The sequence below is a fragment of the Rhinopithecus roxellana genome, chromosome 11, assembly GCF_007565055.1.
Source record: "Rhinopithecus roxellana isolate Shanxi Qingling chromosome 11, ASM756505v1, whole genome shotgun sequence".
Lineage (NCBI taxonomy): Eukaryota > Metazoa > Chordata > Mammalia > Primates > Cercopithecidae > Rhinopithecus > Rhinopithecus roxellana.
In genome coordinates this window covers 823,603-895,691 of record NC_044559.1, presented here as the reverse complement: position 1 = coordinate 895,691, position 72,089 = coordinate 823,603, and the positions used below count along the sequence as shown (strand labels likewise).

At 37.4% G+C, this 72,089-nt stretch overlaps 1 pseudogene; it reads left to right on the top strand.

Moving 5' to 3' along the window:
• Window positions 1-23,980: 23,980 nt before the first annotated feature.
• LOC115900416 lies at window positions 23,981-58,857 on the top strand (annotated as a pseudogene).
• The last annotated feature ends 13,232 nt before the right edge of the window (window positions 58,858-72,089 follow it).

Genomic DNA, 72,089 nt, shown 5'->3' with positions numbered 1-72,089 from the left:
TTGATATGTGAAATAATAATCAATGTTATAGTTACCAAACCAAACCCACTTTCATAGCTAAAAAAGCTATGCGCTATTGTATAACTTAACTAACATTTTAAAATTATGTAATTTATGAGAGTTACTTCCTTAAAATTCTGTCTTACTTTTTGTCCTCTCTCTCCCTGTTTTGTCTTTCTTGATGCTATTTATAACTATTAAGTGCCTGACCTAACTTCCTGTACTTGTATTGGATTTAGGATGGGTATAAATAAATTTTATACAGCGACATCATTGTATCATTTTAAATTATGGCCAGCTATTCAGTTAGTTACACTTTTAAAAGGAGATGAGAAAAAAAGACACTTTCTGAATCTACAAAGCATTCTTATTTCTGATGTTGCTGTCTTTACTGCATTCTGTTAATTATAGTATAGTCTCTCTTTGAAGCTTGAGGATCAGTTTTATCCATAATTTATATGCTATCATGGTGAAATACTCGAAAGTAGTAAGCACACCATAAACACACTATGGATAATGGTAGTTTCAATCATCTCTGAAGTTGGTTTGGATGTTAACATAGATCCATCATCTACTGTGTCACCTAAGGTAGTTCTTAATATCTCTGAGTCTTGGTATAACCATTTGTAAATTATAAAAAGAAAATCAATAGCACTACAATATCAAGGCTATTGTGAGATTTAAAATAAAATTTAATATAAAGGTAAAATACTAAAATGGTTTTTAACTTTAGTAGGTGCTGTCTAAATATGTAGGTGCAATCATATTATTCTTACTAGATTAAAATTAGCAACAGAAACTGAAAATCAAATAGAAGATACTATTTTATAACACTATTTTCAGTTACCTTACATGCTCTGAACATGTAAACTAGCTCTAATTCTACAAACTCTTAAAGATTTAACTTGAGCTACAGTATTAAAAATCACTTAAATAATGATCCTCATCCCCAGCAGAATTATTTCATGTTTAACCAGGTATGTGCTTTGGATTTCATCCACGTCTGAGAAAGCAGAGACATGGGCATCAGCGTGTTTTGCATTTTTTCTTTGTGTTTTATTTACTTGTATTTTTTCGCACTAAATATCCTATTTCAAACTTGTCGGCTTTTATTAATATTAAGTTTGTAACAGTGTGTTGCAACCTCTACCTCCAACACACACACATTTAAAATGTGAGGCTAGGATTAAAATTGGATGTTTGTACTGAAACACATCCTATACTTCCCAAACTATATGTCTTTACAACACATATGTTAATTAGAATAAATATGAATATTAAAATATTGCCAAAATGAAGATAGCAAATTCATTCTCTTCATTTACTCTTCCCTATTCATGTGTCAGAGAAAATTATCCAACATTAGGTCATATTTTCCAGGAAGAAGGACATTTTCCTAGAATACTAATGAAGGACTTGAAGGCTCTTTCAATTCACTCTGATTTTTACATCACCATATGGCCACTTCCCCTTGATGCTGCCACGGGTCCCTAATCTTTTCTCCTCCATTGAGTCCCCTTGGTCATTGTTGGGCTGGCTTGAGTCACCTGCAGGAAGCAAGCATTCTAATCTTCACTTCAGACATCAGTAATCTGTTTTCCAAGCTATTTAAACACCATCACTTTCTTCCAGTCTCCTTCCCTTTAACCTCTACTTGAACATATTAATGTGTTACAATTCTTTACCTACCAAATAGACCCTTTTGTACCTCATGAAGGTGATTGAGTGCCCTCATAAAAGGGCTTGGCAAAGGAAATTCCTCCCTTTTTGCCTTTCCACATTCAGGCATATGAGGACACAATGCTCTTCCCCTCTATAGGATTTAGTGTTCAAGGCACCATTCTGTAAGCAGACAACAAACCTGCTGGCACATTGATCCTACACTGCTGGGTCTCCAGAACTGTGAGAAATAAATTCTTGTTCTTTATAAATTACCCAGTCTGTGCTATGTTGTTATAGCAACACAAATTGACTAAGACATTTATAGAGGCTAAATTTCCTTGTGTCTATCTTCTATATAGACGATGTATCATCTTTGTCTTTTTAAAGCATGCAAGAGAGAAATGGATGAATGCAGTTAGGCTCTTCTAATTACTGGGAGACGAATTATAACACTCCACATCTCTACTTCCAAAAATATTGCTCATCTCTTACAAGATAATGTTGTCTTATGCTAACATCATAATCCTTTCCTAGGATTCATCAGTGAAAAAATGCTACATTCTTTCTTTCTTCTCATACAAACAATTGTTATAGTAATTATGATATCACTTATATGGTATCTTAATAATCAATTAAATAAACTTGTCAATTATTGTAATAAAACAAATGCATTTGGCAGAAAGGAATATGTTTACATACAAGGACTTTAAAATTTTCTTTTCACTGACAGATGCTTCTTTTTAAACACATTTATTCCATTCCAATTTATTCTAGTCAAAAGACTAAGATTAGTCAAAGACAAATTTTGCCATTTCAGAGATTTATTCAAACATTTCCAAACCTCCTTTTTCCTTAATGACCAAAATTCCAGTCCCAATTGGGGATCTGAACTGCCTAAAAATAGCGTATGATTATTCCATAGAGCCCTTGCTCATAGCAGTCCAGAAATCTTTAATGATGACAGATGATGAAGACATGAAAACCACAGGGGAAACAGAGTGGTCTTTGCATTCCCTCTCTTAGGTCCATTTGCCTCTAAAATTATAGCCATGGTGCCATTCAAAAATTAGCTTGAACACAACCTTTAACATGGGTGATGTGTGATCCCCATCCACAACCTACCTCCTGACATTGCCTTATAATTGCTAAAACTCCACCTCATAGGTTACAGGAGCTACATAAATGTACGATGCCATTTCTTGATTATAAAGCAGATCTTAGGTCAAATGTCGTTAATAGTTTCGCCTTTCAAGATGACTTTTTTCCCTCATAGACTGAGTAACACAGCTGATGTTATTCATATAATAAAATGCCATCCTGTCACATAAGCTTACAAACATTCCAAAACAAGCTCATTAGTAAATAATTATGCCGGAAGAGTAACTTTTTAAATGTCAGTAAATACATTTTACATTCTTCTGATAATCTGTGAAAAAAAGTAAGCAGATAAGTTAATTATCAGAGCTATACCTTTCTCTGTAGACAAAGTTTTAAAAAATCCTTTGAAATTTAAAAGTTATATTTAAAAACATAAAGCACATCAATGATCCTTTTTCTCCCAGTGTGGAAGATTTTTAATGAGATTCTAAACCCTAAGTGACCTATTTACACAAAACTCAACTGCTGGAAAATGAGAATGAGAAGGTGGTAAAAATTTCAGTAATAAAACCTCTAATTCAAACTTTAAGTATGTCTTCAAAATACTTCAGAAATACTTCTTTCTACTCAAGTCTACACACACACACACACACATACACATACACACACACCATTCAAGGTAGGAATGTTGAATACAAAAGTCAGCATTGTTAAGATGTCATATATCCTGTATCCTATTGACCTTGAAATGCTGTACTTTGGCTACATGATATGATTTGGCTGTGTCCCCACCCAAATCTCATCTTGAATTGTAGCACCCATAATTTCCACGTGTTGTGGGAGGGACCTGGTAGCAGATAATTGTATCATGGGGGCAAGTTCCCCCATATTGTTCTCCTGGTAATGAATAAGTCTTACAAGACCTGATGATTTTATAAGTGGAAACTCCTTCTGATTTGTTGTCATTCTCTCTTGTCTGCCACGATGTAAAACATGTCTTTTGCTTTCCACCATGATTGTGAGGCCTCCCCAGCCATGTGGAACTGTGAATCCATTAAATCTCTTTTTCTTTATTAATCACCCAGTCTTGGGTATGTCTTTATCAGCAGCAGGAGAGCAGACTACTACACTATGTTAACAAAGAAGTGCTATAGTTTACTTGAGTTCAGTTTAGTTCAACAATTTTCCTAGATATCCAAAAGGGGTTAAACATTGTTCTAGGCTGTGGTTAAATATGAATTGCTATTTTAAAAAATCACAACAATAAGCTGGCAAATATAATTGTAAAATAATATAATGAAATGACAATTTGAAGTCTTCATAAAGGAGGCAATATTTTAGCAATATTTGAGAATTATTTGAAATGAATTACCTAGAGATGGAGATTAAAGAATGTATTCCATGAAGAAGGAATAGGATTGTATAGAAAGGAGGCATAGAATAATATACCTTTGAAGAAGAACAAGTAGTCCCTCTTACGGCTACTTTCGAGGATTTAATCATTCCAGACAAAGATAACACCAAATGACCATTATTTTCAGATGTTTTAATGGTCATAAATGTTTTCCTAGAATTTTGTAGGGTGAGAAAAATAAATTCTTGTAGTGTGGAACATGAAACCTATGAAGACTATAGTAAACATTGAGTACAATTGCCAAATAATACACTATTGTATATTTCATCTATTTGTAACATAGTTTTATAAATCATTTAAAAATACACCAAATGTCTGGATGTCTGGTAGGAGATAGACAGACCTGAAATTATTTCAATTTTGTAAATGATTACCTCAAGATTAATACTAACAAATCACCTGTATAAAGTATCTAAATTGCAATGTTATAGGAGCAGAACAAGGCCGCTATGTAATAGTAATCCTAGTGGGCTGTAGCAGCTGAAATGAAATGACTTTAAGCAGATTTGGATGGTTATTAACCACATGAAATCCCTTAAGTGACTTTTCCCCCCTCTCATCCTTTCTTTTAGCAACTTCCTTCAACCCCATGGCCTAGGATTCTAGACATGTCAGGATATCCTAAGGGAATCAAAGAATAGAACATATTTATAAATGACAAATCATTTGATTTTTACTACATGAAATGAAGAACTGAAGCACAATCTGTGAAATCTAACAAGCTATGCATTGTGTAAAGATATGCATTTTAAAAATATTTGTTTTCATCTTTGGAACATTTATAAAACAAATGATATAAACATAAAAGACATCCATGCAATCCATTTATGAAAAATTTTTAAAAATTTTCTTATTGTCTCACAACTTTGTGAGACTTTCCAATTACCTCCATACTAATGAATGTCAATAGTCAAGTTATACTGCTGTTTTCATTAGTTTTCTACTATACTTGAGCCTATAAGGTGTAGTATAAGGTAAGCATTAGGGTCTTCTCTGTTCAAAGTATCTTATTGTAAAGATAAAATCAGATTCTTACCTAATTTATTTGGTTGCAAAGTTAATTCTTCCATAAATCACATAGTACAGGATAAATGTGTCAATTCACTGCTTTCATTAAATAATTAAAAACTTTATTTACTAATGCAAAAAACAAAGATCTTTTTTAAAGAAAAAATGTTATGTAAAGAACAATATCAATTTTTCAATATAGTTGTTAAGAGCACAGTGAGGAAACACAAAGTATTAAAATTATTTGTCATTGAAAATCTGGTATTCACTGTATCTTTCTGTTAATATGAATGTCTCAGCATCAGTTTTGTTGACTCACAACATATTCATGCAATTTCACACGATGTGGCACACAAGTTAACTTTTATTTTTTACCAATGAAGAAAAGATGGAAATCTAATATTAAAAAAAGAAAGTTGTATTAAGAAAACTCTGGTAATTCATTTTTAAAATATGTATTCATTTCTTTTTTGCAAGCACATTTTTCCTTTTTCTGTAGTAATATTTCTTATTCATTTCTTAAAACTACTTTTGGTAAAAAAAATTTAAATCAAGTATTAGTGTCCATTATACTTATATTGTTATTGGAATCTCAATGAATAGTTTCCTCTGCTTTTCTATTGAATAATTTTATGTTTAATTCACACTGACTGACAACAGGTTTCTTTTAATTATATACCCAAATAATGTTTTCTTAAATATTACTGAGCTGAGGCCGAGTGTGGTGGCTCACACCTGTAATCCCAGCACTTTGGGAGGCCAAGGCTGGCGGTTCATGAGGTCAAGAGATCGAGACCATCCTGGCCAACACTGTGAAACCCCATCTCTACTAAAAATATAAAAATTAGCCGAGTGTGGTCTCATGCACCTGTAGTCCCAGCTACTTGGGAGGTTGAGGCAGAAGAATCTCTTGAACCTGGGAGGCAGAGGTTACAGTGAGCCGAGATTGCACCACTGCACTCCAGACTGGCAACAGAGCGAAACTCCATCTCAAAAAAAAAAAAAAAAAAAAAAAAAAAAAATTACTGAGCTGAAATATTTAAAAATTATCTAAAAGGTACTATTAGGGACTGATATCCTCAATTAATGACAAGATATGAGCTATATAGCCAATTTTACTTCAGGCAGAAATTATGGAAAATCTACTACTATGTAGATTCTATTAGGCCATGAAAATCTATATCTTTGATATTCAAAATGCATCAGTAAAAAATCTAGTAACAATGCAAAAGTAGAATAGAATCATTTAGATTCTTAAAATGTGATCAAATTAAGCTAGGGCCTGAAAGTTCAGTATTGTCTCATACTCAAGAAGAATCACCTAAGGTAAAAGCCAGGACCTCCACAGTTGAATAAAAGGACACAGATCAATGAATTATATGATAAATCTATGCTCATTGCAACAACAGGGCCTATATGAAACCTAAAAGTGAATGTAAAACAAAGCTTTTTGTACAAAACTTTATGATCACATATATTTGTTGCATTACTAACTGATCTAAAAGATTAGCAGACCCATTATGAAAACCAAGTAATATTCATGTTTCACCTCCATTGAATCTCTGAGTGCTTCTTGAGAACCTGGGTAATGTGATTATATCTAAAGTTAACTACATATGAGTTACTGTAGCTCTTAGCTCTTGGGTCTGGCTGCCATAACTAAATACCATATACCGGGAGGCTTAAACAACAGAAATTAATTTTCTTACATTTCTGGAGCTGGACATCCAAGATCACCACACCAGCATAGCTGGTTTCTGTTGAGATATTGTTTCCCTGCTTGAGGATGACAGCCTTCTCTATGTCCTTACCTAGTTTAGGAAGAGAGATAGAAAAAGCTCTCTTATGTCTATTCTTAAAACCACATATTGAGGACTCCACCATCATAACCTTATCGAAACCTAGTTTTCTCTTAAATTCCCCATCTCCAAGTACCATGGCATTGTGGGGTTAGGACTTAACCATATACATAAGGGAGATGGGAACACAATTCAATCCATATAGCTGATTACGCTAAAATGATCAACAGAGAAAATATTAGCACAGTGTGATATAACATCATGATCTGTTGCCCCTATACTATTGTATTTTCAAATAAATGTCTACATTGACCAGTATTCAATCAAAGACTACTACACAGGTCTGAAAATGTACAATATGCACAAAGATGAAGAAAAGGGGCATAAAAATCTAGATTATAGAAAGATCTGTGGATGCTTCAGTTATTGGAGTTAGCTTAAAGGAACTTTGTGGTATATAGAATTTTAAGATGATCAAGTTTCCTGTCCCTGATTTATACATACATACTTATGCTTTCAAAAATTAATCCAGGTATAGCTATGAAGAAGCTTTTGAATATACAATCAAGGTTCCAAATCAGTCGATCATAAGATACACAGATAATCCTTGATGGGACTGATCTAATCAGAAAAACTATTGAAAGGGTCAAGTCTTCTCTTGGCTAAAAAGGACTTTGAAGTGTCAGAAAGATTCAAATTTAAAAGAAAATCATGAGAGAAATGAAATTCCTTTTGCATCATCACTTTCATCTAGGATATACTCAAATGCATATGAAATTATTTGAGCCATATCTATTTTAATAATTTGTTGTAAAATATATCAAATGTAAAAAAGAAAAAATATATAGTTATTTTAGTTATACCCATGTCATCACCAAAAGGAATTCCATAACTTACCATTTTGGAGATTTGTTTTTTGGCTATTACTTAGATTTTTCTAATTTTTAAATACTTCTTTTGCATTCACGTGTTCACGTCTGTGAATTGCCTGTTCATAGAAGTTGCATATTTACCTGTAAACATTTCTTTTACTTTATTGGTTTTATAATATGTTTATATTATAGCCATTGATTCTATTTTATATATTCTGAAAGTATATTTTCCAGATAGTAATATAAGCTTGTAGGGTTTTTTTTTTTTTAATTTTCCTTCTTTACTGTATATTTTTATACTGGAATATTGAATTTCGATATAATTAGTAACCAATTCTTTCCTCCACTTTCATCTTCTTTTTGTCTCATTAAGAAAGTGTTCTCTACTCTACAAATAAAATGGTTTGCTTAATGTTTAAATTAATTTTCATAAATCATAATATATGGTTAAAGAACAGAGGCCTCAGAAATAATGCCACACATCTACAACCATCTGATCTTTGACAAACCTGATGAAAACCAGCAATGGGGAAAGGATTCCCTATTTAATAAATTGTGTTGGGAAAACTGGCTAGCCATATGCAGAAAATTGAAACTGGACCCCTTACTTACACCTCACACATAAATTAACTCAAGATGGATTAAAGACTTAAACATAAGACCTAAAACCATAAAAACCCTAGAAGAAAACCTAGGCAATACCATTCCAGACATAGGCACAGGCAAATACTTCATGACTAAAACACAAAAAACAGTGACAACAAAAACCAAAATTGAAAGTGGGATCTGATTAAACTAAAGAGCTTCTGCACAGCAAAAGAAGTTATCATCAGAGTGAATAGGCAACCTACAGAATGGGAGAAATTTTTTGCAATCTGTCCATCTGACAAAGGGCTAATATGTAGAATCTACAAGGGGCATAAACAAATTTACAAGGAAAATATTAAACGACCACATCAAAAAGTAGGCAAAGGATATGAACAGACATTTCTGAAAACAAGACATTTATGCGGCCAGCAAACATATGAAAAAAAGTTCATCATCACTAGTCATTAGAGTAATGCAGATCAAAACTACCATGAGATGCCATCTCATGCCAGATAGAACTCCAATCATTAAAAAGTCAGGACACAACAGATGCTAGAGAGGATATAGAGAAATAGGAACGTTTTTACACTGTTAGTGGGAGTGTAAATTAGTTCAACCATTGTAGAAGATAGTGTGGCGATTCCTCAAGGATCTAAAGGTAGAAATACCATTTGACCCAGCAATCCCATTACTGGGTATATACCCAAAGGATTATAAATCATTCTATTATAAAAACACATGCACACATATGTTTATTGCAGCACTGTTCACAATAGAAAAGACTTGGAACCAACACAAATGCCCATCAATGATGGACTGCATAAAGAAAATGTGGCACATATACACCATGGAATATTATGCAGCCATATAAAAGGATGGGTTCATCTCCTTTGCAGGGACATGGATGAAGCTGGAAACCATCAATCTTAGCGAACTAACACAGGAAGAGAAAACCAACACCACATGTTTTTACTCATAAGTAGGAGTTGAACAATGAGAACATATGAACACAGGGAGGGGAACATCACACACCAGGGCCTGTCGGGGGATGGGGACATAGGAGCGACAGCATTAGGAGAAATACCTAATGTAGATGACAGGTTGATGGGTGCAGCAATCCACCATGGCACGTAACAAACCTGCATGTTCTGCACATGTATCCCAGAACTTAAGGTATAATAAAAAAAGCTTAAAACCTAGGATAAAGATAAATATTTTTCACCAACTGTACACCTCCATGTAACAACAACTTGAATAAATGTAAGAATAACCAGCAATGAAGAGGCCCTTCCATTCTCCCATCATCAGAGTAATAACTATCATTTATCTGATACCATAAGTTTGTCTTGCTAGTTGTTGAATTTTATACAAATGGAATCCTATAGTATATATTATTTTGTGTCAAATTATAACGATGCTTTTCTGCACTGTAATTTGCACACTCAACACTACATACTTAGATTTTTTTCCTTTGGGTTTTCATGTACTTATAATGAGGTTATATCATTCTGGTTATCAAATCACCAGATACTCTTTCAAATAAAATTGCTACCTCATTGGCATATTGTCATGTGCCCAGCACTTATCCAATGAATCCAAGTGTGTTCTAATTGTGACTTTCAAATTTTTCTGCTCAGTCACAGTGTTCTCACAGGTGTTTCGTGGTAGGCCAAGTGAATGAACTGTGGAAGACCAATACATAAACACTATATGATCCCAACATGCTGCACAATGAGTATCCACTGATTTCTTTGCTTATTTTTTAAATGGATTCCATTTTGAGAATACTGAGATGATTCAATATATTTACAAATACAACTTGGCAGTCCTCATTGCCAGACCTTGTTCCTGGAGGGTTGCTTAAGGATTTTGAAACAAAATCTGAGTGAGATGAGGGGAAGTTTAACAAAAAAAAAAAAAAAAAAGAAAAGAACCTGTGGTTATAAAGAGAAATTTGAAATTAACTGCATATAATTAACAGTTTATACTTAACATAGCATTCCTATACATTATATTATTTGTCTTAGGCATTACTATCATCAAGTGATGAATATAGTAAATAAAGGTCAACTGTTGCCTAAGTTTCCATGATTAGATGTTGGTCATATAGAAATTCAAACTAAGGTTTTCTCACTTTCATTTCAGTGTTTTGACTTTTCCTAGTAACAACAAAATATGTCAGTTAAACTGTATCTCTAGGGTTGAAAATGTGATTGTTGTGATTTTATGGCATCATAATATAGAATAATGTACTAGAATAAAGAAATTGCTTAGTGAGGCAATTCAAACTTAAGGGGCAGTAACAAACTAAAATGTCTATGTAGTTCAATTATATGTTAAATAGTAAAAACATAATAGGAAAAGGTAAAGGTAGTAGCATGCTTTAGAAAGGCACTTGCATTTATAATCAACAGGTAGCATATAGCTGCCATCTAAAGATCTTAAGATTTCATACAGGAGGCTATCAAAAGTAATCTTAAGATTTCATACAGGAGGCTATCAAAAGTAACCTAGGAGGAATCAAGGTGTTTTCTATATTCTCCTATCTTGTGTTAAACAAAATAATCTAAAGATCAAAACATTAAAACGGAATGTAGATTATGAAACCTTTTCAGAAATGTATTGTGATGTTTTTTCTGATCCTCATTTAGCCATTAAATTATTTTTATTTACTAAATCAGCTATAAAAACATACATGACTCTTATTTGGAAAATGTATTTAGAGTAATTAAAATAATCATGGAAGAGTTTGATCGGTTATAATATACTTTACATAAGATTTATAAATGCCAATACTTTTTACTAACTACCTACCCTGGGTAATGTCTTGCTCTGAAATAATAATAGTGAACAACAAATATAAATGAGTATTAATATACAGTTCATATCTTCAGAGAATTAATATCTATAGAAAGGTATGAGAAAATATATATCAAGTATCAAAATGAGATATCATACTGTATAAATATTTTTGATTTTATAGGTGAATAGTTCAGAAGACTGAGTGAGATAGGAACAGCTCCAGTCTCCAACTCCCAGTGTGAGCGACACAGAAGACCGGTGATTTCTGCATTTTCAACTGAGACTCCACCTCTGGGGACAGGGCGCAGCTAAAAAACAACAACAAAAAAGCAGCAGAACCTCTGCAGACGCAAATGACTCTGTGTGACAGCTTTAAAGAGAGCAGTGGATCTCCCAACATGGAGGTTGAGATCTGAGAACGGACAGACTGCCTGCTCAAGTGGGTCCCTGACCCCTGAGTAGCCTAACTGGGAGACATACCCCACTAGGGGCAGTCTGACACACCACACCTCACAGGGTGGAGTACACCCCTGAGAGGAAGCTTCCAAAGTAAGAATCAGACAGGTACACTTGCTGTTCAGCAATATTCTATCTTCTGCAAACTCTGCTGCTGATACCCAGGCAAACAGGGTCTGGAGTGGACCTCAAGCAATTTCCAACAGACCTACAGCTGAGGGTCCTGAAGTTCAGAAGGAAAACTATCAAACAGGAAGGACACCTATACCAAAACCCCATCAGTACGTCACCATCATCAAAGACCAGAGACAGATAAAACCACAAAGATGGGGAAAAAGCAGGGCAGAAAAGCTGGAAATTCAAAAAATAAGAGTGCATCTCCCCCTGCAAAGGAGCGCAGCCCATCGCCACCAAGGGATCAAAGCTGGTCAGAGAACAACTTTGACGAGATGAGATAAGAAGGCTTCAGTCCATCAAACTTCTCAGAGCTAAAGGAGGAATTCCGTACCCAGTGCAAAGAAACTAAAAATCTTGAAAAAAGAGTGGAAGAATTGACAGCTAGACTAATTAATGCAGAGAAGGTCATAAACGAAATGACAGAGATGAAAACCATGACACGAGAAATACGTGACAAATGCACAAGCTTCAGTAACTGACTCGATCAACTGGAAGAAAGAGTATCAGCGATTGAGGATCAAACGAATGAAATGAAACAAGAAGAGAAACCAAAAGAAAAAAGAAGAAACAGAAATGAACAAAGCCTGCAAGAAGTATGGGATTATGTAAAAAGACCAAATCTACGTCTGATTGGGATGCCTGAAAGTGAGGGGGAAAATGGAACCAAGTTGGAAAACACTCTTCAGGATATCATCCAGGAGAACTTCCCCAACCTAGTAGGGCAGGCCAACATTCAAATTCAGGAAATACAGACAATGCCACAAAGATACTCCTCGAGAAGAGCAACTCCAAGACACATAATTGCCAGATTCACCAAAGTTGAAATGAAGGAAAAAATCTTAAGGGCAGCCAGAGAGAAAGGTCGGGTTACCCACAAAGGGAAGCCCATCAGACTAACAGCAGATCTCTCGGCAGAAACTCTACAAGCCAGAAGAGAGTGGGGGCCAATATTCAAGATTCTTAAAGAAAAGAATTTTAAACCCAGAATTTCATATCCAGCCAAACTAAGTTTCATCAGTGAAGGAGAAATAAAATCCTTTACAGATAAGCAAATGCTTAGAGATTTTGTCACCACCAGGCCTGCCTTACAAGAGACCCTGAAGGAAGCCCTAAACATGGAAAGGAACAACCGGTACCAGCCATTGCAAAAACATGCCAAAATGTAAAGACCATCGAGGCTAGGAAGAAACTGCATCAACTAACGAGCAAAATAACCAGTTAATATCATAATGGCAGGATCAAGTTCACACATAACAATATTAACCTTAAATGTTAATGGACTAAGTGCTCCAATTAAAAGACACAGACTGGCAAACTGGATAAAGAGTCAAGACCCATCAGTCTGCTGTATTCAGGAGACCCATCTCACATGCAGAGACATACATAGGCTCAAAATAAAGGGATGGAGGAAGATCTACCAAGCAAATGGAGAACAAAAAAAAAAGCAGGGGTTGCAATCCTTGTCTCTGATAAAACAGACTTTAAACCATCAAAGATCAAAAGAGACAAAGAAGGCCATTACATAATGGTAAAGAGATCAATTCAACAGGAAGAGCTAACTATCCTAAATATATATGCACCCAGTACAGGAGCACCCAAATTCATAAAGCAAGTCCTTAGAGGCTTACAAAGAGACTTAGACTCCCAGACAATAATAATGGGAGTCTACAACACTCCACTCTCAACATTAGACAGATCAACGAGACAGAAAGTTAACAAGGATAACCAGAAATTGAACCCATCTCTGCACCAAGTGGACCTAATAGACATCTATAGAACTCTCCACCGCAAATCAACAGAATATACATTATTCTCAGCACCACATCACACTTATTCCAAAATTGACCACATAATTGGAAGTAAAGTACTCCTCAGCAAATGTACAAGAACAGAAATTATAACAAACTGTCTCTCAGACCACAGTGCAATCAAACTAGAACTCAGGACCAAGAAACTCAATCAAAACCGCTCAACTACATGGAAACTGAACAACCTGCTCCTAAATGACTACTGGGTACATAACGAAATGAAGGCAGAAATAAACATGTTCTTTGAAACCAATGAGAACAAAGATACAACATACCAGAATCTCTGGGACACATTTAGAGCAGTCTGTAGAGGGAAATTTACAGCACTAAATGCCCTACAAGAGAAAGCAGGAAAGATCTAAAATTGACACTCTAACATCACAATTAAAAGAACTAGAGAGCCAAGAGCAAACACATTCAAAAGCTAGCAGAAGGCAAGAAATAACTAAGATCAGAGCAGAACTGAAGGAGATAGAGACACAAAAAACCCTCCAAAAAATCAATGAATCCAGGAGTTGATTTTTTGAAAAGATCAAAAAATTGACAGACCACTAGCAAGACTAATAAAGAAGAAAAGACAGAGGAATCAAATAGAAGCAATAAAAAATGATAAAGGGGATATCACCACCAAACCCACAGAAATACAAACTACCATCAGAGAATACTATAAACACCTCTATGCAAATCAACTAGAAAATCTAGAAGAAATGGATAATTTCCTGGACACTTACACTCTCCCAAGACTAAACCAGGAAGAAGTTGAATCCCTGAATAGACCAATAGCAGGCTCTGAAATTGAGGCAATAATTAATAGCCTACCCACCAAAAAAAGTCCAGGACCAGATGGATTCACAGCTGAATTCTACCAGAGGTACAAGGAGGAGCTGGTACCATTCCTTCTGAAACTATTCCAATCAATAGATAAAGAGGGAATCCTCCCTAACTCATTTTATGAGGCCAACATCATCCTGATACCAAAGCCTGGCAGAGACACAACAAAAAGGAGAATTTTAGACCAATATCCCTGATGAACATCGATGCAAAAATCCTCAATAAAATACTGGCAAACCAGATTCAGCAGCACATCAAAAAGCTTATCCACCATGATCAAGTGAGCTTCATCCCTGGGATGCAAGGCTGGTTCAACATTCGCAAATCAATAAATGTAATCCAGCATATAAACAGAACCAAAGACAAGAACCACATGATTATCTCAATAGATGCAGAAAAGGCTTTTGACAAAATTCAACAGCCCTTCGTGCTAAAAACGCTCAATAAATTCGGTATTGATGGAACGTACCTCAAAATAATAAGAGCTATTTATGACAAACCCACAGCTAATATCATACTGAATGGGCAAAAACTGGAAGCATTCCCTTTGAAAACTGGCACAAGACAGGGATGCCCTCTCTCACCACTCCTATTCAACATAGTGTTGGAAGTTCTGGCTAGGGCAATCAGGCAACAGAAAGAAATCAAGGGTATGCAGTTAGGAAAAGAAGAAATCAAATTGTCCCTGTTTGCAGATGACATGATTGTATATTTAGAAAACCCCATCATCTCAGCCCAAAATCTCCTTAAGCTGATAAGCAACTTCAGCAAAGTCTCAGGATACAAAATTAATGTGCAAAAATCACAAGCATTCTTATACACCAGTAACAAACAAACAAAGAGCCAAATCATGAATGAACTTCCATTCACAATTGTTTCAAAGAGAATAAAATACCTAGGAATCCAACTTACAAAGGATGTAAAGGACCTCTTCAAGGAGAACTACAAACCACTGCTCAGTGAAATCAAAGAGGACACAAACAAATGGAAGAACATACCATGCTCATGGATAGGAAGAATGAATATCGTGAAAATGACCATACTGCCCAAGGTTATTTATAGATTCAATGTCATCCCCATCAAGCTACCAATGAGTTTCTTCACAGAATTGGAAAAAACTGCTTTAAAGTTCATATGGAACCAAAAAAGAGCCCGCATTGCCAAGACAATCCTAAGTCAAAAGGACAAAGCTGGAGGCGTCACGCTACTTGACTTCAAACTATACTACAAGGCTACAGTAACCAAAACAGCATGGTACTGGTACCAAAACAGAGATATAGACCAATGGAACAGAACAGAGTCCTCAGAAATAATACCACACATCTACAGCCATCTGATCTTTGACAAACCTGACAAAAACAAGAAACGGGGAAAGGATTCCCTATTTAATAAATGGTGCTGGGAAAACTGGCTAGCCATAAGTAGAAAGCTGAAACTGGATCCTTTCCTTACTCCTTATATGAAAATTAATTCAAGATGGATTAGAGACTTAAATGTTAGACCCAATACCATAAAAACCCTAGAAGAAAACCTAGGTAATACCATTCAGGACATAGGCATGGGCAAGGACTTCATGTCTAAAACACCAAAAGCAATGGCAGCAAAAGCCAAAATTGACAAATGCGATCTCATTAAACTAAAGAGCTTCTGCACAGCAAAAGAAACTACCATCAGAGTGAACAGACAACCTACAGAATGGGAGAAAATTTTTGCAATCTACTCATCTGACAAAGGGCTAATATCCAGAATCTACAAAGAACTCAAACAAATATACAAGAAAAAAACAAACAACCCCATCAAAAAGTGGGCAGAGGATATGAACAGACATTTCTCAAAAGAAGACATCCATACAGCCAACAGACACATGAAGAAATGCTCATCATCACTCGCCATCAGAGAAATGCAAATCAAAACCACAATGAGATACCATCTCACACCAGTTAGAATGGCAATCATTAAAAAGTCAGGAAACAACAGGTGCTGGAGAGGATGTGGAGAAATAGGAACACTGTTACACTGTTGGTGGGATTGTAAACTAGTTCAACCATTATGGAAAACAGTATGGCGATTCCTCAAGGATCTAGAACTAGATGTACCATATGACCCAGCCATCCCATTACTGGGTATATACCCAAAGGATTATAAATTATTCTACTACAAAGACACATGCACACGTATGTTTATTGTGGCACTATTCACAACAGCAAAGACTTGGAATCAACCCAAATGTCCATCTGTGACAGACTGGATTAAGAAAATGTGGCACATATACACCATGGAATACTATGCAGCCATAAAAAAGGATGAGTTTGCGTCCTTTGTAGGGGCATGGATGCAGCTGGAAACCATCATTCCTAGCAAACTATCACAAGAAGAGAAAACCAAACACCGCATGTTCTCACTCATAGGTGGGAACTGAACAATGAGATCACTTGGACTCGGGAAGGGGAATATCACACACTGGGGCCTATCATGGGGAAGGGGGAGGGGGGAGGGATTGCATTGGGAGTTATACTTGATATAAATGACGAATTGATGGGTGCTGACAAGTTGATGGGTGCAGCACACCAACATGGCACAAGTATACATATGTAACAAACCTGCACGTTATGCACATGTACCCTAGAACTTAAAGTATAATAAATAAATAAATAAATAAAAGAAATGTCTAGTGTTCAACTACAAATTTTGAAATGTACAAGGAAAAATAAAGTATGAACCTGAACCTATTGAGGAAAATATCACATTAAATAAGATTGTCTCTGAGTTTCTACAAGTGTTGGATTTAGCAGATAAAGACTGTGAGGACACAATTATAAATATATTAAAAAGCCAGAGAAGCCATGCTTAAATAATTAAAGTTTGACAACAATAAATTTATACAGAGGAATTCTCAATAGGGAGAGAAAAGCTATGAAAAGAACTAAATATAAATTCCAGAGTTGGAAAAAAAATTAAAATTGAAAGTTTGCTATACAGGCGCATTAGGAGATTTAAGGTACCAGACTAAAGAATTGTCCAATTTACAGACAGATGGAAACAAGTTATTCAATCTGAAGAACAAAGACAAAAAACTTGGTGAAAAATTAACTGAGTCTCACAGATCTGTGAGACCATTTCAAGCATACCTACGTATGTTTAACGATCCCAAGAGAAAGGAGAGAGAGAGAGGTAAGAAAAGTTACTGGAATAAGTAACCATCAAAGCTTTGCCAAATTTGATGAAAACTACTGATCTACACATTAAAAAAAAACAAAACAAAACAAAACTGAAACCTCACGTAGGAAAAATAGAAAGAGATTCATAACTAAACCCATTATAGTCAAGTTATTGAGACTCAAAGTCAAAGCGAAAGCAATGAAATCAGAAAGAGAATAACAGCTCATTACATGCTGGGGGAGGAGGCTGGGGGAAGGGAGCACCATGTTGAACAGCTGACTTTTTATGTGAAACAGCATGACCGGAGGCAGTGTAGTGGCATAAATAACATATTCAAAATAATCTGTTAATCAATAATAAATACTGAGATAATTTTTTCTTCAAAAAGGAAGGTGAAATAAACTTTTTTCTTTTTCTTTCTTTCTTTTTTTTTTTTTAAGACGCAGTCTCGCTCTGTCTCCCAGGCCGGAATGTAGTGGCGCCATCTCTGCTCACTGCAAGCTCCGCCTACCAGGTTCACGTCATTCTCCTGCCTCAGCCTCCCGAGTAGCTGGGACTGCAGGTGCCTGCCACCACGCCCGGCTAATTTTTTATATTTTTAGTAGAGACAGGGTTTCACCGTGTTAGCCAGGATGGTCTCAATGTCCTGACCTCGTGATTTGCCCACCTTGACCTCCCAAAATGCTGGGATTACAGGCCTGAGCCACTACGCCCAGCCAAAATAAAGTCATTTTTTGTATTCATGAGTAGTATTTGAGTATTTCAATTTCTTTATATTTTCACCAAATATCACTGATGGGTATGAAAAATGATACAACCAATCTGGGAAATTACTATGTCTTTAAAAATTAAACATAAACCAATAATTCTACTTCTATACCAATAATTCTACTTCTAGAATTCTACAGATGAGAAACAAAAACATATATTCACCAAAAGATATGTATGCAAATGTTTATAACAGTATTATTTATAATAGCCCCAAACTGGAAATAATCCATGCATCCATCAGCTTATAATTTCATAAACAAAATATTCTCATATTCCTATAACAGAATACTGTATCAGTCAAAATTAAAAATGAACAAAGTGCATGCCATAATATGGAAGAACTTCAAAAATGTTATGCACAATGGACGAAAACAGACACAAAAGACCACATGTTATATAAATTACTTATATGAAATGTTCAGAAAAAGCAAATTTTTACAGAAAGAAAGTAGATTAATAGTTGCCTTAGAGGAGGGAGTAACTGCAAACAGTGATGATGGAACCTTTTGTGCAATGGAAATGTTCTAAAACTGGATTGTGGGGATGACTGGAGAATTCAATAAATTTACAAAATAATATATACATTTTATGAATTTATAAAAATAAATTATACACTTAAAATGGATGAATTTGTGGTAAATAAATTTTAATAAAATTAAATAATTTTATTTAATTTTAAATAAAAATTGTGGTAAATAAATTTTAATAAAATTAATTTTATTCAATTTTAAATAAAAATTAATACAGAATAATATAAATAATTATTAATATAGAAAGGAAGTCATATTAACCTTTCAAAAATAAACTAATATTACTATGGTACAAAACTACACTATTGGGGAATACATTCATTTAACATGGAGAGTCATGACTGGTTTTTGGCAATGACCCCCTCGGCAAATCTCATGTGACCAAATGTTTCTCATATCACTATAGCAGATAGCTTGGGAACAGAAATATTTCAAATGCCCTAATGAAATCTCAAAGAAAGATATATTCTGCAATTCAACCTACTAGGATAATTGTAGATAAGCTATTATTAAATATTCTTACATTTTGAATAAACCTAAATGGTCACTACTAGAAATTTACCTAAAACTATATATGTGTACGTTATTTTCAACTCAACAATTTACAGAAAAATAAGATAACTTTATTTGTACATTCATAATAATTTATATCAAAAAAGTAATAGATTATTCAATGAGTCAAAAATTGAAACTAATTAAAAGGAGTGTGTGATTTCATATCCATTCACACAATTTATAAATGGGGACAAAACAGGAAATTACTGTTTTTCTAACATAGCAGTCTTGAAACAGAATAATAAGAGCAAGGGTACATATTTTTTTTTACTTTAAATGATAGAATTTTGGAGTAGATTTTTCCGTACCAACAATTGCCAAATTAGTCAGTGCCTCCATATAATTGGAACAGAACAAAGGGAAAAATAGTAACTTAGAGTATACTCTCATTCAAAAATAAGTCTTGTTCAATCAGGGCTGCATCTGTATACAAACAGAGAAAATTCAAATAAAAGAATTTAAAATGTGGTTTCCTTGCTAGAATGGCTTCTGGCATCGTTTGAATTGCTGAATGAAGAATTATAGCTTGTAAGTTTCCCAGTATATGTAGAATTGGCTTTTTGGTGCACATTTAAATTTTCAAGCTTTCAAATTGGGGCTCATAAATAAGAAAACTATGGTTAAAATAGGAAACATAATGTAGTCCTTATTTTCCTCATTCTTTCTTTTGCTGTAAACTCAGGAAATTTTAAGCAAAAGATTCTCAGGGTTACAGTTTTCTCTAAAGCAAAAATGGTAGAGCTGATAGAACTAGGGTGTTCTTCAAATCATCTTAGATACATGGCATCTCAGGAGCCTCTGCTTGCTTCTCAAAGGAAGTGGGAATAAAACAAACACACAGAATCAGTAACAGAGTGAAATATCTGTGAGAATTCTCCGAGTAACCAAAATAATCCCTAATCAACAATAGCTGTGGTTTAGCACACATACATCTTGTGGTGTGATACTTCTAGTAGAAACACCTAAACAGAAATGTGCTTTTCTGATATATGCACTCTTGTTTCAGCTCAGTTGGATGCATAATTAGGCACCACGTCTCCAAACCCCAAATTCTTTGATCTCATTTTCTGGCCAGTCCTACTACTTTCATTTAGAAAACATAAACTTCACTTAAAAATGCTTCATCTTCTGATCACTCATCCACATCTTAAATCAACCTACAACCTTGTCTTCCCATTACAACATAGAAGCTCCTTTCACTCTTAAATACTCTCAATTTTTCCACCAGTGTTTTATGTTTTTTCTTCCTGTCTTATTAAGAACTAACTACAATTTACACCACTTCCTTTCTTCATTTGGATATTCAGACACTCCTTCTCAGGTAAATATGTATTGATAAGTTAAAAAAAATTTCCATTAAAACAAAGGCCAGAATCTGTCTCACTCAACTCTTCAAATACCTCTATATAAAGTCTCAAACTCTCTCCTTTCCACCACACTCTACTTCGAACATTTTTGTTTTCCCGTATGTCTCAACCCATTTAATCCTGGACAATGGTCTTATCATTTAACATTTTTTGAAGGAAATAATGTTATTTTTCTAAATCTATTTTTAACTTATCATATTTGATGCTTTAGCAACACTTGACACTATTAATTGCTCCAATTAAAAAACTCTGTCAATTTAGTTGGATTCTCTAACACATCCTTTATCTATATATTTTCTCTCACATTCTGCTTGTTCTTCCTAGTCTACTCTTTAGGACCATTATTTTTTTTTTTTTTTTCACCCTAACAAGGTTTTTTTTTGAGACAGTTTCAATCTTGTTGCCCAGGCTGGAGCACAGTGGCGCGATCTTGGCTCACTGCAACCTCCGCCTCCCAGGTTCAAGCGATTCTCCTTCCTCAGCCTCCCGAGTAGCTGGGATTACAGGCATTTGCCACCACGCCTGGTTAATTTTTGTACTTTTAATACAGATGGGGTTTCTCCATTTTGGTCAGGCTGGTCATGGTCCACCCGCCTTGGACTCCCAAAGTGCTGGGATTACAGGTGTGAACCATCACACCTGGCATCATGTTTGATCTTCTCCTCACTATTAGTTGCAAGAACTAATAGTTAAACTAACCATAAATCACCAAACTCCTTAGGAAAACTGAGATCAATAATGAAAGATAACAAACTCAAAATAAGAACTAACCCCTTAGGTTAAATGTTAACAAAGCAAGTAGAAAATTACTAATATTATGTTAATAATGATGTTCAAAACTGAAAGATATTACATAAAAGACATCTATGATACCTAAAAATTTAAGACTGAAACAAAAATTAAAACACAGTAAGTGGGATTAATGAAAAAAAACAAACAAACTATAAAAGCAAGTTAGAGTATGTGGATGAATAAATATTTCCAAAATACAGATCTAAGTTTAAAGGAGTTTTAAAGAATGAGAAAATGTTGAGACATGAAGTTGATCTTGTACTTCTAATATGTATGTGACAGAAATTAAATAATAAGAGAGAAAATGATTGAAGTGGGGAAAATGTAAGGTAGAAAGAGGTAAGAGATTAGATGGATAGATAGATAGAATAAAATTGTTCAGAAATGTAGAATAGTATGAATCTTCCTATTAAAAAGTTCACTTCAGTATTAACTTACATTAGTTTGTGCTATGGTGAAATTTCACAACACACAAAACAACAAGGAGGTCCTAAAATCTTTCAAAAACCAATCAAGCAAACAAATAATTTCTAGCTAACTCAGGTAGTTTTGAAAAGACCATGATGATAGGAAAAACACAGAATGACTTCAAGCTAAATAGCTAGGAGTTGACTTACCAATAGTCAACTGGCATTCCTGCATTCTTTAAGAAAAGGGAACTCTATAGTGCCCAAGGGACTTCAGTTCTTTCCACTTTATTAGCACTTTCTGTTATTAGCACTTTCTGTTACATATTAAGAAACAACACAGGTCACACTTCATAGCCATATTTCTGGATTAAAATAAAAAATTAAAATTAAAATCACTATGATTTTTTTTCTTGTAGAAAAGGTAAACCAGTTCTTAACAGTTTTTCTTCATCCAAAGAAATGTGATTTTGATTTTTAAAAGGGTAAGTGATAGCTATTTAAAAATTTTAATGCAACTATTTAAAAGTAAACATGCTTACTCTTTGAGGGGACTCAAAGATTGTTTGGGAAATTTGAATTCAAAGATAAAAAAATTCAAAGAAAAACTTTATTTCTTAGTATAAGTTCCATCAAGTTCAAGGCACTTTTGTAAGCAATGATACCAGCCACTCGGTCCATCTTTAAAGAACTCATACTACTGGGGGATCTAACCATGTTAATGTAGTCTTTTCCACATCATTAACTGAACAAATAAGAGTGCCCTTTAGGGTTTTTATCATTAAAACGCAAGAAGAAGCCATAAGAAGCCAAATCAAGCTGTAAGGTGGATGCCTAATGATTTACCATTGAAACTTTCTCAAAATTATTTTTGTTTGATAAGAGGAATGAGTAGCAGGATTGTTGTGATGGAGAAGGACTCTCTAGTGAAGCATTTGCAGGTGTTTTTCTGCTAAAACTTTAGCATTCTCAAAATACTCCTCTTCTTAGCAGGTGATACTGTTCTTTGGCCCTCTAGAAAGTCAACAAGCAAAATTCCTTGAGCATCCCAGAAACTGTTGTCATGGCCTTTGCTCATGACCAGTCTACTTTTGCTTATGGTTATGATTGGACCACTTTTACCTCTTTACAGCCATTTTTTTGTTGGTGCTTTGCCTTTAGGATCATATTGGTAAAGCCATGTTTCATCTTCTGCTAAAATTCTTCAAAGAAATGGAAAACTCTGCTCTTATTTTTAGCTGATCTGGATGCAACAATTTTGGCACTTATCAAGTGAAACATTTGCTCAACTTTAATTTTTTAGTCAGAAAGATGTAAGCCGAACCAATTGAGATGACTATGATGTTGGCTGTTGGTCCTGCTCTTAATCATCATAATATGCTTTTCAAGTAGGGCCAAACATGATTATTTTTTTCCTTGAAAATCGATGTAGCTGGTCTGCCACTGCAAGGTTCATCTTCAATGTTGTCTAATCCCTTAAAAGGCGTTAATCATTTGTAAACTGCTAACTTATTTGTGACATTATCCCCATAAACTTTTTGTAGCGCATCAGCAATTATACCGTTCTTCTACCCAAGCTTCACGATAAATTTGATGTTTGTTCTTACTTCAATTTTAGCATAATTCAGGTTGCTCTAATAGAGGTCCTTTTCAAACTGATGTCTCATTCTTCTCAGTGCCTTCAACTGGATCCTGTTTAGACATGTTATAACAAGTTAGTACACATTTATTTTTGTGCAAAAAATTGAAATTTATGCACAGTTTTTTTATAATGCATATTTCCATAAACTTTTTGAAAACTAATTTCCACAACTAACAAACACAGATTCTAAATTGATGTAAATTATTAAAAATCTAAAGTAGGTGCAATATAATGAACCTTTCATGGCATCCAAAACCAAGGCTGTTATTCACAGAAATACACAAAAATTAAGCCATGAAGAAATTTCAGTAATTATTCAAAGTAAAATTCACAGTAAGACTTTAGAAATACAAGGCCTAAGATTTACTATGAGGAATATATATATTTCTTCTTGTATGTGTCAGGAAAGAGCCAAATGTGAAAATTAATTAACTGAGGAATAAATAATGTAAAAAATACACTTCCTGAAAAAATAACCAAATATAATTTCTAATGTATAAAATATGTGTTAGTTAAAAAGAAAAATAAGCAGGCATAAAATTAAGAAACCCTAATTCTTGTACTTTTAATTTTATGATAATTTTAATTTTTATTTTAGATATAGGAGTTATATGTTCAGGTTTGTAACACGAGTATATTGGGTGATGCTGACGTTCAGGATAATGAATAACCTTGTCACCCAAATAGTGAGCACAGTACCCAACAGGTCATTTTTTCAACCCTTGCACCCACCTCCACTAGTAGTTTCCAGTGTCTATTACTTTCATCTTTATGTCCATAAATAATAAATGTTTAGTTTCTCAAGCAAGTGTGACAATAGTGATGAAACATTTCTATGAAAATACTACATTTTAACCTATTCCAAGTAAGTTAGAAAATATTTTTTAAATACTTCTTATACTCTTTGGACCTTTAATTATACTATGAAACTCTGCTTGATATTGTCCTACCACTCACTGGGACTGTTGGTTTTTTTCCGTGTTTTATTTTCCCTCAGTGGGCTTTAGATTTTTTTTTTTTTTTTTTACTATGTCTCCAGATTTACAGACCATTTGTCAGTAATATACTACCATTAAGCTCATGTAAATATTTTTATATTTCAAATATTACATTAGTATTTTGTACTTACAGATACTGTAGAAATTTCTTTTGTTAAAATAATTGACATTTCTCTTCCCATCATATGCAACATCTGCTTTACATGCCTAATTATATATGTAATGGTGGTTTAAATCCTTGTTCATAATTATATACATTTTTTGGTCTGTTTGTGTGGCCTACTTGATTTTATTTTCTGATAGGAGGTAACATAGTTGTGGTTTTCCACTTATCTAGCAATTTTATATCAATGTCATATTACAAACATTAGATTATTGAATGTCTAGGCTGTTATATTCCTGCAGAGGATGGGAGATTTTGTTTTGGCAGGTTCTAAGCTATATATGTACAAATTTGATCCTCCTGAAACTTGCTGATAACCCATCCAAGGAATAGTCTAGACTAGCCTTTACTCTACATTTATGTTGTCTCTACTCTCAAGAAATAATTTTCCTAGGGTTACTATTATGTTTGACGTGAGCTGTTTATTCTCATCAAAATCCGAATGGCTCCTAGACCTGTCTGGCAATTTTTCAGCTTATAGATCCCAATGGTCACTTTAAGGTGTTTTACCCTAAGGTATATAGCTCAGTTACTCAGTTAAAGACTTGAGGAGACCCTTATACAAACTTCTGGAGCTGTTTCTCTAGACAACTTACTTCTTTCTGGGACTCTGTCCTGCAAAATTCAGCCAACTTGGCCTCCACAAAATACATTATTTTTTTTTCTTGGCTCTGTCAGGATTTTGTCCTATGCTTTGGGCAACCCTACATTGTGGTCTGAAAAAATGTCTCCAGGTCAAAAACTGGAATAACTATAGAGCTCACTCAGTTATGCACTGGAGACTACTCATAACTTTCTCAAGATTTGATTGTATGCACTACATTCTTTTCAGAAACATGAATTGGAAACATATTCAATCACGATGTGAGTATTTGTAACACAAAAAAATGCAAATGCTAAAGACCAGGGCATCTTTGGTGTTTGTTTGGTTTTTGTTTTAGAGTGTGTTTGTGTGTGTGTATGTAAACCAGTTTTTTCACCAGCAAACCACTGAGCTAATTGTATTTCTTTCTATTATCTCAGGAATCAGTGTTCAGCTCCACCTGATTTCTAGTAAGTTTTTCTTCATATATCTTGTCCAGTTTGCTAATTGTTTATGGCACTAAATTTGTCAGCACTTTCTTTATGATAGCTAGGCAAAATTAAAAAAATAAATCAATTTTTATCAGTCTTAAATTAGTCAAGTTCACTAGTCAAAAACCAAATATTAAATATATTCTATATAATATGTATATACTCATCCAAAGGAAAGGGTGTCTGTGTATTCTGCCTTCTTAATTTAAACATCCTATTCACTTTTTTAATGAGCTGACTCTTTTTAACCAGCACTGTTATGTATATAATATCCATATACATATGTACATATGTGCATATATGTACACCTATATCTATATATACTTTTTTCATGATTAAGTTGCTTATTTTAATTTTTTGCACTTCAAAAATATATGCAATCACTTGAACACTAGATCTTTGCAAACCTATATTGAGGTCATATATTCCATTTGTAAGTACTAAATTAGCTAACCCATATTTTGGCAATTTTTATATTAGTAATTCATTTCTATCATATTGCCATTGTCTCAGCTATTGACGTATTTTCACATTGTTTATATGTCAACAACTGTATATGGCATATATATGACATATAGAAATTGACATTTAAAAAGAATAAAAGATGTATTAATTTCATTGAATTTAAAATAAGTCATCTTGGTATAGGTGATATTTATGTGTAAAGTTTATTCACATTACAATGTTTTAAAATTTGTATTTCTTTATCTGGAATTAACTACAAATTTCTATTGACAATTATCTATTGAGCCATTTGGACTTTTTTGTAAGTTTTTTATTTTTGAAAAGAAAGTTTTTCCTCTTTTATGGACATCTTTGACATTTGGCACAGATATTTATTATGACTGTTGATGGTGATTATCTTAGAAAGTAAAAACATGTAGAAAGGCAAAGGCAAAGTAGAAATGCAGAAAATAAAAAATATTCACTTATAATATCTCCAGGAAAATACAGCAATTATTGGCATTGTGATGTATGTATTCCAGTATATTTCTAGAATTCTCAAGTTTTAACATGCACTCTGTTGATCTGAGTAAAAAGTTATAAAATATTTATTCCACAAATGGGCACAGGCTTAAAAGTAATTTTAAAATTACTCTTTTTAATGAGAAATGTTATTTTATTTTTTCTTTAGAAATACTTAGTTTTCCATAGATAAACATCAAATAACTTAGTTTTTTAAAAGACATGAATACAAAAGCGAATTGAAAAATTGTGTGGCTGAACTACATTGTTCCATTGAAATGAGAGAGTAAAAGTAGGTATATTGGAACCATCTGCAACATATTAAATTGTAAAGGAAATGAGGAACTAATTTATTACTGTTCAAACTGAAAAATAAATCTTAATTGTATTCTTTTCTTATTTTATGTTAACCATCTGGTTTGTACTTATTTTTCCCTTCTAGGAAAGAGCATGATTGTATACTCTTCTGATAATATACACTTCTGAACATATCTTTCATAGAAATGAAAATCTCTCCTTTGACTTTCTTCTGTTAGTGTATAATCAATCATAACCTAGTCACTGTTAATTGATTCAAAAAATCTAAAATAAATTATTCAGCACATTGTTACTTTTTACAAAGAATTATTATTTATGAATATTCCAAATGTTATCATAAAATATCATTTTGCAAAAACTATTTAATTAAGCAAAATCTTAAATTTCATTTTTAAAATCATATAAATTTCCCAGCAGAGAAAAGATGGAGAGATAGAAAAGAAATAGAGAGATAGATAATGGCAATAATAATATGTGGAATCATGATTTTAAAAAAATGAATGGAAGGAAAAAGGAAGATGAAATTAAGATTAAAACAGAAATTTCAGAAGAGAAGGGGATATTGGAATGCAGGTGTTATATTAATGTCTGTTTTCTCTCTTTCCATACCTTTATTATGAATGAGTGGCTATTGTTCATTCTTGTTAGTATACTAAGAACACTCTTATAACTGCTCCCTGGTATGCTGAAGTGTACCTTATAGCAAAGAGTATCCTTGATACTTGGTACAACATTATAGTTCTTATAGATATTACTCAACATTTGTTTTTAAGGACAGTGAATACTATAAAAGTAATTCAATGGAATACGGTCATTGCTGCCAGTTTCTCTCAGCATATATGAAACATGGAATGTTCAACTCAATATTTAAAAACATAATCAAATCATATATTGTAAGTATCAAGTAAGCAATTTCAGATAGAGTATTTTTTTCCACTATCATGCTTCAAAATCTACCAATCTACACAAAATCCTGAATGAAGAAGTTTGTCATATGCCAGACTTTAGTTTGTGATAATCATTTCAGGTTTTATCATATACCATATGCTATTCTGTTACTACAACCAATTAAGAATATTTGGCTGTAGGTTAACTTTCTTTACTTTTTTTTTTTTTTTTTTTTTTTGAGATGGAGTCTCACTGTGTTGCCCAGGCTTGGTACAGTGGCTTGATTTTGGCTCACTGCAACCTCTGCCTCCCAGAGTTCAAGCGATTCTCCTGCTTCAGCCTCCTGAGTAGCTAGGACTACATGCGTGCACCACCATGTCCACCTAATTTTTTTGCATTTTTAGTAGAGACAGAGTTTTACCATGTTGGCCAGGTTGGTTTTGAACGCCTAACCTCAAGTGATCCTCCTGTCTCGGCTTCCCAAAGCGCTGGGATTATAAGCATGAGCCAGCGTGCCCAGACAGTTTTCTTGATTATTTTACTTCATATTTTTAACATACTACTTTGAATTTTATAGCACATAACTTTATTTTCTTTTTAAAATTCACATTGTAAATATTTATTTTGAAATATTTATAGATTCACAGGTAGCTACTGTACAAAAAATAACACAGAGATTCCATCTAAGCTTTACCCAGTTTCCCTTCATGATAACATTCTGCAAATCCGTAGGACATATCACAACCAGTACATAAACATTGATACACTTTTTTCCTGTTTTACATGTTTTATATTTCTGTGTATATTGAACTCTGTGCAATTTTGTCACATGTGTAATTTATTGCATCTATTATGTCAAACAAGATACAGAACAGTTCCATCTCTATAATTATCTTTGCATTGTTCTTTTAAAATCATGTTCAACTCCCTGTCAATCTCAAACCCAATTAGGTCCCTCCTACCTGGCAATCACAATCTGTACTTCATTTCTATAATTTTGTCATTACAAGAATGTTACATAAGTGGGATCACAGAATACGAAGGCTTTGGGATGGCCTTTTTGACTCCATAGAATTCTCTGGAAGTTCATCGAGACTGCTCACCTATAGTCCATTCCCTTTGGCTGTGTAATAATCTGTAGCATGGATCCTCCAGATTTTGCTCTTCAACATTTTTCCAGAGTGGGTGTACTAGTTTACATTCCCAATAGAAATTATGTAGGAGGCAAGACTCAACTCCAGAGGTGGCGCTCAGACACGGAAACAGATTGAGGACAAGTTAAAACAGGGCCTGGCCAGAAAGAGCTTTCTAATCAGACATGCCCACCAACATACCATGTCCATTTATTATTTCAATGGCAACACCCAGGTATTACCGACCCTTTACATGGCCACAGTGGAGTAGAGTACCAAGCAGGCTCTTGAAGCCCCTGATTCCAAACCTTGGCTATTGGATAGCATTTCTGGACCTTCCCTGTACCAGAAGGGAACTTAACTGCCATGAAGGGTGAGTCCCAGGCCTGGCAGCATTCACCATGAGCTGACTGAAGAGCCTTGGGCCTTAAGTGAACATTGGTGGTAGCCTAGCAGCACTCCCTGTGGGACTCTGGTGGTGCTGGTCATGTGGTGAGGTTCTTTTGCCTGTGGAAAGGGGAGGGAAGAGAAGGAAAGACTGTGTCTCATGGTTTGAGGTCTAGCTTAATCACAGTGGAATGAAACACCAGGAAGATTTCTAAGGTTGTTGGCTCCAGTCTCTAGCTCCTGGAAGGCATCCTTGGACCTGCGTGGGACCAGGGGGAACTCACTGCCCTGAAAGAAAAGACTTAAGGCTGGCTGGCTTTGCTTGCTGCTGATAGCAGAGCACTAAAGTCTAGAGAAAACATAGACAGTAGGCAGGTAATGGCTATAGCAGACCCTGGGGGATATCCAGTGTTGGGGGATATCCAGTGTTGTGGTGGCTTCACGTCTCACCCAGTGCAGTTTTAGGGGTGATAGCCACAGAAGTACTTGTGTCACCCAGTCCTCAGCAGCAGGTGGCTCATCACAGAGAGAAAAAGTCTGTTTGCTTGGGAGAAAATAAGGGAAGAGAATGAGATTACATTTCTGGTAATTTGGTGAATTTTTCCAGATCTTATCTAAGACTACCAAGGTGATACCTCTAAGAGTCTTTAAGAACCACAGCATTACTGGATTTGGGGTGCCCTGTTACTGTAGATATGTCTAGATTACAGCACCCAAGTCCTTTTAAATACCTGGAAAGCATTCCCAAGAAGCATGAGTACAAACAAGCCCAGACAGAGTAGACTACAGTAAGTGCCCGAACACGAACAAACATCAACAGGCATAAATACCATTAAGGAAAACACATTTTAACCAAAGAAACTAAATAAGGCACCAAAGGTCAATCTTGGATAAATAGAGATATGTGACTTTTTAGAGATTTCAATATAGCTGTGCTGAGGAAACTCACAGAGAGTCAAGATAACGGAGAGAAGGAATTCAGAATTCTATTTGACAAATTTAACAAAAAGATTGAAATAATTTTTAAAAATCAAGCAGAAATTCTGGACTTGAAAAAACGCAATTGACATAGTTAATGATGCAAAGTCTCTTAATAGCAGAATTGATCAAGCAGAAGAAAAAAATTAGTGAGCTTGATGGCAGGCTATTTAAAAATACACAAAGGAGACAAAAGAAAAAGGAATTTAAAAAATGATGTCTGCCTACAAAATCTAGAAAATAGTCTTAAAATGGCAAATCTCAGAGGAAGTAGAGAGTTAGGAATTGACAGTTTATTCAAAGAAATAACAACAGAGAGCTTCCCAAACCTAGAGAAAAAAATATCAACATCCAAGTACAAGAAGGTTACAGAATGCCAAAGAGATTTACCTGAAAGAAGACTACTTAACAGCATTTAATAATCAAACCTCTAAAGGTCAAAGATTTAAAGAATATCCTAAAAACAGCAAGAGTAAAGAAACAAATAAACATACAATGGAACTCCAGTATATCTGGCAGCAGACATCTTGGTGGAATCCTTACAAGTCAGAAGAGAGTGGCATGATATATTTAAAATGCTAAAAGAAAAAAAATTTACCCTAGAATATTATGTCTGGCAAAAATATCTGTCAATCAGGAAGGAGAAATAAAGACTTTCCCAGACAAACAAAAGCCGAGGGTTTTTATCAACACCAGACCTGTCTTACTGCTAAAGAAAGTGCTTCAAATAGAAAGAAAAGGACATTAATGAGCAATAAGACATCATCTGAAGGTACAAAACTCATCAAAAAACAGTAAGTAAAAAGAAAAACACTGTACATTATAACACTAAACTGTGGTGTGTAAACTATTATCTTAAGAAAGACTACAAGATGAACCAATCAAAAATAATAACCAGAACAACTTCTCGAGACATGGATAGTGCAAGACAGAAAGAACAAAAAGTTAAGGGGATGAAATTAAAATGTAGAGCTTTTATTGGTTTTTTTCTTGCTTTTTTGTTTGTTCACGCAAGCGATGTTGTTAACAGTTTAAAATAATGGATTATAAGATAGTATCTGCAAGCCTCATGATATTCTCAAATCAGAAAACATACGCCAGACACACACAGAAAAAATAAATAAAAAGGAAGAAATTAAATCACACAGCCAGAGAAAATTGCCTTCACTAAATGGAAGACAGGAAGGAAGAAAAGAAGGAAGAGGAGACCACACACACACACACACACACACCAGAAAACAAATAAAATGACAGGAGTAAGTTCTTACTTATTAATAAAATATTGAATGTAAAAGGACTGAAGTATCCAATTAAAAGACATAGACTGGCTAAATGGATTAAAAATATAAGACCCATTGATCTATTGCCTATAAGAACACACTTCTCCTATAAAGAGAAAATAAAAGGATGAAAAAATATATTTCATGCCAACGGAAACCAAAAAAGAATAGGAATAGCTTTACTCGTATGAAACAAAACAGATTTCAAGACAAAAAGTATAAGAAGGGAACAAGACATCATTGTATAATAATAAAGGGGCAAAATCAGCAATGGGGTATAACAATTGTAAATACATGTGCACACAACACTGGAGCACCCAGACATATAGAGCAAATATTATTAGAGCTGAAAAGAGAGATAGAACTCAATATAACAATAACTGGAGACCTCAACATCCCACTCTCAGCATTGGACAGATTTTTTTCCAGACAGAAAATTAACAATGAAACACTAGATTTAATCTGTACTGTAGGAAAAAAAAAATGGACCCTAATAGGTATTTTTAGAACATTTCATCCAATGTCTGCAGAATACACATTCTTTTCCTCAGCACATGAATCATTTTCAAGGATAGACAATATATTAGGTCATGAAACAAGTCTTAAAATATTTTTAAAAACAATGAAATAATATTAAGCATCTTGTCTGGCCACAGTGGAATAAAACTAGAAATTAATAAGGAATAATTTTCAAAACTATACAAACCCATGGAAATTAAACAATATATGCTCCTGAATGACCATTGTATGAAGAAAAAATTAAGAAGAAAATCAAAAATGTTCTTGACAAAAAAAAATGGAAACACAACATACCAAAACCTACAGATATAGCAAAAACAGTACTAAGAAGAAAGTTTATAGATATAAGTGCCTACATCAAGAGAGAAGAAAAACTTCAAATAAACAATCTTACAATACATCTTAAAGAACTAAAAAGGAAGAGCCAACCACACCCCAAATTAGGAGAAGAAAAGAAATAATGAAGATCAGAGTACAGATAAATAAAATTGAAACCAAAAAATAATACAAAAGATTAATGAAACAAAAATTCGTCTTTGGAAAAGATAAACAAAACTGATAAACCTCCAGCCAGACTGAGAGAAAAAAATAAAAGACCTACATAAATAAAATTAAACATGAAAAAGGAGACATTACAACTGATACAGCAGAAATTCAAAGGATATTTAGTAGCTACTAGGAACAACTGTATGCCAATAAATTAAGAAAATCTAGAAGAAATGGACAAATTCCTAGACACATACAACCTACCAAGATTGAATCATAAAAAATACAAAACCTGAACAGGCCATAACTAATGAGATCAAAGCCGCAATAAGAATTCTCCAAGCAAAGAAAACCTTAGGACCAAATTCTTTACTGCAGAATTATACCAAACACTTAAAGAGGAACTAATACCAATCTTACTCACACTTTCCAAAAAATAAAGAAGAGAACACTTCCCAATTTATTCTACAAGGCTGGTATTACTCCAACACCAAAACCAGACAAAGACATCAAAATAAATTAATAAATAAAACTACAGGCTAATATCACTGATCAATATTAATGCAAAAATTCTCAAAAAAATACTAGCAAACCAAATTCAACACATTAAAAAGCTCATTAGTCATGACTGTACTGGCTCATTTTCATACTGCTCTAAAGAACTGCTCGAGACTGGGTAATTTATAAAGGAAAAGGGTTTAATTGACTCACAGTTTAGCATAGCAGGGGAGGCTTCAGGAAATTTACAGTCAGGATGGAAGACAAAGGGGAATCAAGTCACCTTCTTCACAAGGTGGCAGGAAGGAGAAATGCTGTGTGAATGGCAAAGAGCCCCTTATAAAACAATCAGATCTCATGAGAACTCACTATCATGAGAACAGCAAGGGGAACAACCCCTATCTCTGCCAGCCCCATGATTCAATTACCTCAATCTGGCCTCTCCCTTGACACATAGAGATTACGAGAATAACAATTCAAGATGAGATTTGGGTGGAGACACAAAGCCTAACCATATCAATGACCAAGTGAGATTTATATCAGAAATGCAAGGATGGTTCAACGTAAGGCAATCAATCAATGTGATACATTATATCAACAGAATGAAGGACAAAATCCATATGATTATTTTAATTGATGCTGTAAAAAAGTTAACAAAATTCAACATCTTTTTCTGGTGAAAAACATGAGAAAACTGGGTATAGAAGGAACATAGCTTAACATAATAAAAGCCTTATATGACAGGTCCATAGCTAGTATCATAATGAATGGTGGAAAACTGAAAGCCTTTCCTTTGAGATCTGGAACACAAGGATACCCACTCTCACCACTGTTATTCAACATAGTACTGGAAGTCCCACCTAGAGCATTCAGACAAGAAAAAGAAATAAAAGAAATTAAAGAGGAACTAATACCAATCTTACTCACACTTTCCAAAAAATAAAAGAAATAAAGGGCATCCAAATTGGAAAGAAAATTTAAATTATCCTTATTTGCAGATGATATGAATATATATTTCAAAAAACCTAAGGACTCCACCAAAAAAACCTATTATAGCTGATAAACAAATTTGATAAAGTTGCAGGATATAAAGTCAACATACAAAAATCAGTAGCTTTTTTATATACCAACAGTGAATAATCTGAAAAAGAAATCAAGAAAGTAATCCCATTGATAATAACTATGAATAAAGTGAAATGACTAGGAATCAAATTATGCAAAAAGTGAAAGTCTTCTAAAGTGAAAACTAAAAACATTGATGAAAGAAATTGAAGACACCCAATAATGAAAAAATATTTCATTATAATGGATCGGAAGAATCAATATTGTTAAAAATGTCCCTATTACCCAAAGCAATCTACAGATCTAATGTGATCCCCATCAAAATACCAATGACATTCTTTACAGAAATAGAAAAACAATCCCAAAATGTATACGAAACCACAAAAGACCCAGAATAGCCAAAGCTATCTTAAGCAAAAAGAACAAAACTGGAGGAATCAAATTACCTGGTTCAGATTATACTATAGAGGTATAACGACCAAAACAGCATGATACTGACATACAAAGAGACATATAGGCCAGTGGAACAGAATAGAGAACCCTAAATAAATCCATACATCTACAATGAGCTCATTTTTGACAAAGTTGCCAAGAATGTACTTTGGGGAAAAGACAGTCCCTTTAATAAATGGTGCTGGAAAAACTAGATATACATATACAGAAGAATGAAACTACTAGACCTCTAGCTCTCTCCATATACAAAAAATCAAATAAAAATGGATTAAAGACTTAAATCTGGCCCAGCACGGTGGCTCACGCCTGTAATCCCATCACTTTGGGAGGCCGAGGGGGATCACGAGGTCAGGAGCTCGAGACCATCCTGGTTAACACGGTGAAACCCTGTCTCTACTAAAAATACAGAAATTAGCTGGGTGTGGTGGTGGGCACCTGTAATCCCAGCTACTCAGGATGCTAAGGCAGGAGAATGGCTTGAGTCCAGGCGGCAGAGGTTACAGTGAGCCGAAATCATGCCACTGCACTCCAGCCTGGGCAACAGAGCGAGACTCCATCTTAATAAAATAAAATAAATAAAATAAAATAAAATAAAATGAAATGAAAACAGGCTGAGCACAGTGGTTCATACCTGTAATCCTAGCACTTTGGGAGGTGGAGGCAGGCAGATTGCTTGAGCCAGTGAGATCAGCTGGGGCATCATGGCAAAATCCCATCTCTACATAAAAATAAAAACAAAAAATAAAAATTAGTCAAGCATGATGGCTCCTGCCTGTGGTTCTAGTTCTTGTGAGAATGAGGTAGTAGGATCACTTGAGCCTGACAGGTCGAGGCTGCAGTGAGCCATGATCATGCCACTGCACTCTAGCCTGGGTAACAGAGACACTGTCTCAAGAGGGAAACAAAGAAAGAAAAACTATTCCAGTGATATTCTTGGTACTGGACTCTGAGCTTGGATTAGGATTATGAAGTCGGATTGGAGGGTTATCTCTTAATTTCCTTTAAAATAATGAGATATTATGAACACCTTTTTGCTGAGTTTTCTCTACCATCCTTGTTTCAGGTATCTACATCAGGAAATCACTTTGGTTTAACAAAATTACCTCATTTACAACTTCCTAATGTTTGCAGCTCTTATCCCAGTACAACCCCAATCAAAAATGATATTTATTTTTCACAAGTGTTTAGAGAATTCCTGGGATGGCTTAGAGACAGTTGTTCTAAAGAAAAAATAACCTTATTGTTTTATAATTTGTGTCTTAGTAAAATAAGGGCTATTTGTTTTAAATCTATTTCCATATCTGGTTTTTCAAATTAGCTTTCTTAGTTCTTTTAGTTTTCAGGTCTACAGAGAGATGATTTTGAATTGGTCACAGTAGGTTTTTTTATTTATTTTTTGATTTATTTTTGAAACAGTCTCTGTAAATTCTGTTCTGTGAACACCTGTGTTTTTAACATCCAAAGATTCAAATCTGTTCACTGCATAAAGTTCTGACCCTGAAGCTGTTGGACTGTGCCTTGGAACTGTCTCAGTGCCAATCTGCATCCCTGCACTGAAGCTGTTGGTTTCTAAAGATTCCTCCAGACCAGTTTTAACCTACAGAATGTTAACATCACATAATATGCATTGCAGCATGTAGACTCTTGCTCTATCCTTTTTCTAAATGGCTCTTTTGGTGTACTTGTTATTCACATCACTTGGATAATGCGCATACACAATTTGGGATCGAGAATTCATTTTAGGGTGTTGTGTCAGCTGTTCTCTTTTAGGCTGTGCTGCCATCCTTGCTGAATTTTAGAGATGCTTAATAAAAGCAAAGAGGGAAGAACTTGCAGTTTGCTTTTGTGAATTTAGGTAAAAGAGAACATTTACCAATGTCAGAAAGACAATTCTTTAATAGATAGTTTTGTGTTTCATTTTAGAATCACAGGAAGCTGAGGAGGAAAGCTGGTAGCAGAAGTGGTTGAAAAATGTTCATCTGAGACTTGGTCTAAACTGTCAGAAAATGAGGTGTCACAGCAGGCCATTGACTCTCTCTCTCAGTCAAGGATTTCAAAGAAGAACGTGAACATGATTTTAGCAAAATTTCCATTGTGAGGTCATTTTCAATAGAAACAAAGGATTCCACAGGTATGCTGGCAGCCATCAGAACAAAACCAGCTCATGGCTGTGTAACTGCAGTCTCAGGCTAGGCCTGCCATCTAGCCCACCAGATGCCCTCCAGGACAAGGCAATGACAGAAAGTGGCATGGGATTCACCCTAGAGGCTTCCACAGAAGCTGATCTAAAAGTTGGAAACTTCTGTCTAGAGCCTGTGCCCAGCAGAAGAAGCAAGCTGAGAAAGTCCAAGCCTGTCCCTCTGAGGAAGAAAGCAATTGAAGGAGAGTTCTCAGATGCCGGCGCTTCTGTGGAAAGCACACTTCTCCCTAAGGCATCCTACCACTTGAGTCCCAAAGAACTGGATGAGAATACAAGTCCTTCTTTGCTAGGAGGTGCCAGGTTCCAGAAGTCTCCTCCTGACCTTAAAGAAACTCCCGGTACTCTGTAAGCCCTTCCAAGGAAACTTGGCAGGAAACCAAGTAGCAAACTGACTCACAAGATACAAAAAGATGGCAGTAAGTAAGCAGGTGTAGAACAGCCTACAGACCCAGTGGCACAAGATGGGCCTCTCTCCCAAGTGTCTTCCAAGCTAGATCCTAGTCAGTGGGATAACCCCAGCTTCAGGTCCTTTGGGAGCCACTCCATTCTGCAGAACTCCCCAACCCTCTCTTCTGAGGGCTTCTACCACTTTGACCCAAATAACTTTGATGAATCCAGGGATCTCCTTAAACCAACTGTGACCTTAACAAGCAGTGACTTTTGTTCTCCCATTGGAAATCATGTTAAAGAAATATTAGAATCACCCAAGAAGGCAAAGTCACATTGGATAATGAGTGACAGTGGGTGCTGGGGGTCATGCTCTGTGTCTTCTCTGTGAGTTTGTCAGATGGCTACTTTTGGCTTTGGTGAACTGAATTTACCTTTGAGGTCCACCGAGGTTAATACAAAGCTTATAACATGTGTAGTTTCTGGCTCATCAGCAAGGAGGTAAATTTCCAATTAGAATCAAGAATATTTTAAATGATCAGTTAAAACTGAGTAAATTATTTGGTTTAATCAGTCCCCCCATCTCTCCTGGGAAATCATCTGACTTTTGCAAGGTCCTTGGAGTTTTCAATGTAAGGTCACATTCTATATCAAGTTTCAGTTTAAATTTGCTGCAAGATTACTTTATCACAAAACTTTAGTTAAGTACAGTATAATACAGTCATACATCACTTAGTCAGAGGGTAGTTCTGAGAAATGCATCTTTCGGTGATTTTTTTGTGTGAACATCATAAAATCCACTTACACAAACTTAGGTGGTGTAGACTATTACACACCTGGGCTAAATGGCACAACCTATTGCTCCTAGGCCACAAACCTGTATATCACATTATTGTACTGAATACTATAGGTGTTAGGTGTGATGTCTCATGCTTGTAATCCCAACATTTTTGGAGGCTAAGGTAGGAAGATCCCTTGAGGCCAGGAGTTCAAGACCAGCCTGGTCAACATAGTGAGACCCCCCACCCCCACCAAAACACACCTCCCATCTCTTAAGTTTTTTAAAAAAATTAGCTGGGAGTGGTGGTGCATGCCTATAGTCCCAACTACTCAAGAGGTTGAAGCAGGAGGATTGCTTGAGCCTAGGAGGCTGAGTCTGCAGTGACCCATGATTTTGCCATTGTACTCCAGCCTGGCTGGCAGAACAAAATCCTGTCTAAAAACAAATAAAACAAAACAAAACAAACAAGAAAACAAACTACTGTGGGCAATTGTAACACAATGGTAAGTATTTGTGTATCTAAACATATCTAAGCATAGAAAAGTTACAGTAAAAATGTGGTATAAAAGATAAAAAATAATACACCTGTAGAGGGCGCTTACCATGAATGGAACTTGCAGGACAGGAAGTTGCTCTGAGTGTGTCAATGAGTGAGTGGTGAGTGAATATGAAGGCCTAGGACATTACAGTACACTACTGTAGCTTGTATAAACACTGTGCCCTTCAGGTACACTAAATTTATTTTTAAAAACTTTTCCTTCTATAGTAAATTTAATTTAATTTACTGTATACTTTATCACCTTTTGAACTTTTAAAGAAGCTTTGACTCTTTTGTAATAGTAATTAGCTTAAAAAACAAACATGTGGAACAGCTATACAAAAATATTTTCTTTCTTTATATCCCTAGTTCATAAGTTTTCTTTGTTTAAAATTACTTATTTACTTTTTAAACTTTTTTGTTAAAAACTAAGGCACAGACACACAAGTTGCCTAGGCTTACACAGGGTCAGGATCATCAGGACATCACTAGGCAATAGTTTTTCATCTCCATTATAACCCTACGGGACCACCACATGACCGAGAGTTCATTACGTGGCACATAGTCGACTGTATATCCTTTTGTGGCCCTGTGACATTTTACTAAAAAGTTTCAGTAAAATGTAGATGTAAAGAAGGACCAATGAGTTGCAGGATGAAATATGGAAAAGGAGTACAAGAAACACTATGTTTGTAATTGTCACTGTACATCAGTTGGGGAAATGCTTCTCAGTGTTGCTATGACTTAAAGAAAAACTCCAGATAGCATGGTGACTTCCAGCAGAAAGGAAGACACCCAGAGGTTTAAAGAGCAGAAGGATGGACTAAAGTACCAAGAAAATAGAGCGATGTAGGAGTCAGTTCTTTAGCAGCCCCAGAATGTCTAAGGGGAGTGAAATGTCATTAGTAACTCTGGATCTGTTCTTTGATTGTATATCAGCAGTTAAATGGTTGTTGACTGGGTGCCCTCTTTTGTGGCTTTTAAGGCTATTTAGTTCTCTCTAGACAGCACTTGGGGTATGTACTTGGCACATCACTGCCTTGTTACTTCCTCCTCTAAATGTGAAATGCTTCAGGAAGTTGATAAGGAGTCATTTGTGAGCCTTTCAGTTGCACGCAAGCAGTGCATTCATGTCAAATAAGATGAAACCTGGGCCAAAGAGAGGGTAATTCATTCAACACTTTATAATCAGCGCAAGAAGCACCATCTTTCGAGTCCTACCACCCTCACCCGGTAGGTAATCTTTTTCCCCTATTCTGTTTTTGTCAAATGAACTTTTCAATCTAATACACTTAATAGGTTTTTTAAAGGTCCTTATGCAACCAAAAACCTTGTTTTCTTGTTCTTTATACAAGAAAGCAGTGCTAGACCTCTTGGAAGTTTACTTTTCATCTATAAATTTGAATTTGTGGCATTTCTGAGTGTTTCTACCAGTCTCTCTTATAGTTGAAGTCTGTTAATCATTCATTCACTAGTGATAACATTCATGAATATGACATTTTTAATGAGTATCTCACCTCATAGAAAGAATTGTGCAGTTTTTACATCTGCCAGACTAGAGTTGAATATTCCAGTCTTTACATAATTTTTTTCTCCATCTGTCTGTCTTTCCTATCTCTTAATTTTGTTGGTGCATCAGGATTACTGAACAAGTGAAATTTCTCTGTTTTCTATTGTAAGTACTCCTGCTGTTTCTGTTTGTCCCTGGGACCGTTGGCAGTTTCCTCTCCCATACTCCCTGAGCCATCTCTCCATAACATGTTTGCTTCTAATTCTGAGTTTGATCTTTTGATGATTTTTTGTATTTCATTGGCCACTTCATGAGTCAACTGAGTCAACTAAGCTTTGCAGGTGCCCGCATCTAAGGGAGTGGGTCTCAGTCTTTACACCTTAGGTGTGAGAACTTGCACTCCCTAGCTTGGCAAGTGTCATGTGGTGCTTTGACAATACCAAGAGCTGGCTTGGCCCCAAGATCATCACAGCAGTTTGAGGGACTGTTCTGCTATTTAACATTGGAAATCATTGGCTTTTTTGGTAGGATAAAGCTACTGGCTTGGAACAGTTAATTTTACTGAGTCAGCTCAACTTGAGTTTGGTGGCAGAGGGTGGCACTCAGTACAAAGACTAGGGAAAGAAGATCATGAAGTAGTGATTATGCACATTCTAGTAACTTATGTGTTTGTCTTTCTATTTTTTCTTACAAAGGAAAGAAGTTGCTTTTTTTTCTTTTTTTGGTCTCAGTGGCGTTTTTACTGAAAATTCTAAGTTTATTAAAACAGAACAGAATCCAAATTAGTCTTTTGATCATAAATTGTGTGCTAGTCTACAAATAACAGGTGGTTCAAGCTTTCCCCAGCTTCAGGCTTTGTGCAGTAGGTGGCATTAATCTTCCATCTTACTACTTAATAGGAATGGTAACCGTTTACTCACATATTTTTATTTTTACACTTTTATCAACCACAGTTCTTGTCTGTGAGCACACAAGTCTAACTGGAACTCTTTTATGAGACTTCTGTGGCTTTTGTTGCAAAAAAAGAATTTTTAAAGAATCTGGTCCAGCATGACGATTTTTCTAATGAACGTCAAAGCCAAGCAAGGGAGGCTCAGAGAAGCTGAATGTCTCCAGCTGCTAAGGCTCTACTGTCGGAAAAGCTTTTGGTGGTATGTAATTAAAAACCATAGACATCAGCGTGGTAGTGTTTGAAAACTCACAGAAGCAAGCAAGGGAGTCTTTTCAGAGAATGAACCCCGGTGTAGGTCTTTATTTACCCCTTCTCTCCGGAGAAAACTCAGGGCATAAAAGGTGTCCCTGCCTCTCTCACGGGTAGATGTATGTTGTGTGTGGTGCTGTACACTGTGGCTTCTATCTGCACACACTGCTCTCTGTCCCATTTCATACCTTAACAATTGTCAGTGTTGTTCCAAACTAGCTTTTTTATGTTTATTCTCTTGCCAAGAGTGGCTGTAAGGTGAAGAAGCATGAAACTCAGTCTCTCATTCTGGATGCATGTTCTTAGGTGAGTCTGTGCTCATCCCCAGAACGTCTCTTAGACCAGGGGTCTCCCAGTGAGACTGGATCATAAGGGCTTTCCAATGAGTGCCTGAGAAACCAATTTCCAGGTCCTCACTGTCCCTGAACAGAAGGTGCCTGAAGACACGGGAACCCTTCCACAATGACTCTCTCTCTCTCTTGCCTTTTTTTTTTTTTTTTTTTCCCTTGGTAAAATTCTCACTAAAAGCTACAAAGATGCATCACCACAGGGTGTAAAAGTCTCCAGGGCACCAAAGGGAAGATCTGAAATATTGGTATAGGTTCTAAGAAGATAATTGACTCTAATAACTGAATGATATTTTTCTTAAGTCAGATGGTTTCCCAATTCATTGGTTTCAACAAAATAAGAAGACCTGAGTTGTTGGCTGATAGATCTAAAAATAATGTTTGATGATAGAATTTTTTGGCACATAACTTGGAAAGGGGTTCAAATAACTGAAAGGCACTTCTGTTACAAAACTACCTTCTGTTTCATCTATTGTTTATACTTAGAAACCAGGAATAAAATTGATGTTGACCTTTGTTACATTCTAGCAATAAACAATATGCATCCACAACCATATGAACTAACTACAAAACACACATAAACCAAAACCCAGGCCCATCTGATTGCAATGAGATCCTTCTGTTCTTTTTAAAACTTTATGTCAATATGCTTATGATTGTAGAAATACATTCATATTGGCTAATAGAATTCAATTTTAACATAACTTATTCTATACAATTTGGTATATGGTGTAAGGTGTAAAAAAAGAGGTGTGGTGGGGAGAAATTTGTAATCTGAGTTATTTTTCATCTGTTACCAATGTGCAAAAGATTCTCCCTCAGATTTTGCTAAAGTAGGCAGCAAGAACTATGAGAAATTTGTCTTTGTTTTCTTTAAAGAAAAACCCAAACCTATATATTTATTGTACTGTAGAAGTTTTTAAGATTTAGTGCAATAGAACATTTTGTAAATGATATAAAAATTTACTTTTGTGTCTGATAATACTTATCAAAACTTTCAATATTTTGAAAATAAATTATGTATTAGTAAATGTAACAATAACTCTCCAGCAGAAAAAAATATTTAACACCTCAAGAATTATAGTCAAAGAAAAAATGTAACAGAGACATTGGATAGAAACCTTTAAAAGACTTTCAGTCGGGGTCAGGAGCAAGATGGCCGAATAGGAACAGCTCCAGCCTCCAGATCCCAGCGTGAGAGACAGAGAAGACAGGTGATTTCTGCATTTTCAACTGAGGTACCGGGTTCATCTCATCTGGGCGAGGCATCGCCTCACCTGAGAAGCAAGGGGAAAGGGAATCCCTTTTCCTAGCCAAGGGAAACTGAGACACACAACACCTGGAAAATCAGGTAACTCCCACCCTAATAATACAGCTTTACCAAGGGTCTTAGTGAACAGCACACCAGGAGATTATATCCCACACCTGGCCCGGAGGGTCCCACGCCCACAGAGCCTCCCTCATAGCTAACACAGCAGTCTGAGATCTAACTGCAAGGCGAAGTGAGGCTGGGGAGGGGCACTCGCCATTGCTGAGGCTTAAGTAGGTAAACAAAGCCTCCGGGAAGCTCCAACTGGTTGGAGCCCACTGCAGCTCAAGGAGGCCTGCCTGTCTCTGTAGACTCCACCTCTGGGTGGAGTCTGACAGCTGTCTCACAGCTTTGAAGAGAGCAGTGGATCTCCAAGTGCTGCGGTTGAGATCTGAGATTGGACAGACTGCCTGCTCAAGTGGGTCCCTGACCCCTGAGTAGCCTAACTGGGAGACATCCCCCACTAGGTGCAGACTGACACCTCATACCTCACACGGTGGGGTACACCCCTGAGACGAAGCTTCCAGAGCAAGAATCAGACAGCAGCACTCACTGTTCAGCAATATTCTATCTTCTGCAGCCTCTGCTGCTGATACTAAGGCAAACAGGGTCTGGAGTGGACCTCAAGCAATCTCCAACAGATCTACAGTTGAAGGTCCTGACTGTTAGAAGGAAAACTAATAAACAGAAAGGACACCCACCCCAAAACTCCTTCAGTACATCACCAGCATCAAAGACCAAAGGCAGATAAAACCACAAAGATGGGGAAAAAGCAGGGCAGAAGAGCTGGAAATTCAAAACATCACAGCGCAACTCCCCCTCCAAAGGAATGAAGCTCATCGCCAGCAACAGATCAAAGCTGGACAGAGAAGGAATTTGACGAGTTGAGAGGAGAAAGCCTCAGTCGATCAAACTTCTCAAAGCTAAAGGAGGAACTACGTACCCAGCACAAAGAAACTAAAAATCTTGAAAAAAGAATGGAAGAATGGATAGCTAGAATAATCAATTCAGAGAAGGCCATAAACGAATTGACAGAGATTAAAACCATGACAGGAGAAATATGGGACAAGAGCACAAGCTTCAGCAACAAACTCGATCAACTGGAAGAAAGAGTATCAGTGATTGAAGATCAGATGAATGAAATGAAGCAGGAAGAGAAGTCTAGAGAAAAAAAGGAAAAAGAAATGAACAAAGCCTCCAAGAAATATGGGATTATGTGAAAAGACCAAATCTACGTCTGATTGGGGTGCCTGAAAGTGAGGGGAAAAATGAAACCAAATTGGAAAACACTCTTCAGGATATCATCCAGAACTTCCCCAACCTAGAAAGGCAGGCCAACATTCAAATTCAGGAAATACGAAGAATGCCACAAAGATACTCCTGGAGAAGAGCAACTCCAAAACACATAATTGTCAGATTCACCAAAGTTGAAATGGAGAAAAAAATGTTAAGGGCAGTCAGAGAGAAAGGTTGGGTTACCCACAAAGGGAAGCCCATCAGACTAACAGCAGATCTCTCGGCAGAAACTCTCCAAGCCAGAAGAGAGTGGGGGCCAATATTCAACATCCTTAAAGAAAAAAATTTTCAACCCAGAATTTCATATCCAGCCAAACTAAGTTTCATCAGTGAAGGAGAAATAACATCCTTTACAGACAAGCAAATGCTTAGATATTTTTGTCACCACCAGGCCTGCCCTACAAGAGATCCTAAAGGAAGCACTAAACATGGAAAGGAACAACCAGTACCAGCCACTGCAAAAATATGTCAAAATGTAAAGACCATCGATGCTAGGAAGAAACTGCCTCAACTAACAAGCAAAATAACCAGCTAATATCACAATGACAGGATCAAGTTCACACAAAACAATATTAACCTTAAATGCAAATGGACTAAATGGTCTAATTAAAAGACACAGACTGGCAAATTGGATAAAGAGTCAAGATCCATCAGTTTGCTGTATTCAGGAGACCCATCTCACATGCAGAGACACACATAGGCTCAAAATAAAGGGATGGAGGAAGATCTACCAAGCAAATGGAAAACAAAAAAAGGCAGGGATTGCCATCCTAGTCTCTGATAAAAAAGACTTTAAACCATCAAAGATCAAAAGAGACAAAGAAGGTCATTACATAATGGTAAAGGGATCAATTCAACAGGAAGAGCTAACTATCCTAAATATATATGTGCCCAATACAGGAGCACCCAGATTCATAAAGCAAGTCCTTAGAGACTTACAAAGAGACTTAGACTCCCATACAATAATAATGGGAGACTTCAACAACCCACTGTCAACATTAGAAAGAGCAATGAGACACAAAGTTAACAAGGATATCCAGAAATTGAACTCAACTCTGCACCAAGTGGACCTAATAGACATCTACAGAACTCTCCACCAAAAATCAACAGACTATACATTCTTCTCAGCACCACATCACACTTATTCCAAAATTGACCACATAATTGGAAGTAAAGCATTACTCAGCAAATGTAAAAGAACAGAAGTTATAACAAACCATCTCTCAGACCACAGTGCAATCAAACTAGAACTCAGGACTAAGAAAATCAATCAAAACCGCTGAACTACATGGAAAATAAACAAACCTGCTCTGGAATGACTACTGGGTACATAATGAAATGAAGGCAGAAATAAAGATGTTCCTTGAAACCAAGGAGAACAAAGATACAACATACTAGAATCTCTGGGACACATTTAAAGCAGTGTGTAGAGGGAAATTTACAGCACTAAATGCCCACAAGAGAAAGCAGGAAAGATCTAAAATTGACGCCCTAACATCACAATTAAAAGAACTACAGAAGCAAGAGCAAACTCATTCAAAAGCTAGCAGAAGGCAAGAAATAACTAAGACAGAGCAGAACTGAAGGAGATAGAGACACAAAAATCCCTTCAAAAAAATCAATGAATCTATGAGCTGGTTTTTTGAAAAGATCAACAGAATGATAGACCACTAGCAAGACTAATAAAGAAGAAAAGAGAGAAGAATCAAATAGATGTAATAAAATATGATCAAGAGGATATCACCACCAACCCCCATGAGGAATACAAACTACCATCAGAGAATACTATAAACACCTCTATGCAAATAAACTAGAAAACCTAGAAGAAATGGATAATTTCCTGGACACTTACACTCTCCCAAGACTAAACCAGGAAGAAGTTGAATCTCTGAATAGACCAATAGCAGGCTCTGAAATTGAGGCAATAATTAATAGCCTACCAACCAAAAGCAGTCCAGGACCAGAAGGATTCACAGCTGAATTCTACCAGAGGTACAAGGAGGAGCTGGTACCACTCCTTCTGAAACTATTCCAGTCAATAGAAAAAGAGGGAATCCTCCCTAACTCATTTTATGAGGCCAACATCATCCTGATACCAAAGCCTGGCAGAGACACAACAAAAAAAGAGAATTTTAGACCAATATCCCTGATGAACATCGATGCAAAAATCCTCAATAAAATACTGGCAAACCAAATCCAGCAGCATATCAAAAAGCTTATCCACCATGACCAAGTGGGCTTCATCCCTGGGATGCAAGGCTGGTTCAACATTCGCAAATCAATAAATGTAATCCAGCATATAAACAGAACCAAAGACAAAAACCACATGATTATCTCAATAGATGCAGAAAAGGCCTTTGACAAAATTCAACAGCCCTTCATGATAAAAACGCTCAATAAATTCGGTATTGATGGGACATATCTCAAAATAATAAGAGTTATTTATGACAAACCCATAGCTAATATCATACTGAATGGGCAAAAACTGGAAGCATTCCCTTTGAAAACTGGCACAAGACAGGGATGCCCTCTCTCACCACTCCTATTCAACATAGTGTTGAAAGTTCTGGCTAGGGCAATCAGGCAAGAGAAAGAAATAAAGGGTATTCAGTTAGGAAAAGAAGAAGTCAAATTGTCCTGTTTGCAGATGACATGATTGTATATTCAGAAAACCCCATCTTCTCAGCCCAAAATCTCCTTAAGCTGATAAGCAACTTCAGCAAAGTCTCAGGATACAAAATTAATGTGCAAAAATCACAAGCATTCTTATACAACAGTAACAGACAAACAGAGAGCCAAATCAAGAATGAACTACCATTCACAATTGCTTCAAAGAGAATAAAATACCTCGGAATCCAACTTACAAGGGATGTAAAGGATCTCTTCAAGGAGAACTACAAACCACTGCTCAGTGAAATAAAAGAGGACACAAACAAATGGAAGAACATGTCATGCTCATGGATAGGAAGAATCAGTATTGTGAAAATGGCCGTACTGCCCAAGGTAATTTACCAATTCAATGCCATTCCCATCAAATTACCAATGGTTTTCTTCACAGAATTGGAAAAAAACTGCTTTAAAGTCCATATGGAACCAAAAAAGAGCCCACATTGCCAAGACAATCCTAAGTCAAAAGAACAAAGGCTGGAGGCATCACGCTACCTGACTTTAAACTATACTACAAGGCTACAGTAACCAAAACAGCATGGTACTGGTACCAAAACAGAGATATAGACCAATGGAACAGAACAGAGTCCTCAGAAATAATACCACACATCTACAGCCATCTGATCTTTGATGAACCTGAGAAAAACAAGAAATGGGGAAAGGGTACCCTATTTAATAAATGGTGCTGGGAAAATCAGCTAGCCATAAGTAGAAAGCTGAAACTGGATCCTTTCCTTACTCCTTATATGAAAATTAATTCAAGATGGATTAGAGACTTAAATGTTAGACCTAATACCATAAAAACCCTAAAAGAAAAACCTAGGTAAATACCATTCAGGACATAGGCATGGGCAAGGACTTCATGTCTAAAACACCAAAAGCAATTGCAGCAAAAGCAAAAATTGACAAATGGGATCTAATTAAACTAAAGAGCTTCTGCACAGCAAAAGAAACTACCATCAGAGTGAACAGGCAACCCACAGAATGGGAGAAAACTTTTACAATCTACTCATTTGACAAAGGGCTAATATCCAGAACCTACAAAGAACTCAAACAAATTTACAAGAAGAAAAACAAACAACCCCATCAAAAAGTGGGCAAAGGATATGAACAGACATTTCTCAAAAGAAGACATGCATACAGCCAACAGATACATGAAAAAATGCATGTCATCATTGGCCATCAGAGAAATGCAAATCAAAACCACCATGAGATACCATCTCACACCAGTTAGAATGGCAATCATTAAAAAGTCAGGAAACAACAGGTGCTGGAGAGGATTTGGAGAAATAGGAACACTTTTACACTGTTGGTGGGACTGTAAACTGGTTCAACCATTGTGGAAAACAGTATGGCGATTCCTCAAGGATCTAGAACTAGAAATATCATATGACCCAGTCATCCCATTACTGGGTATATACCCAAAGGATTATAAATCATGCTGCTATAAAGACACATGCACACGTATGTTTATTGTGGCACTATTCATAATAGCAAAGACTTGGAATCAACCCAAATGTCCATCAGTGACAGACTGGATTAAGAAAATGTGGCACATATACACCATGGAATACTATGCAGCCATAAAAAAGGATGAGTTCGTGTCCTTTGTAGGGACATGGAGCTGGTAACCATCATTCTCAGCAAACTATCACAAGAACAGAAAACCAAACACCGCATGTTCTCACTCATAGGTGGGAATTGATGAATGAGATCACTTGGACTCTGGAAGGGGAACGTCACACACCAAGGCCTTTATGGGGAGGGAGGAGGGGGGAGGGATGGCTTTGGGAGTTATACCTGACGTAAATGACGAGTTGATGCGTGTAGCACACCAACATGGCACAAGTATACATAGGTAACAAACCTGCACGTTATGCACATGTACCCTAGAACTTAAAGTATAATAATATTTTTAAAAAAAGACTTTCAGTCATGCAGATGTTTTTCATTGGTATAGTTTCTTGATGGAAGTGGAATGGAAATACAGAGGAAAGGGAATAACATAAATTTCTGACTTATTCAGGAACTTGTTCAGGTAAATTTAAAATGGATCATATGGTATCAAATCACAAAGGTAACTAGATAGCATTAAGCAAATTCAGTATTCGGAATAAGGCAGATATTATATTCTTTGCAATTATTTAAACTTATGCTGAAAAGTTTTTAGATGTCATTTGAAAATGCAATGGGGTACATAGATTTTTTAAAAAATTAGGAGGTATCTGAGCAAAAAAATTGAAAACCACTGTCTTAGACCACTTAAACTGCTTGCTTATAAACCTAGCCTAGAGAAGCTCATTTTTTAAAACCTCAGACTCAAATTACAGAACCTAGGTTCTATAGAACAGCATGTCACAACTGAAAGATTCCAGCTTCCTCCTTGTTTTATATGCAGATCTGTGGCTAACCCCCTCACATATCTGTATAGAGTTGTGTCCACTTGGTTCCATTCACAAGATGTCACTTTTTCCCACTGCTTGTCCTCTTAAAGGGTAACATCTTCTCTGTTGTGTTTCTCAGGATGAAGGGGCAGTGATCTACCAGATTTCAGACATTTATAATAGGGATGTCCAGGCTACCAATGAGGAGAAACTGGCATCCATGTCATGTGGTCAGAAATCAGCTGGGGTCGAGGTGAAAGGTGACCAGAGGAAGACCTGGAGTACTTTGAATGTTCTAGTGTTCCCATGTCTACCATAAATCATGCGTTTTCAGCCTCAGAAGCAGGTATGGAAGCATATCTTCATCTTTCTAATGTATATAAGCATAGAAATGCCTGAAAGCCTAATGAAGCAGGAGGCACCTTACAGAACTTAAAGAATTGGGTCACTGGAAGGATAGATTTAGAATCACTGACCTACGCTTTTGCTTCTTTATTGAGAAAGTGGGCACTAACAAAAGTGGTAATTGAATTACTGGGAATGTAGGGATACTTGTAGCAAGTTGTATATGAGATGCTGATGTGTATGAGACTGCTTGAATTTCTTTATAATTTTCTGTGAATATGGCCATATCTTGTAGTGGTGTGTTAGTTCATTTGTGTTGCTGTAAAGGAATACCTGAGACTAGCTAATTTATAAGAAAAAGAGGTTTATTTGGTTCTTTTTTCTGCAGGCTGTAGAAGAAGCATGTCACCAGTGTCTCCTTCTGGTGAGGGACTCAGGAAGCTTCCAATCATGGCAGAAGGCAAAAGAGAGCAAGTGTGTCACATGGCGAGAGGGAGGGAGGAAGAGAGAGGGGTAGGAAGATGCCAAGCTTTTTTTAAGAAACATATCTCACAGAAACTAAGAGAGCAAGAAGTCACTCATTACCACAACGAGGGCACCAAGCTATTCATGCGGGATACACCTCTATGACCCAAACACCTCCCATTAGGCCTCACTCACCTCCACCACTGGGATTAAGTGTCAACATGAGATTTAGAGGGGACAAATATTCAAACTATATCAGATGGCCTATAAATATGTCATACATTATGCAGCCATTAAAAAAAATGAGTTCATGTCCTTTGCAGGGATATGGATGAAGCTGGAAGCAATCATTCTCAGCAAAGTAACACAGGGACAGAGAACCAAACACCGCATGTTCTTACTCTTAACTTGGAGTTGAACAATGAGGACACATATATACAGGGAGGGGAGAATCACACACCAAGGTCTGTCAGTGAGGTGGGGGAAAATGGGAGGGAGAGCATTAAGACAAATACCTAATGCATGCAGGGCTTAAAACCTAGGTGATGAGCTGATAGATGCAGTAAATCACCATGGCAGATGTATACCTATGTAACAAACCTGCACATTCTGCACAAGTATCCCAGAACTTAAAGTGAAACAAAAAATAAATAAAATAAATAGGTCATATGTTTGACTTTTTATGATTTTTATGTTCATTGTTTAACTTACAGAAATAATAACTAATAAATATGGTGACTTACCATGTGCAGGCATTGTTCTAAGTGCCTTGTATGTACTCATTCATAGCAAGGTGTTACTCTTTTCTCGTTTTTTCAGAGAAACAAAGGAAGGCAAAAAGTTAAATAACTTGACTAAAGTCGCTTGGCAAGTGTAGGACAGAAAAGTGGTATCTTTTTCCTCACCCACCACAAGGTTCATGGCTGATATATCTCTAACATAAGACAGATCAACAAGACAAAAGCATACAAATATATTTAATGTAAGTTTTACATGATATTAGAGCTTCCAGAAATGAAGACCCAAGGAAACAGGGAAAACTATACTTTTAAGGATAGTTGTGCAGAAGTACAATTGGAGGACAGAAGGGTGTGATCTCATGGTAATAGACTAGGGGAACTTAGCAAATCCTGTTTGTTTCTATTCCTCTTAGTGTCTGTGTCTTTTGGGATAACGACTTTGTTTTTCTCTGGGTATAGGGAGGACCCCTCTGTTATGAGGTCTTATGACCTATTTTCAAGGGAAGGTCTAAGCGATTCCCTTATGGCCTCTTCAAGGGAAGAGGGCAGGAGAGGTGCCAAGAGACCTTCCTGCTTCTGCTGTGTCCTCAAATGCAAAGGCACCATATTTTGGTGTAGCATGTTCTGAACCTTATCATTAGTAAATGGTAGAACTACATTTAACTCTAAGCAGTCTGGTTCCATGGTCATTTAGCCACAATGTCAAAGTGTGAAGAGATTATCTTCATGACACTAGGTTACTGTAACTTTTCCTGGTGCAAGTGTGGTAGGTTGAAATTGACCAGTGCACTGTAAAATCTTTCTTAAAATGGTAATGAAGAACTTGGACTAAGCAGGGCTGAAGCCTCTTACTGATAGACTCTTCAGATCATTCTAGAGCTAAGCCCCTCTCCTGGGCACCAAGTTACACGCATGACCTTAAACTTTACTTATGAAAAGTTTAGAAACATGTTCCTGACTACATTAAACATTATTAAAACCTTAGATCTTCTTAAACAACATAATTTTATTTGTGGCCTTTTATGCACAGAATTTTAAAAGTCATGATCTGCCATTAAACCAGGGAAGCAGACAGAAAGTCAGGACTTGGAGCAATTTATTCCCCCTGGTCTCCTTCCCATCCCAGGTCCCAGTCTCTCATCTATAAAATAATGGGCCAAGCATTGTTTCTGATTTTGTCCAACACGGCTTTCTGCCCTGACATCTTTCCCAAAGACCGTGTTCACCATTCCGCTAGTTTCTCAGAGTTAATCCTGAGTATTCTTGCACCTGCCTTCGTTACATCCATATGAAGTGTCTTCCTTTGCTGCTTCCTACACAGATCTGCACATCCCTTCAGGTCTCTCCCACATGCTTTATGCTCCCACGACATTTCCTTTTCCCCTTTCTGTTCCAGAGCACCTAGCGCGGTGTGTTAATTACAGGAAAGTAATATTACAAACTTACTGAAGTTAGAGACTAGGAGACAGTCATCTTCGAGTCACCTTTGGCACAGTATATGGTAAACATTTGTGGAATTATATTCTTCCTCACTGGAGGAAATTCCTTCAACAAAAATTTATGTAGACAGCTGGGACCCTTCTTTAAATCTCTTCCCCCTACTCTTTGCTAAATTTGAAGATAGTGCTGTATGCTATTTTCATACTGAAAGACACCTGAGCCCCAGCTGGCCCTCAATGTTCAGGAACTTACAAGCAAGGCGGACACATCTTCTTCCACCTTTTGGCACGTCCTCTTCTCTATGCCTAAGGCAGAAAGTCATTTTTATAGTTATCCCAATAAGTTGGTTCATTATTGGGAACCAGATTTAAAGGGGGGGAAAGATTTAAAGAACTGGCTACACTGTAACTGATCAGCTGCATCACAGGCAAGTGGAGGCTGCTGTCCTGGGTGTCGGGGTGGCTACAAGCCCTGTTAGGTGTATCCGGACTGTGTCCTGGGGACTGTCCCCTTGGAGTTGGGTCCTGATGGCTACTTGCCTAGATGTTCTCCAGGAAATGAGACCCTCACACAGCCATGGGAAGGAAGCCGCCATGTTGGTAAAATGCTGGGTTGCTTTCTGTGAGTACATGGCAAGTGGGAAACAAGGTCATACCGTGGAATCTGGGCTTGATTCTATAGGTAGAGAGTGGGGAGGCTGAAGGTTTTTGAACAAGGGAGTGATGGTCACATTTGTGTTTTAAATAAGTAACTGACAACAACAGTAGTTGGTGATTGCCATGTGGAGGATTGTAGCTTTAAAGTTTTGTATGCTTTTCTGTATTTTTATGTTTACTTCAATGAGTACATCTTCTGGTTATTTTAAATGTCACCCTCCACCCTAGTAGAGGATAGACCTGAGACAAGGAAGCCCATTTGAAGGGTGTGGAGGGAGAATGAGTTAAGATTTGCTGACTTAAATTTTAAAGCTTATTATCTTATCTGCTGCATTAATTAGACCAAGGCCACCCTTCTGGGCTGGAATTTAAATTCACTCAGACTTGATTAAAAAAAAAAAAATCAATGTTATGCTGTGTTCGCTTTCTGACACAATGCCATGGCTAGTCCGGTGCATTAGCCAAAATTTTAATGGACACAAGGGGGCAGGCTTGCTGTTCTTTCTGCGTGAAGGTTGACAACCTGTTCCTGGCTGACTAATCTGTGCTCCTCTTCTGAATGTCATGGACTTGTAATGCTGAACTGCACAGCGCTCAGCAGAATGCCAGTGCTCCTTTTAAATAAAATTTTGGAATGCTTTTTATGTGTTCACAGTCATTCTTGGCCTGTGCTGGGGTTTCCAAGAGCCTTTCACTAGGGAGGAAAGGAATCAACTTATTGGGATAACTATAAAAATGACTTTCTGTCTTAGGCATAGAGAAGGAGACGTGCCAAAACATGGAAGAAGATGTGTCCACCATACTTGTAAGTTCCTGAACATGGAGGGCCAGGTGGGGCTCGAGTTTCTTTCAGTATTTGTTTTGAAGCCCATGCGAATTTGTTAAACTCTGGTCGGTGTTAGGTGATGAGGATAAAATATAAATAAGACACAGTTTCTCCACTTGAGGAACATGTAGTCTCTGCAGTGTTCTATACAGTAGCCCTAGCCGCAGGTAGCTGTTGAGCACTTGAACCGTAGCTAGTCAGAATTGAGATATCCAGTATGTGTAATGTGCAACCATTTTTTGAAGACTCAGTACAAAAAGAAGCATAAAATGTCTCAAATGTTTATATTAAGTACATGTGAGATAATATTTTGGATGTATTGGGTTAACTAAGGTATATTATTATTATTATTATTATTATTAGAGACAGTCTCTCTGTCACTCAGGCTGGAGTGCAGTGGTTCAATCTCAGCCAACTGCAACCTCCAACTCCTGGACTCAAGTGATCCTCCCACTGCAGCATCCCAACCAGCTGGGACAACATGAACATGGCACCACACCCAGCTAATTTTTGTGTTTTTTTTAGAGATGGAGTCTTGCCATGTTTCCTATGCTGGTGTCAAACTCCTGAGCTCAAGTGATCTGCCCACCTTGGCCTCCCAAAGTGCTGGGATCACAGGCATGAGCCACCACACCTGGCTGGTTTACTCAGTTCTTAAAACAAACTTTAAACTTCCTGATTCCCAACTTATTCATCCATAAAATGAGCAGCACCCATCTGCCTCATCAAAGTGGTTGTGAGGATAACATGAAATGACAGTGTGAAAGATGTAAGCTGTAAACTACTAGAATACACTAGTGGTGTTGTGCTAAAATGCATTGTTGTGCTAGAATACATTGTTGTGCTAGAATACACTGGTGTGGTGTTGATAGGATATACATGGGAAAGAGTTTGAAAAAGACAGTGAGAAAGAAGAGAGTGAAAAAGAAGAATGGCAAACACTGTCTCTGGAGTCAGCTGGTGAGGAACATATGCTGTGACCTTTTAAAAGCAACTCCATTTGAACTTCCCAACATAAATTAATTTCTACATCCTTAGAGCACTGAGTAAACATTGTATAAATAAATTTCAGCATGCAAAATATGGAATGAAGAAATCTGTTTAATCCAGCATTTACTTTTGAAGTTTCTCTCTGTCGCTCTGAAGTCTGTTCCTATGCAGTCTTGTCCCCAGCAGTAGGTGGTGGCTGGGACTAAGGCCAGAGTACAGTCAGTGGTGGGTAGTCAGTCTCATTTACTTTTCAGCTGTTGTTCTGTAGCACTTTTCATGTAGGAAGTTAACTTTTCTTTCCAAGTTTTAAATTTCTTAAGAGCTGAGTTCATTTGGCTTTTCCAGGCGTGTCTCTGTTAGAGTATGGCAGTGGCTGGTACTGCTCCATTGTGATTGAGGACAAATGACAGGATGAGTACAGTCAGCATACTACCACAGATTAGTGATGCAAATTCTCCTGCCATGAGGACACAGCCACGGGAATCTGTGGCATCTGTGCTCACTATAGATTTGCAACCGGGGGTCCATTGAGTTCTATTGTCTATATACTGGTCTTTGTAGGTCCTCAATTGTGAACGTTTTGAGGGACTGGGAGAAGCATTTGGCAAACATGAAATGAGACCCTTTTGGAAGGACATGATTGATTGATTTAGCATATTAATTAAAGACACACGGGATGGCCCAGGCCTGAAAGAGATCTTCTGGTCAATTCTCTGTGATGGTAGCTTCTATGACAAGGTTGTCCAGTTTGCTTAATTTTGTTGTTGTTGTTCTGTTTTGTTTTGTTTCAGGCGTTTATCAGCCTGAAGCCATGGTTTTTAGTTTTTATCTCTAGTGATAAGCAGAAAAGAGGGATGAGGAAGGAGTTTTACTGTCCCAACCAGTAATAGCAACTAAGAACCCATGACTGTGTTCTATCCCTTGGACACTCCTGTGAACTGTTCTGAACTTTTTGGTAAGCAACTTCAAGGATTAAGAAATATAAAAAGTTATATCCTAGGAGACTGGAAAAGATGACTAAAGTAGGCCATGTCATACATTCCTGCCCTTACACCTGTGAGAGCTGTGTGTTTCAAGTAGTGAGGCTTGTAGATGTGACCAGGCCGAGAGAAGAGTTGCCAGGGAGAGCTGCCGGGCTGAAGAGTCCACTTGCCTGGAGATATCAAAAACCATCGAAGGTCTGATCTCCCACCTCCAGATTAGGATATTGCCTCTTCTGGACTCCACATGTGTTAGCCTTAAGTTGTTAAGCAGATAGACTGAATTCATTTGCCCCTTCAACAAATGAATGAGATGCCAAACTCTGTAATGGACATTGATGTTTTCCTGGCTAAGAAGATTTTTGGGGGCCTTATTTTCCAAATTCTCATGAACCTTGTAGCCATGGGAAGCCCTGAGAGTCTGTTTCCTAAAGGTGACTCAACCTGGGAAGTCTGGCTTAAACTAAGAACTCACAAGAGACTGACCCATGAAATGCTATTAATTTAGAAGTGGAAGTGTAACAGAGAGGTGAATCAAGTGTCAACTTGACCTCCTGTAAAACCTCCATTTAGGCAAATTACAATTTCTTGATAAGAAATAAGGCACAGGAGGTTAATGAGATGATTCAAATGTCTAGGGGTGTATCAGCTCTCTACTGCTATGTAACACATTACTCCAACACTTAAAACAAGTGTTTATATCTCACTTTTTCTGTGGGTCAGGAATCTTGGGCTGGGTGCCTCTGACTATGGGTCTGTTGCAGGCTGCAATCAAGGTATTGATCAGGGCTGCAATCATCTCCAGGCTTGACTTAGGGAGAATCCTGGGAAAGATCTGCTTCCAAGCTCACTCACATGGTTGTTGGCAAGTCTCAGGTCCCCACTGTCTGTTGGCAGAGACATCAACTCCTTGCCATATGGGCCTTTCCATGTAGCTTCTCAAAACATGGAAGTCAGAGTTTGTTGAGAACCTAACCTCAGAATTGACATCCATAACATTTGCCATATTCTAATGAGTCACTAGGTCCAGCCTACACTCAAAGAGATTACAGAAGGAGAGGATTAGAACTGGGAGGTAAGGGTTAGTGGAGGGCATTTTAGAGGCTGCCCACTACACGTGCCTTCTGGTTCTAGTGTTAGATCTATCCCAATATAGAAAAGAAAGGTTTTGTGGGGACCTTAGACTTACTTTGGGATGGTGGGCTGTACTCCCCCAAATGTTGCTGGAACATGGGTACTGCCAGCTTGGGACTTTTGTATTTTGCTTTTCTGTGGCCTGAGACAGGTTTCTGTTTTGGGCCCACGGCTGAGGTCTGTGAAGTTGCATGCTAAAATTCTGTTTCTGAGCGTTTCCTAGAGAAAGGGTAAAACTATAATGACTGACAAATTTAAGTCACTGGTCTAAGTTCACCTTAGACTTTCTGTTTAGTATTTGTTCACACAAGATATAACTGGTTAATTATAATCAATAACTAATTGATCACTTATGCCCACATTTAAGATTAAGATTATTCCAGGTCACTTTGGCATTTTGGATGTTCCCAAAGTATTAAATGACTGACTTATATAAAAAGTTTACTTCCATAGGTGGGAGGAATAGCCAGCAAAAAGTCCTTTTGGGAAGGAAAATGCTATTAAGTCCATGTTCTTGTGAAAAACAAACAAACAAAAAACAACGCTTGCCAGTGTTTGGCTCTGGAGTCTTCTGGAACCTAGGTTTATGATAAAGGGAGCCACCACCTCAGAAGGCGAAGTGCTGCCCAGAAGGGAGTGAAAAACTTAGTAGCAAGGAAGAACCAACACACAGGCATGGACCTTGACTGATATATGGCCATTTTGCATATAACCAACGATGGTGGACACCCAGCAAGCTGGGTTATGGTGGGAGGTCGCCACGGAGCAGGGGAAGTTCATTATGATCCTGAATCATCTGGGTGGGAGAGTGGTTCGGAGTTCAAATACATTTGCTATTTCTGCCTTCTTAGGCCTGAAAGTTAGTATTTTAGAAATATTTGCACCTGCAGTGGCTAAATAAAGATACATACAAAGGATTAACATGTAACAGGAGCAGCTGTCACTTGTTTTTGTTTTTGCTTTTTAAGAAAAGAAAGTTCCATTTACATGGAGCTTATCATCATGAGAAACTTAGTCATGGGTGTGTTTCTCTTTTATCCATGTGGTTCTTTGGTGAGTGACCACTATTCTAAGTACACTTTCCCCCTTTTCGATCAGAAGAAAACTTCTCCAGGTTGTCTGTTCAACAGAAGCTAAGACCACAATATATTCATATAACAGTTTTTCTTTAAATAGTTCTGTAATTAGATTTGTTTTTTAAAAGCTTCCCCCCTGCTGATTTTTCTTTAAACATGGTTTTAAAGGGTGTGGTCAATTTAGTAATGAGGAAGTTGTTGAAGGATATTTGGGGTTAAGAAGCTGAAGACTGGTGTATTCAATGTAATCCTTTTCCCCACAGGGGCTGCTGGAGTCTTCTGCAAAGAAGGCCCCTGTGTCGGTGTCCTGCGGAGGTGAGAGCCCCCGAGTGGGATCCACCTCAGCGAATCAGATAAGACAGCCAAGCTCACCTTAATAAGAGAAGAGGTAAAATCTCTCCTGTTTAGTCTACTTATCACTCCATTTCTTTGTAAGGCCCATGTACCAGCAGGTAGATTGCATCTCTTCTGGCTCAAGTTATCCCAGGCTGGAAGTTCTTATTTCCTGCAGCTTGTTTAGGTTGTAAAAAGGGCTCCCTGTGGCATTGGTGCTGGAGTCATGACATTCTGGTCTCCAGGGAAAAATGTTGACAATCTGAAATATTCTTAAGAATTTTGTATCTTTCTTTATGTTTCAGCCCTGATATTTTAAATGTCTAAATTTGCCAGCTTTGTTCACATATGTAACTAAATCAGTGCTTTTATTTTACAGAGGATATATGCTCATGCCTAAACATTTTTAAATGTTTTTGTAGTCATACACAGTTGTGTCCTACTTTCATCTATTCTTTGACTAAACAGTTCAACTCTCCGATTCCTGTATTGAGTTTCTTGAATAGCCTTCATTCAAAATAAGTCACTGCTAGGCCTTGCCTGGTTATCTGAAGAAATATGAAAGACCCTGTTGTGTATCATTGATCAGTTACCACCCTCTCCTGTATATATTTCTGTGTTGTATTTTGTATGTTTCGTTTGTGTGTTTCTTTACAATTACACCTGTTATTAAAGGAAGGTGTGGCAATTTTATTTTTACAGTATGCTGAAAGTGGTTAAACACCTCAGCTATAGGTCTTTTAAAGCTTTATAAAATAGCATCAAGTTGTTAATGAGAGATGTCAGTTAGTCCTATTTTCAAAACCTGGGAGTAGTGGTAAGGAGGCACACCAAAATCTTTTTTTTTTTTTTTTTTTTTTTTTTTGAGACGGAGTCTTGCTCTGTCTCTCGGGCTGGAGTGCAGTGGCCAGATCTCAGCTCATTGCAAGCTCCGCCTCCCGGGTTTACACCATTCTCCTGCCTCAGCCTCCCGAGTAGCTGGGACTACAGGCGCCCGCCACCTCGCCCGGCTAGTTTTTTGTATTTTTTAGTAGAGACGGGGTTTCACCGTGTTAACCAGGATGGTCTCGATCTCCTGACCTCGTGATCCTCCCGTCTTGGCCTCCCAAAGTGCTGGGATTACAGGCTTGAGCCACTGCGCCCGGCCTTTTTTTTTTTTTTTAAGAGACAAGATCTCACTCTGTCACCAAGGCTGGAGTACAGTGGCACAATTATAGCTCATTGCAGCCTTGCACTCCTAGGCTCAAGAGATCCTCCTGCCTCAGCCACCTGAGTAGCTGGGACAACAGACATGTACCACTATGACTGGCCAAAATTTTGTAAATGAGGAAAATGACTTTATCTTTTTCCTGGGAGTAAAACTGTGGGATGATCACCTAATGGATCAAAATAAAGAGGTGCCAGGTTACCTGAAGCAGACAGAGTACCTTCCAGGTTCTTGAGATCCCAATAAATATAACAAATCTTCTAGAAGAGAGAGTCTCAGCTAGGGAAGTACAGTAAGCTGAGAGCCGTGGCTGCCCATCCAAACCCCAGTTGCCCATCCAAACCCCTGCCCAGGGCAAATGGAGTTTGAGGCAATGAATTTAGAGTATTTCCTTCCAGTTAGCAAGAGTATCCCAAATATGGGTCCGGATTCTGGGCTGACAAACAAGACTCTACCTGTGATGATGAATGCTGTAGCTAGATGTAGCCAGCTCAGGGCATTATGTGAGCTCCCTCCTTCTGACTCCATTTTTATGAAGCTGTCAAAAATCTCTATAGAAAGAGAATATGCTGCTCATGCCAACTTCCAATGCTCTGATTTGTGGCAGTTTCATTATCATCCTAAATAAAACTGGTGGCCTGGCATCAGCTGTGATTACAGGGCCTTGGTTAGGGTGAATACCTGCCAGTCAGATGGCTCTGTCACAGTCAGGGTCTTGGCCTGCAGAGCTGAGAGCTAGACCCTGGACCAAGGTAAAGTTCATGGAGGCTGGAAATACCACTTGGAATTTCTGGGAGATGTTCTACTCACCTTTATCTTGGTGTGTACACCGCAGCATCCTGTGTGGCTGAGAGTACACTTTTCCAAATGTGTACAAACATTAAATGTTGAAGTTTATATTCCTAATATAAACAAACTTGGTGAGAGTAACCCTTATCTTTCTGTTTACTTTTCTGCAATTTACTACTCTTTGTTCAAGTTAGTATAGAAGCCTTCAGCCCTCTGTGTAAGCTGCTTCTCTATGCCTTCATTTTTCTTGTGAGGGCTCCCATGCACCTGTCAATCTGCGTTCTTTTCATTCCATCACTCTGTGTGATGTCAGTCCCAGCTGGAGATGCCAGAAGTGGGGAGGAAAAACCAACCTTCCCTACATTATTGATGGAAGATAATGACTACCTGAAGCTCCCATCATGATACTTATGGGTCAAAGGAATGCCACTTTCTGCTGACCAGAATATATTATTTCCAAAGGGCAAGAACCTTAGAGATTATCTAGTTCTTCTCTGTGATTTTATGGATGAAAGACATGAATAGCAAAGTGACCATCCAAGGCTCAAGTAACTTGGTGGCAGTGAAGTGGTAGGATTGTTACTTAGGTAGGATTGTTACCAGGAGATTTTTTTTTTTTTTTTTTCTGAGAGGAGTCTTGCTCTGTCACCCAGGCTGGAGTGTAGTGGTGCAATCTCAGCTCCCTGTAAACCACCACCTCTCAGATTCGTGGAATTCTGGTGTCTCAACTTCCCAAGTAACTGGGACTACAGATGTGTACCACCACTCCTGGATAATTTCTATATTTTTAGTAGAGATGAGGTTTCACCATGTTGGTTAGGCTGGTCTCAAACTCCTGACCTCAAGTGATCCACCTGCCTTGGGCTCCCAAAGTGCTGAAATTACAGGCATGAGCCACCGCACCCAGCTGGTACTTAGGGATTCTTTCCACCCAGCCACTTTACCTTTCTTGATGCCTGTAAAAAAAATAAAGAAGGCTGAAGTGGGAGGATTACTTGGGTCAAGTAGTTCAAGGCCTGCCTGGGCAACATAGGGAGACCCCTTCTCTACAAAAAATACAAAAATTAACTGGGTCTGGTGGCACATGCCTGTAGTCCCAGTTACTTGGGAGAATGAGCTGGGAGGATCTCTTCAGCCCAGGAGGTCAAGGCTACAATGAGCTATGATCTCACCACTGCACTCCAGCCAGGGTGACATAGTGACAGCCTGTCTCTAAAATAATAAATTAATAAAAATAAAAATTATATCTCTAAGTTTTAAAGAGGAGAGAGGCTGCTCATTATCTTGATAAACATATTGGAGTCTATGTAAATGGCACCCCCTGGAGTTGTGCCCTGAATTGCCCACGTGGCTGGAGAGCCCTGGTGACAGGACATGTTTTACAATGGAGAGACAAGTAGTCTGTTTAAGGAAAACTAAACCAAACTAGACAAAGCTTTCAATAGCAATGTCAGAAAAGAAGGCATCTTTGCAGATGCAAATAGAAGGGCCATGCCTTACTCTCACAAGTCTATTAGAAAGAACACTTGCGAGGGGCGGAGCAAGATGGCCGAATAGGAATAGCTCCAGTCTCCAGCTCCCAGTGCCAGCGACACAGAAGACAGGTGATTTCTGCATTTTCAACTGAGGTACTGGGTTCATCTCACTAGGGAGTGCTGGACAATTGGTACTGGTCAGCTGTTGCAGCCCGACCAGCGAGAGCTGAAGCAGGGCGAGGCATCGCCTCACCTGGGAAGTGCAAGGGGGAAGGGGATCCCTTTTCCTAGCCAGGGGAACTGAGACACACAACACCAGGAAAATCAGGTAACTCCCACTCCAATACTGCACTTTCCCAAGGGTCTTAGCAAACGGGCACACCAGGAGATTATATCCCACACCTGCCCAGGAGGGTCCCAAGCCCATGGAACCTCCCTCATTGCTAGCACAGCAGTCTGCGATCTAACGGCAAGGCAGCAGCGAGACTGGGGGAGGGGTGGCCGCCATTGCTGAGGCTTAAGTAGGTAAACAAAGCCGTTGGGAAGTTCAAACTGCATGGAACCCACAGCAGCTCAAGGAGGCTTGCTTGTCTCTGTAGACTCCACCTCTGGGGACAGGGAACAGCTAAACAACAACAACAACAACAACAACAACAACAGAAAAAGCAGCGGAAACCTCTGCAGACGCAAACGACTCTGTCTGACAGCTTTGAAGAGAGCAGTGGATCTCCCAACACAGAGGTTGAGATCTGAGAATGGACAGACTGCCTGCTCAAGTGGGTCCCGACCCATGAGTAGCCTAACTGGGAGACATCCCCCACTAGGAGCAGACTGACACCCCACACCTCACACGCTGGAGCACACCCCTGAGAGGAAGCTTCCAAAGCAAGAATTAGACAGGTACACTCGCTGTTCAGCAGTACTCTATCTTCTGCAGCCTCTGCTGCTGATACCAAGGCAAACAGGGTCTGGAGTGGACCTCAAGCAATCTCCAACAGACCTACAGCTGAGGGTCCTGACTGTTAGAAGGAAAACTAACAAACAGAAAGGACACCCAAACCAAAACTCCATCAGTACATCACCAGCATGAAAGATCAAAGGCGGATAAAACCACAAAGATGGGGAAAAAGCAGGGCAGAAGAGCTGGAAATTCAAAACATCACAGCACATCTCCCCCTCCAAAGGAATGAAGCTGATCGCCAGCAACAGATCAAAGCTGGATGGAGAATGACTTTGACGAGTTGAGGGGAGAAGGCTTCAGTCGATCAAACTTCTCAGAGCTAAAGGAGGAACTACGTACCCAGGGCAAAGAAACTAAAAATCTTGAAAAAAGAATGGAAGAATGGATAACTAGAATAATCAATGCAGAGAAGGCCATAAACGAATTGACAGAGATTAAAACCATGACAGGAGAAATATGTGACAAATGCATAAGCTTCAGTAACCGACTCGATCAACTGGAAGAAAGAGTATCAATGTTTGAAGATCAAATGAATGAAATGAAGCAGGAAGAGAAGTCTAGAGAAAAAAAGGAAAAAGAAATGAACAAAGCCTCCAAGAAATACGGGATTATGTGAAAAGACCAAATCTACGTCTGATTGGGGTGCCTGAAAGTGAGGGGAAAAATGAAAGCAAGTTGGAAAACACTCTTCAGGATATCATCCAGGAGAACTTCCCCAACCTAGAAAGGCAGGCCAACATTCAAATTCAGGAAATACAAAGAATGCCACAAAGATACTCCTGGAGAAGAGCAACTCCAAAACACATAATTGTCAGATTCACCAAAGTTGAAATGGAGAAAAAAATGTTAAGGGCAGTCAGAGAGAAAGGTCGGGTTACCCACAAAGGGAAGCCCATCAGACTAACAGCAGATCTCTCGGCAGAAACTCTCCAAGCCAGAAGAGAGTGGGGGCCTATACTCAACATCCTTAAAGAAAAGAATTTTCAACCCAGAATTTCATATCCAGCCAAACTAAGTTTCATCAGTGAAGGAGAAATAACATCCTTTATAGACAAGCAAATGCTTAGAGATTTTTGTCACCACCAGGCCTGCCCTACAAGAGATCCTGAAGAAAACACTAAACATGGAAAGGAACAACCAGTACCAGCCACGGCAAAAACATGCTAAAATGTAAAGACAATGGAGGCTAGGAAGAAACTGCATCAACTAACGAGCAAAATAACCAGTTAATATCATCATGACAGGATCAAGTTCACACATAACAATATTAGCCTTAAATGTAAATGGACTAAATAGTCCAATTAAAAGACACAGTCTGGCAAACCGGATAAAGAGTCAAGACCCGTCAGCTTGCTGTATTCCAGAGACCCATCTCACATGCAGAGACACACACATAGGCTCAAAATAAAGGGATGAAGGAAGATCTACCAAGCAAATGGAGAACAAATGAAAGCAGGGGTTGCAATACTAGTCTCTGATAAAACAGACTTTAAACCATCAAAGATCAAAAGAGATAAAGAAGGCCATTACATAATGGTAAAGGGATCAATTCAACAGGAAGAGCTAACTATCCTAAATATATATGCACCCAAGACAGGAGCACCCAGATTCATAAAGCAAGTCCTTAGAGACTTACAAAGAGACTTAGACTCCCGTACAATAATAATGGGAGACTTCAACACCCCACTGTCAACATTAGACAGAACAACGAGACAGAAAGTCAACAAGGATATCCAGGAATTGAACTCATCTCTGCACCAAGCAGACCTAATAGACATCTACAGAACTCTCCATCCCAAATCAACAGACTATACATTCTTCTCAGCACCACATCACACTTATTCCAAAATTGACCACATAATTGGAAGTAAAGCACTCCTCAGCAAATGTAAAAGAACAGAAATTATAACAAACTGTCTCTCAGACCACAGTGCAATCAAACTAGAACTCAGGACTAGGAAACTCGATCAAAACTGCTCACCTACATGGAAACTGAATAACCTGCTCCTGAATGACTACTGGATACATAATGAAATGAAGGCAGATATAAAGATGTTCTTTGAAACCAATGAGAAGAAAGATACAACATACCAGAATCTCTGGGACACATTTAAAGCAGTGTGTAGAGGGAAATTTATAGCACTAAATGCCCACAAGAGAAAGCTGGAAAGATCTAAAATGGACACTCTAACATCACAATTAAAAGAACTAGAGAAGCAAGAGCAAACACATTCAAAAGCTAGCAGAAGGCAAGAAATAACTAAGATCAGAGCAGAACTGAAGGAGATAGAGACACAAAAAACCCTCCAAAAAATCAATGAATCCAGGATTTGTTTATTTTAAAGGATCAACAAAATTGATAGACCGCTAGCAAGACTAATAAAGAAGAAAACAGAGAAGAATCAAATAGACACATTAAAAATGATAAAGGGGATATCACCATCGACCCCACAGAAATACAAACTACCATCAGAGAATACTATAAACACTTCTAAGCAAATAAACTAGAAAATCTAGAAGAAATGGATAAGTTCCTGGACACTTACACTCTTCCAATACTAAACCAGGAAGAAGCTGAATCCCTGAATAGACCAATAGCAGGCTCTGAAATTGAGGCAATAATTAATAGCCTACCAGCCAAAAAAAGTCCAGGACCAGATGGATTCACAGCTGAATTCTACCAGAGGTACAAGGAGGAGCTGGTAAATTTCCTTCTGTAACTATTCCAATCAGTAGAAAAAGAAGGAATCCTCCCTAACTCATTTTATGGGGCCAACATCATCCTGATACCAAAGCCTAGCAGAGACACAACAAAAAAAGAGAATTTTAGACCAATATCCCTGATGAATATCAATACAAAAATCCTCAATAAAGTAGTAGCAAACCGGATCCAGCAGCACATCAAAAAGCTTGTCCACCATGATCAAGTGGGCTTCATCCCTGGGATGCAAGGCCGGTTCAACATACACAAATTAGTAAACGTAATCCAGCATATAAACAGAACCAAAGACAAAAATCACATGATTATCTCAATAGATGCAGAAAAGGCCTTTGACAAAATTCAACAGCCCTTCATGCTAAAAACTCTCAATAAATTCGGTATTGATGGAACGTATCTCAAAATAATAAGAGCTATTTATAAGAAACCCACAGCCAATATCATACTGAATGGGCAAAAACTGGAAGCATTCCCTTTGAAAACTGGCACTAGACATGGATGTCGTCTCTCACCACTCCTATTCAACATAGTGTTGAAAGTTCTGGCTAGAGCAATCAGGGAAGAGAAAGAAATAAAGGTATTCAGTTAGGAAAAGAAGAAGTCAAATTGTCCCTGTTTGCAGATGACATGATTGTATATTTAGAAAACCCCATCATCTCAGCCCAAAATCTCCTTAAGCTTATAAGAAACTTCAGCAAAGTCTCAGGATACAAAATTAATGTGCAAAAATCACAAGCATTCTTATATACCAATAACAGACAAACAGAGAGCCAAATCATGAATGAACTTCCATTCACAATTGCTTCAAAGAGAATAAAATACTTAGGAATCCAACTTACAAAGGATGTAAAGGACCTCTTCAAGGAGAACTACAAACCACTGCTCAGTGAAATAAAAGAGTACACAAACAAATGGAAGAACACACCATGCTCATCGATAGGAAGAATCAATATCGTGAAAATGGCCATACTGCCCAAGGTCATTTATAGATTCAATGCCATCTCCATCAAGCTACCAATGAGTTTCTTCACAGAATTGGAAAAAACTGCTTTAAAGTTCATATGGAACGAAAAATGACCCCACATTGCCAAGACAATCCTAAGTCAAAAGAACAAAGGCTGGAGGCATCACGCTACCTGACTTTAAACTATACTACAAGGCTACAGTAACCAAAACAGCATGGTACTGGTACCAAAACAGAGATATAGACCAACGGAACAGAACAGAGCCCTCAGAAATAATACCACACATCTACAGCCATCTGATCTTTGACATTCTGACAAAAACATCTGACAAAACATTTGACATTTTGACATCTGACAAAAACAAGAAATGGGGAAAGATTCCCTATTTAATAAATGGTGCTGGGAAAATTGGCTAGCCATAAGTAGAAAGCTGAAACTGGATCCTTTCCTTACTCCTTATACGAAACTTAATTCAAGATGGATTAGAGACTTAAATGTTAGACCTAATACCATAAAAACCGTAGAAGAAAACCTAGGTAATACCATTCAGGACATAAGCATGGGCAAGGACTTCATGTCTAAAACACCAAAAGCAACAGCAACAAAAGCCAAAATTGACAAATGGGATCTAATTAAACTAAAGAGTTTCTGCACAGCAAAAGAAACTACCATCAGAGTGAACAGGCAACTTACAGAATGGGAGAAAATTTTTGCAATCTACTCATCTGACAAACGGCTAATATCCAGAACCTACAAAGAACTCAAACAAATTTACAAGAAAAGAAGAAACAACCCCATCAAAAAGTGGGCAAAGGATATGAACAGACATTTCTCAAAAGAAGACATTCATACAGCCAACAGACACATGAAAAAATGCTCATCATCAGTGACCATCAGAGAAATGCAAATCAAAACCACAATGAGATACTATCTCACACCAGTTAGAATGGCAATCATTAAAAAGTCAGGAAACAACAGGTGCTGGAGAGGATGTGGAGAAATAGGAACAGTTTTACACTGTTGGTGGGATTGTAAACTAGTTCAACCATTGTGGAAAACCATATGGCGATTCCTCAAGGATCTAGAACTAGAAGTACCATATGACCCAGCCATCCCATTACTGGGTATATACCCAAAGGATTATAAATCATGGTGCTATAAAGACACATGCACACATATGTTTATTGTGGCACTATTCACAATAGCAAAGACTTGGAATCAACCCAAATGTCCATCAGTGACAGACTGGATTAAGAAAATGTGGCACATATACACCATGGAATACTATGCAGCCATAAAAAAGGATGAGTTTGTGTCCTTTGTAGGGACATGGATGCAGCTGGAAACCATCATTCTCAGCAAACTATCGCAAGAACAGAAAACCAAACACCGCATGTTCTCACTCATAGGTGGGAACTGAACAATGAGATCACTTGGACTCGAGAAGGGGAACATCACACTCCAGGGCCTATTATGGGCCGGGGGGAGGGGGAAGTGATTGCATTGGCAGTTATACCTGACACAAATGATGAGTTGATGGGTGCTGATGAGTTAATGGGTGCAGCACACCAACATGGCACAAGCATACATATGTAACAAACCTGCACGTTATGCACATGTACCCTAGAACTTAAAGTATAATAAAAAAATAAAAAATAAAATAAAAAAAAAAAAACCTCTTCACAGAAATGCTGTTCTGGCAAAGGAGAATTGTAACTAAATATTATAGAAGAAATTTAAAAGGAAGAATAAATCACTTTAATAAAGGAAGATTATAAAGCAGACATACAAGAATGCAGAGTAGATAAGGCACAAGAAAGATGAAAATAAAGTATGAGTTTATAAATTGAAAGATAGAATCTTATATCAAAAATAATTGATCCATAATTGTAAAAGCAGAAACAAATATTACTTTTTATAGAACTTTGAAAATAATGAAAAACATATTTGAAGCTCTTCCTATGTAAAACAAATTTATGTAATTTGTAAGTAGCATAATAACAATATATCAAAATTTCATGGAAAAGTTTTAGTACGTACATGTCTAAAATTAATATAAATTATGTTTTTTAACTTCCATATGTCCTCATTTTGATAATAAACCCAAAGTTCGTCCAAGTAATTGAAAAGAAAAATCAGATTGGCCTTGGATTTCTCTAGAGTCATTTGCAGTAGCAGTAGACTGTAAAGATCTTAGACAGTTTCATGTGAACTTCTGCAAAATGTGAAATTAAAAAAAAAAATTGCAGCTCTGCTACTCTGATGAATACACAGCCAAAATATAGCCTAGGGCATGTGCATTGACATATTTTCCTCCTGAACAAATATACGGCCAAAAGTCCCTCAAACAAAAATAAAGAATGCTAAATAATCCTACTTGTATCTCTGTATACTCTTTAAATTGAAATTTAATGGAAACAAAACTGTAAAGGTAAACTGAGGCTGGAGCCAAACCAGGAACGAACACATAAGGCAAATGGCAGTGAGAATAGCCTTTTTTTTTTTTTTTTTTTTTTTTTTTTTTGAGAAGGAGTCTCCCTCTGTCGCCTAGGCTGGAGTGCAGTGGCCAGATCTCAGCTCACTGCAAGCTCCGCCTCCTCGGTTTACGCCATTCTCCTGCCTCAGCCTCCGGAGTAGCTGGGACTACAGGCACCCGCCACCTCACCCGGCTAGTTTTTTGTAATTTTTAGTAGAGATGGGGTTTCACCATGTTAGCCAGGATGGTCTTGATCTCCTGACCTCGTGATCCACCTGTCTCAGCCTCCCAAAGTACTGGGATTACAGGCTTGAGTCACCACGCCCGGCCAAGAATAGCCTTTTATTAGGGCTTGTGGGCGAAGTTCCTCCGTCTGAAGGTGTGGGCCGAGGAAGTCCCACTGAGGGAAGAGGGTAGGGGCTTTTTATAGCCCCGAGAGGTAGGGAAGCTGGTTGTGCAAACAGGGCCTGAGGGGTCTTGAAACTACTAGGGCAGGAGTTGAGTAAGAGTCATGAGGAAGGGGTCTTTGGAAACTGTTAACCGAAACTGCTGTTTAGGAACTTGTAGAATGCAGGTGAGCTGCAGGTCATGGGGGAGTGTGGTTGCCCAGCCAGAACTCTGACGCATGTAAGTCTACCTGTGTGTACAAGGGTGAAGAGAGTCTTTAACAAAAGCCCTCCTATGCCGGGTAACGCTGCCATGTTGCGTCTAGATTCCTGCCTAACAAAAACATCCACATACAAAATGAAAACTGAGAATGTGTTTAATTTTTTTCCTGTATGTAATGTATATAACATGTTGCTAAGAAACAGGGAAATGGTCTCATTTCTCTTACTACCTATCCATATTTGGTATAATTTATAAGTAGTTAAAAATAGTTAATGTGAATTAACAGTGGAAATATTATGTCTTGTTAAAATAAGATGAGAGAAAATACAAGGTACCACCTCTATCCACCTGTAATCCACTTAATATTTGACAGTAAGTTTGTTTGCAAGAAGATAGCAAGTCTACTAAAACCTGAAATATCTTGTGTAGCGTGAAAAATGCCATTCACTTTTCTAATATTTTGTCTCAAATTTGAAACAGGACATATGATAAACATTTTAATCAGAGGTGAGAAATTTAATAGACTTTGAGCCCAATCCTACAAATAATAACTGTGAGGTCACTATTAGTACTGACATCACAGGGTTTTGACTCACATCATATAAACCTATATATAATATTATTACATTATACACGGAAAATATTAAACACCATATTAACATTAACTGTTATTATTATATGAGCCACATTCAATGAATGTTTTTCAGAGATCTTCAATGGCAGGCAAAATTTTGAGCACTATGTACCAGTGACCAAAGCAAAGAGTCTTCCCTTGAGAAATTTTTCTCCTAGGATATGTTGGAGAAAGAGAATACAGACAATAAAATATTTTGTAATCACACTATCATATTTATTATGTGATAAGTGCTAAGAAAAATAAGTTAAAATTGAACGAGATATACCTAGATCTCAATAAAATACTTTTAATTTCTTCTGATACAATAATTATTAAAATATATAAAAAGTTATAATAACATAATACAATAATTTAAAATGTAGAGCAAGTTATAAGGGGTTCACAGGACATGGTTGAGAATGGTTCCACTTTTAATTCATCAGAGTAAACCTCCCTGAGTAAATAAATACTATAAGTTGCACACAAATAGAGCAATAGAAAGTTGGTGGGTTAATGAACAAGAAAGACCATCTTTATTTTGGACTATTCAATTTTGTAGCGGTACGCAAACAAACCAAACAACTGCAGGCTGTGTTCTATTTATGTGCTATTGCATTTGACCTCTACTTTAAAACAGAAAATAACTCCGAGTGACTGCATTCTAAATTTAGTCTACTAGCTTTCAAAGCATTTGTTTTGTCAGTGCTACACACAAGATTTTTCAAGTTAATATAAATGTGGTTGAAATGTATACTAGCTCGTCCTTGAGCTATTGCATAGCCTCTTAACTAGCTGCCTCTCATTGTCTTGTTTCTCTTTCCATCTTTCTTACCCAGAGAAACTGTTTTAGACAAAAGAAATGAATGCTTTACTCACTTGATCACAAGTAGTCAACTCTGCAGTCTACTAAATCAAATCTAAACAGGTTAATCTGTACTATCCTGTCTCTTTTTCCCCAACTACACTTTCAAATGGCATATCATTTCTTGCACATCACTTATACTGTTGCATTATTCAGCCTTTCCTCACTTTTGTTGTTGTGCTTGGAACATTAATCAACTGCATACCTTTCCACTGAAATAATATCCCATCTTTCAGTCTTATACAGCCAATTCTTCTTATTTTTAGCAACCAAAATAAACTCTTCTGAAGTCCTACAAAAAAAAAGAAAAAAAAGAAAGAACATTTGCGCTCTCAGTGGTGGAAGAGAACTTCATTGGCCTGCTGTGCTGACTGTGCCTGCTGGGCTCCTGTCAGTCATGCAGTGAGAAAGCTGCTTTTGTCTTTGGCCTTGAGACTGGTCCTCTGCCCCACTCTGCACCTCACTTGCTGGTCCCAAGTCCCCCTTGTCATGGCTGACCAACCTCCTTGCCAATGGCTCCTGGGAACAATGATGACTCCAGAAGGGCTTCATCCAGCCTAGTGGGTCTTGCATTGGCTACAGCCCAGGGAACATAACTTTAAGAAGTGGGAATTTCAGAATGTTGGGCAAATCTTTTTTGTGGGGAACAGGGTCTTGTTCTGTTGCCCAGACTGGAGGACAGTGGCATGATCATAGCTCACTGCAGCCTCCATCCCCTAGGCTTAAGCCATCCTTCCACCCCAACCTTCAGTAGCTGGGACCACAGGTGCATACCACCACACGTGGCTAATGTTTTCATTTTTTGTAGCAACAGATTCTTGCTGTGTTGTCCAGGTTGCTCTTGAACCCCTGGGCTCAAGCAAT